At 32.2% G+C, this 61737-nt stretch overlaps 1 protein-coding gene across 2 annotated transcripts; it reads left to right on the top strand.

Moving 5' to 3' along the window:
- The first annotated feature begins 7213 nt into the window (after positions 1–7213).
- Positions 7214–49511, top strand: LOC129222807 (coatomer subunit gamma-2-like). 2 transcript variants are annotated; one of them, XM_054857355.1, is made up of 23 exons: positions 7225–7347; positions 7828–7880; positions 10707–10787; positions 12579–12593; positions 14453–14604; positions 15198–15222; positions 15686–15736; positions 16713–16805; positions 16893–16979; positions 20871–20987; positions 24785–24825; positions 24910–25111; positions 27881–28092; positions 29352–29503; positions 32890–33054; positions 36004–36183; positions 40757–40885; positions 41826–41888; positions 41964–42109; positions 42929–43097; positions 44673–44773; positions 45212–45347; positions 48084–49511. In XM_054857355.1, exons 1-23 carry the CDS (start codon positions 7305–7307, stop codon positions 48320–48322), a joined length of 2652 nt encoding a protein of 883 aa, XP_054713330.1. In that variant the 5' UTR covers positions 7225–7304; the 3' UTR covers positions 48323–49511. The 2 variants fall into 2 exon arrangements, with proteins under 2 accessions (XP_054713331.1, XP_054713330.1); XM_054857356.1 differs by lacking the exon at positions 12579–12593 and having other exon boundaries at positions 7214–7347.
- The last annotated feature ends 12226 nt before the right edge of the window (positions 49512–61737 follow it).

Here is a 61737-nt window from a genome sequence, read left to right as displayed (position 1 = left end):
ATTTTTCGAAATAAATAATTACTTTACATGAAAACTGTTGGGGTAAAATTTGTATGTGTCTCCTGTAAAATTTAATCTTTTGGACTTACCGCTTTTCAATTTCAGTGCCTCGATTATTCTTAATAAAATCGTATTCTTAATAAAATTCTTAATAAAATCCACTTGATAAACGTTTTCTCTCATCCAAGAAACTATTTTTTAAAAACTCCTGTGGTTTGTCATAGAACGACCCACGCGACGTGTACGTAGGTCAGTCAGAAAGTTAGTTGCACTACTTCGTAAATATGCTGCGTCTATCGTGTGACGTAGTGGCTTCCTCGAGACAAGATTAGTTTTTTTTTCTGATATCAGTCGCAAACATATCTTGAGTAACGTCCAAATTGGAAATGCGTGTAGTGATTCGTTTTTGTGGGAAAAAAAGTGCAGCTGCACTGAAATTAATGGGAAATTCATGAAGTGTATTGTGAAAATGCAATGTCAAGTCATGCTATCGCTAAATGGAGCAACATTTTTGAGAATGGACTTACAGATATTGACGACGATGAGCGTGCCAGAAGTCCATCTACTGACAATTTATGCGTGGGATCATCCTCCTTATAGCCCAGACATTTCACCATGTGGCTTTCATGTTTTTGGTCCCATAAAAGATGAACTTTTAAAGTGACAAAACCTCTCGGATGATGAGGTTAAAGCTGAAACCTAAAGATAGTTATCGGGCATTGGTTTTGCAGAAGTCATCGGAAATCTTGTACCACGCCCCGACAAAAGTTTAAATAACGGAGGTAACTATGTTGAAAAGTAGATTTTGAATGGAACCTTAAGATACCAATAAAGTTATTGAAAAAAATTATGTCCTGTTTGGGTTTTCTGAGCGTTTGAAATAAATACGTTACTTGAAAGTCACGCGTGACTCTTTTACGTCATTCTTTACCATGAATTCTTCACCTGAACAGTTACGGATGAATAGAAGCGTCCCCAAATTGAGTTAAATCCATAAAATAAAAAAGAAAGACGTTTTAAAAAGATTTTAAGAATTACTACCTAATTCTTACCAAGATTTTTGAGTTCTAATCTCAATAAACATTGCGAGATTTTCATCATATGAAGGCCATTATCGGTAAGATTTTCCATACGGGAAGTAGTTTCTAACAAATTCAATAGAAATACTTCCTTCCCAGATTCAAGTGCAGTGTTGCAACACGCTAGTAAAACATTTCCCACGTTACTTGACACATTGCCTGCAAAAAAAAAAAAAAAATTAAACAAATATAATCGAAAACCAGTATGATACCACAGCCCCACAGCTCATCACTATTTCAGAACTTTCATTAGTTAAATATTCGAAAAATTATATTTTATGAAATTATATTTATTGCATATTCTTAAGTAGCAGTTTCAACTTTTTATACATCCTGCGGTCCGTGGACAACAAAACTGACACGTGGGACCCACAGCTTTTATCAAGTTTTTAGAAAGAAACAAATCATTGTATTATTCAAAGTGATTGACCGGAGAACGATTTGACAAAAATGTTACAAACTTGGATTGGCCAAATTTTCAGGTATTGGTTTCTGAAAAACAGATGCATCAATAAAGTACGTTTCCTCATATAAATAATAGCCAATGATTGAGTAACTCGCGTGTTTCAACAATGAAAATCTCGCCGCGGCATTATAATTTGATAATATGTTTTGATAACGTTTAACATGCAGCGAAAGGCTTTATTGTGACAAGACTGAACTCAATCCAGTCACTTAACTGTTTTAATGGTAAGACTGTGTCATTTCAGGGGAATGAAGAAAAGAAAAGATGGTCAACTATTAACGCTATTACTGGAGTTTAGGGTTCATCCACTGGAGTTAGGGTTGAAATTTCAACTATCAAAATATCATCAAACAGGCAATGGCTTCGTTCAAATGTAAAAGAAGAGAAGCAATTTTCACTCGTCATACCTTGACAAGCGACTTTCTAGTTATCTAATAATACAATAATTTTTGGTTTGTATTATTCTTTCCTTTTCCACGTTTTCCCAAGTTATCCAGAAAAAAATTAAGCATTGAAATATATGAAAAGTATATTATATGCGTTCTGGCCCGCTAGAATCATCTTACTTTGAGGTGTGGCCCTCAGATAAAATGGTTGGGCACCACTGCTGCACATCATGCAAGTTTTGTCCAGCTTTTCGCTTGAATTCCTAGCGCTTCTGAGTTGTTGTCCCATGTGGTATTTTAGTTAGAGCAGCAGCAGTCTTTCATCTAGCTAATCCGGGTCTAATTCCCGACGTCGAAATAACCTACCACTTCTCTCGTGCTATCCTGAGATCTTAGGGCTCGAAGATGTTAGGATTTCAGGAGCTATTAGAGAAAATTACTTTTGACTCTCATTCCCAAAATTAATCCAATTTTCTCACCTCATTAACTCCATGTTGTACAGGCGGGGGTTCTCAACCTGGGAGACCCGCCCCTAGGAGGTGTAGAAGAATTTCAAGGGGGAAGGGGACGTGAATGTTTTCTACAATTAAAGTTAAAAAGTAAAATTAACTATAAGTTACTCAACTTTGAGGTCATATGTAATATTTTCGGCATTATCACTGTTTTCGAAGTATTTATTCACACTATACCGTGAATCTGTATTTGCAGCATTAGCTGGCATAAAGTCAAAATTGATTTGGTTCTTTCTCCTTGCTAATTCCTTGTAACGTAAAGCCTTGGAATTGTGCAATAAGACAATCTCAACAATTCAGTGTAAAAAGTGGGGAGTTTTTGGAGAAAAAGTTTATCTGAATCCTTTTTTTTTTTAAACGATCCAATTTCGTCACTTCTTCTATTCCGATTCACAGTGTGACAACTAATTTATCATACGATAGATATTAGAAATGAAAAATGCAACTGTCAGATTTTTTGAACACCTCAGTTACAGTATTCAGATACTGCAGTTTCACCCTTCTCTAGAATAACCACAACCAATCTACAAGAAAATAACCTCATCCAACATTTTTAGCTACGAGTGAGAATATATGTTCAGTGATTTTATGAGGTTAGTTACCTGCAAAGCTCTCAAGTGACTTAAAATATGATTAACTAAATATTTATTTTTCTTTTCGATAAATGTATTTGAGGATATGTAATTTAATGACTCGAATAATATTTAGAAAAAATATATATATGTTAAACAGTATTTTTTAGAGTAGTATCGTATAACTGTACAAACAACTAAACAGTGCAAAAAAATTCTGTTGAGCATTTGTGCACGCATCACATTTTGGCTGTAATATGAAAGTCATCTGATGTGCAATACTTCTGCTGTTTTTAGCTTGGTACCAACCAGTGGTACACGAACATGTTTCTGAATTCGGCATTAAAAGATTCATATTTCATTTGACTAAAACACAATCGCGATGATTTTAGTCAGCCAGTTAGTGAAAAATATATATAAATGTATTTGACACTATAATTATAATAATGAAATTAAAAACATGAGTGGGATGGAATAGAAATGAAGAGGAAATTTGCCCCCGTCATGGTATGACTGGTGATTTTCTAAATTAGATGATACGACTCACGTCCATAAAAAAAGGAACGGCAATTAGAATGAGGTAATTAATTATGGGCTATTTCTACCCGTACACTTATCGTAAAGATTAGCGTACACAGTTATGGTATTCTTGTGTCTTATCAATATTAAATGGTAGGAATTAGTAATCCGAAAATATTGCATTCAGAAGAAATTCGGTCATTTAAGTTCATCTCTATGTGTTTTTCTTGAAGAAAAACGTGATTTTGTAAACGAACCCAGCTTTTTAATGTAAAATCTGAATGAGTTAAGCCACGGGGAATAAATGAACGAAAACGCGAACGATTTGTAACCAATGGGACAAAAATTAGTCCTCTTAATAAATATCAAAAGCAACAAGCTAGATTTATTCTTCGTCGTCATGGTTATCTGAAAAATCAGACCAACGTCATCTGCAGTCAAGTGAAAATAATAAGCATTGGGATCGTTTCCAAAATTTTAAAAGTTTTTTTCTGAAAGAGCATGTTTAAAAACACAGGATTTGGTATTTTTTTAAAATAATTTGACAAGGTTCACTATTTTTAAAAAAATATTTAATCGGTGCGCAAACTCAAATTCATTTTTTACGCTTCTGCGCATGACATCACAAATGATGAAATGCCATTCACTGATGCCATCAGCGCAGAGTGCAATATTTATTTCGCTTCTTTACTCGTATGTAGTGGCAACGATACGGTTGATAGAAAGTGTAGAGCGCACTATTTAATTCGCTTCTGAATTATCATAACGTGGAAACACGGTAGACAGCAAGCGTAAGTATTCAGCACGCCAGTGGATTAAGCGCCTAAGTTCATCATTTTTGACGTCACAAAGACGATGCCTTGTTTGAAACATCGGATATTTTTTTTAAAAAATAATTAAAGAATAACTGTGGGAAAATAAAAGTAGTTTCTGGGTCTTTTTTTTTTTTTTTGCTCATTCTATCAACTTTAGTGACTAAAAGTAGTACTTTTGACTGAAAGAAACAACCCCAGTCGTGAGTGCTCAAAAAAGGGGGGGGAGGGGGAACAAACAAAACTCTAGAAGGAAGAGAACGTCTTACCTAAGTTTTCCAATGTAGTCTCTAATAACTTGCTATCTTCACATAAAATAGAGAGCTGTAGACTACAATAAACAGAAAGAGGATCAGTTTCATCATTTTTCCACTCTGTGCTTGAAACAATTTGCTTTGCACTGTCTATGTTTCTCAATTCAATATGACACAAGCATAATCGTTTCATTGCATATGTGTACAAGATGTCTTGAGATGTTGTACATTTTAAGAGTTGTGTGCAGTATTCATACCATTTCAGACATTCACAGAATAATCTAGCTTGCAGTTTGCTTGATGCATAGTGCAAGATAACTTTGCACATTCCTTGCACAGCGCATGAGGAACACTTCTGTTTTTTTACAATAATCATTGCATCTCTTATCAAATAATCTGCTTGTTGTATATTATGTTGAGTGAAGCATATGTGAAGTTCAACTTTTATGAGTTGTAATTTATCGTCAGTAGAATTTCTTTTTTCTTTGATTTTTTTCATGTACTCAAAAATTTCGAAATCTGGAAAACGTTCAATTAAAATTTGCACTATCGTAAGTATATCAGTCGTGGTAGCATTTTCCCATCCTAAAAATTCATTTAAAACATCTTTCAAAATATTCTTATCATTTAAATGAAGAGCCGCATCAAACTTCATAATATAATAATCGAACGTCACGCTGTCGTCGAACTTCCTTTGTAGCTCCAATGTCTTAATTACTTGATTCCAATTTACTTCAGGGCTTGCCTTTGAATAACAATGTGCTAAAAGTAGAAATACGAAACCAATTTTAAAGTCTGAAGTTGTAAATGCATTATGTACCTCTGACACTGTTTCTAAAGCTAGAATGGCGAATTCGTAATGATCATAACTAGCACATTTCACCGCAAAATTATAGCAAACGCTTACAAAACGTGGAAAATGGCTCTTGAAATGTAATATGAGTGTTTTAATATTGCTCACTTCAAGCAAAGCTTCTTCAAATGTGTTGTTCTTGTATAAGGATTCTATTTTGTTCAAAGTCAGAAGTATTTTTTTACTTTGTAGTAGTTTATATTCAAGAAGTATTTCATCCTTATTAAAAGTTTCCAAGACAAGCTCTAATTCAAGTAATACTTTATCACTGTAATAGTAAGCTTTACTATGCAAATTTTGTTTGTTACAAATATTTGTATAATCGCAGCTGTGGTTTGCTAAATTTAAAATAAGATTTTGAAAATCTGAATCATCCCGTTTTAAAGCTTTGCATTTCAAGAGATAAAGTAAAATTAGAATTTCTTGGTATATTAACTTTTTTTCTGAATTTTTGTCTGGTGGTTCGAGTACAAGCTGCAAAGTTTGATAAATGCATTCATTTAAAATACTTACGAATTCTACTTGCAGTTCTTCTCCCAGATCTGCTTCTGTTCTCAATAATGCTTCTAAACATATCCGTAATTCATTTATATTTTCATTATCTTTTAGTGACTTCAATTCTAAAAGTATTTCTTCTGCAGAAAGAACTTCCACTGTTGACTTTTGTTCTTCCAAGGACATCATAATTAAGAACTGTAAGCATTAAATTACATATTTTTTGAGTGATTTAGAAGTTATTTGAATCATGCAATGAAAAAAACTAAAATGTATGGAAAGTAAATAAATTCGGTACCTTTCAAATTTATTTAGTTAATCATTCAGAATTCTTGCAAGATTCGTACATAAATATCGTTTGCAAATAATAACAGATAAAATATAATATTTGATTGCTTTTACTGATTCCATGCGTTTAGCAGCTGAAACAGTTTTGTTTATTTTAATTAGATTTTCAGTGTGAAAACTGAAGAGTCATTTTGTTTTATATTCAAAGACAATTTAATCTAAAGGGACTCTAGATTAGTGTAGACAAAACATTGTTTATTTAATGCATATAATGTTTTATAATAATATTTACTTTCATCATTTTAACTATTTATTTCTTTACACAAAAAAATAATTCTTTAAACATATTCGTTTTTAGATTTGCAATAAAATTTGCATTACATTTTTATTGCAAATCTAAAAACTGGTTATTTGAACCGTACATTACATGTGAATTTGGGGACAAGTCTTCAAAGTCAAGTATAATTCAGGAAAGCTAAACGAAAAGTTTCATGGATTTTTGGGGGTAGAAACATTTTAAAACTTTGCTCCCATAATGCAAAAATACTCTGCGTCGGTGTACTGCAATATTGCAAAGCATATCCTCTCTATATTTTTCTGCATCATAGGCAGATATTTATTTAAATTATCGCTTGTTACAAATCCTCTAACGCAATAACTTGATAAATTACTATAATAATACATAACATATTTCAAAAAATTTTCTATAAAAGCTCTAAATTGCTAGTCTATTTCCACATTAGGAGATTAATAAAAGAGTCAAATGCCTAAATGTAGGGACTTTTTTTTGCATCGATTAGTATAACATTTTTGTCGACAAATCATTACAATCCTTAAAATTTGGTGACTTTCTCCGAAATTCTATAACTTATGTGCATAATAAAAAAAGAACTTTAAAAAACTTAAACTTTTCGACTCGACAGTTGTTGTGAAACGTAATAAAATTGACGTCATCGTTTTTAATAACATTGTTTTTCTAAGCTGTGTGATCAACTTTTAGAAGATGTCGTGTATTGACTATTGACGTGGAGTAACTTCAGTTTTATAGATACTAATTTTGCAGTAATTATGTATTCTCTTAAAATACGCGATAAAAAAGAAGAAGAAGACGGTAATTATCTTTTTATATGATAATACTGATAAACTTTTCTCTCAATATTAAAGTTTCAGTCTCGTTTTACTTGCTATTCATATTCATAGGCTTAAATGACTTTTAATCGGCGTTTCTTGTTTACTAAATGTAAAATTCTTATATTATTACTTTTCTTTCATTGTTTATTAAAATCTGTGCTCTTACTTCAAATCTGAGTTCTTATCTGATATTATTTGGCTTGTAAACAATTTTGTATTATATTCCTATGGGTGAAAGATTAAACCATCTAGTTATAAAAACGTCATCGCCGCTCAGCTTGCGTTGCTTGTTGAAAATATCCCAATTTTATGTTAAGCAAGCTTCGTTGGAAATTTCGGTGGTATACATGTATGAGTGAATTTCAGATACTACCAAAAATATTTTATCCATCCTGATAACTTGCGATTTGTTTACAGTGAGTGTTTATGCTTTCAATGATGTTTAAACATTCTCTTTCAGGTGGAAGCAGTAATCTGTTCAACAATTTAGAGAAAACTACAGTTTTACAAGAGGTTAGTGTTCGTAAATTTACTCATTTTACTTTTAATTACAAGATTACCTATATGCATTTGAAAATATTTTCTAGTATATGTCTTGAGTCTCTTTAGTACACTCTAATCTTCTCTATCAATCAAATAACTACGTTATTTCATTGATTGTAATTGCAACCTACTAAGTCCGAAGAGAGAGACACCCTGAACTTCAATTTTTGAGATTGAGTGAGTTCTCAATTTTCCGAATGGAACTCTAGAGTTTACCTACCAAATGATAAGATACAGGTATGCACAAATACGTTTTGGCTTTTAAAAATTGCAAGTATGTCTCTAAACTTTTGAATTGTCAGACAAAATTTGCTGAATAAGGAAATTTTCGGAGGTCACAGTGGCCTCCCACCAGAGCGCCCCTGTAGGTTTCCAAAAATATTTTCTGAAAAATATTCCATAGCAAGTATCCTTGCAGTACAACATACAGATTGAGTCTGCAGAGTGATGCATGATGAAATTACAGATTTATTACAATTCTTGTGCTGCTGTGTAACTTGTGCACTGAAATCCCTGTGACTAGGTATTAAATGATTCCTGACTAGTACTTTGAAGACCTTGCAAGTTTCTGTGAAAGTTATTAATTTAATTTGACGTAAACAATCTTAACTGTTAGCAATTCTTATGTTGGACCAATCTATGTGATGTCTAATAGAAATATTTAATGAATATACAATCAGAACAAATGAATGGTCATCACAAATAAAATATACTTTATGAATCATAATACATACTAGAAGATGTTGTTATGATTGTTCTTATGGATGAATGATATTTAAATGTGATTGGAAAGGAAAGTAAAATAAAATTTAACATTAGATTACCATTTAAAAGTACAGTTAAGACTCTCTGTTTAACGACACTCTATTTAATGACTTTCTCTATTTAAAGACGATTTTTTACGGTACCGGATGCTCCACTGAAGTTTTAAACGCATTCTATTTAAGGACGCATTCTAATTAAGGACGATTTTTTGTGGTCCCTTGAAAGTCGTTGAATAGAGACCCAACTGTATTTAACATGTGATTACCTTGCTGACAATTTTTTTTTAAATGCTATGATGTCGTTAATGCTCATCAATTTCTTTGTTGCCTTTATTTATAATACTGATCAGCTTCTGTACTTTTCCATTGCTGCATTCAAAAAATTCTGAATAACCTGGTAGCATATGTAAATATGTTGCATTCATGGCTGAGAACAGCTTTAAATTTGGTGTTGTTCATCTGTTGCTGGAACGCCTGTGGCTCTGTGGTAGTTTTTTTTTTTTTTTTTTTTTTTTTAAATGCCGAAGGTCGTGGGCTTAATTTTGACAGGTGCCCTGGGTTTTACTTCCATCTCTTTTTACTGTAAATCTTTCTAGTGTCGTCTTGCATGTAAGAAGCCCAGTGACTCAGTCGTATGCCACAGGCTCAGGTTCTATTCCCGGGTTAGGCATGGTTGATTTAGCCGTTCATCCTTTCAGTGTTTAGATAAAATGAGTACCAAGCATACTTGGGAACCAAGCACTGGGGGTTCTGCATTAGGCTGACCACCTAACCAGAACATCTGCTTTGCACCCCAGAGCCCCTGGTCAGAAAAACTGAGATGGGCACAGTAGGCCTTTACCCTCACTGAATGACGTTCCGCAGGGTTTGGTTTTGCATGCAAATAAAATGAAGAAGTCCAACCTCTCAAGTTAATGGCACAGAATCTTTTCTCAGTGTTTACTAAGGTTACTTTAGCAACAACATAGGAGCGGTAACTTACTGCTAAATACCCAAGCTTTATCTGCAATTCATGTGTTGATCCGTACTATGGCTGCGGACTTTCGATGGTGAGATAAATTCACTTCATCTACCAGTTGACGCTCTCGGCTTCAATGAGATAACATCTGCCTCCAGCTCAGTTGTTCACTAATCCAAACTGATAAGTTCTAATCAGAACAAAACTGCAGTCTCTGGATATGATAACTAGGCTGTCTAGGATATTGCATGTGCAACTGTTGCTTTTTACGTTGTGCCTTTGCCAATGAATGGAGCCGCCCCCCCCCCTAACCCTTCTGCGTAATCTTCCACTGTAAACATTGCTGGTGGGTGAAGGAGGGTATTTTTGGTCTGAGTGGATGAAGTCGAGAAATTAGTTGTATTAATTTTTCACCCATTTAGTGGAGATGTTCTTCTTTCTCAATAACTTTTTTTTTACGTCTTGAAGAAAAAATGATCAACTAACTTCACCTATGTTGTTGAAGTAATACACTAACATAACAAAACTTATGGTTATGATTTAAAAAGTGGTATCATTCATTTTTAGATTAAGAAATCGAGTACAAAAAATAAATTTATGGAGAGAAAAAAATTGTAATTGCAAAAAAAAAAGCAAGGACATCTAATTAAGCTGAAAAAAATTAAGAAATAAGAAAAACGAATGCTTCCTATTAAATCCTTCCGAAGTTGTGACATCTATTGTACCACTTTAGTAAAGAAAAAGGTTAGTTTGTAGACAATATCTAATCCTGCTTATGCTATCATCATTTTACCCTGTATTTAGTTTTTGATGTTTTATTACTTTAAATTCTAATACATTATTTCTTAGTTCTTTATATCTGTAGTATTCTTTTATGATAGAGATTAACAATTAATTTTAAACATTTTTAATTTTGGTGCTTAAATTCTCTTTATATTTATTTTGCCCATGTTAATGAAAGCAAAATTCAAATGGTTAAAACTCTTTGACTTTATTTTTTTAGTACAAATACAGTTCAAATTGTAAGTACAGTGACACTTCTATAAGCAACCACTTCCATTTTTATTTATTTAGGCAAGGACTTTCAATGACACTCCTTTAAATCCCAGAAAATGTGCTCACATTTTGACAAAAGTCATTTATTTATTGAACCAGGTATGTACTTTTACTTTTTTTTTCTCACAGTATTTATGTATGTTTATGCTTGTAATTTTTTTATTTATTTATTTTTTTATGAACATCGTATTAATGTTGAAATACAATATGTCAGATAATGAAGCACTAGCTTTTGTTTAAAATTTTACTACATTAAACTTGATTTTTATGTGCAACCTACTTTTGTTTGCAAGAATTCCGTTCAATATTATTAATTTACAACTTGTAAAAAAGAATATTACAATTTAAATTTCTGCATTATTGATGCTTAAAACAATAATGTAATCCAAGAATGCAGCATCGATAAGTTTCATTCAGAAATCATTATTAGGAATTGCTCTTCAAATAAGTCTAGTTAGAATATTTATATGGTATCATAGAAGTCCTTTATTAAATATCAGTTCCTTAAATTAAGGACTCTCTTTTTTTTCAGTGAGTAAAATATGCAAGTAATGTAGTATCAGCATTAAAATGTAAACCTGGTTTTTTAATCTGTGATTTTTACAAATTTGCTCATAGATTTACAAGCTTTTTTTTACTTACTGCTTGTTTTGTAAATTTTCAATAGAAATTTGCAATGGAGAATTAATGTATCTAAAATGTGAGCTCTATTTTAGCACTATAAATATATTAAGTAGCATAAATTTTTGCACTTTGCATAAAATGGTTATTTATATCCCTTTAATCTACCCCTAAGAAGTCGAAAGTTGTGCTGTTAAGTTGTAAATCAAGTTATTCCACTATGATCAAACATAATTGTTCACTTTTATTTGCTTCGAACATCAAGCCCCGATGTGGAAAACAGGGCTACATGTTAAGTGAAATAGCAAGCTCAAAGTCCATGTCCACCGTAGCCAGAGATGTTTTCATTCTCCCTACAACATTATTTCATGCATTGAAAGTCAAAACTATGCCCCAAAAATTGAGTCAAATCTATTTTCCTGCTTTGTGTTTAAGATAGAACTTTAGCATTGTGGAAAAGGGGGGGGGGGGAGTTTAAAAATATTACACTTCAATGTTTTTCATTAGTTTTAAATTTCAAATGTCAAACATTACCATGTTTAAAAAATCAAAATATATGCATCTATTCTCCCCCCTCCCATATGATAAAAAATTTAATTAGCAAAAGTACTTTCCCAGCCATCACCTTTTGTAGCAATGATAAAATAAGTTGAAGCTGCCATTTATTTTTTTCATGTTTAATAACATTTTTATTATGTTGCTTGATCTTTTAAAAATTACATGCTAACGTGCCAAACCAAGATAAAATGTAACAATTTTTTCATTTAGTTACAAATGCTGGTCTGAAAAAATAGTTTTGTTGTTTTAGAAAACTAATAGAGATTCTAGTTCATAAAAGGAAGTCCATTTCTTTTCTTTTTCTCATTTTATTGCCCAATTATAAATAAAAATTTAGAGTGAGTATAAATTTTAGACTTGTCCCAGTTCTTTCTTTTAATTGATTTACTTCTGAATTATACAGAATAAGTAGTTTTTTGTGTATAGCAAAAACCATTTTGTGTCATTAAATATTATTCTTTTTTTCTTAAAAGCTTGTTTGCCACATTGAATATTAAAATTACAATAGAAATAAGGAGGGAGAAAAACTTATTAATAATTGACGCAAACTAAAACTCTCAGTAAAAGACGAGAGGGTCTTTTTTACCAAGTAATTAGTGAAGCAGCTATGATTCACTTATGAATCATAAAAATTTCTCATATCCCAAATTAACTTCATATGCTTTGTCATTTCGTAACTTGCTGTTTATTTTTAATCAATTCTTTTTTTAGGGTGATTGGGGTCAGGTAAAAAATTGTTTTTCTCTTTATATACAGATGCTCATATTTTATTTTAAATATAAATGTGTTTGAAGAATAATGTCCTGTTTTAAAAATCTTTACAACTTTAACTGTTTGTAAAATTCTTTAACTGTTTGAACTAATTTGGTTTGGGTTAAAATTTATTTTAAAAATATAATTTTGGTTACAAAGTTCAGTTTATTCTCTGACTTGTATTATTGCAATAGCTATGTTCTTTTCAGAATGTTCTTCCTTTTATAAGTACTTATAAATTTTGCATATATGCTTGCATGTGTACATATCTATAACAGTTCATTCCAAAAACAAATAGACTTATTTCAAACAAATACAGTCATGGCCCGTCGGGACCGAAACTTTTATATGTGAAATCGGGGTTATTTGTAATATCGGGGTGCGAATTTTAGTTGTAGCGTTTAGTTTTGTTAGTTTTGTAGTTTCATTACAAGTCAAACAGCTTTCATATTCTTAAGTGTTTTTTTTTTTTTTTTATATCATTTATTTTTATGCCACTTGAGTTATTGTTTTAAAGATGAAATTTTGCTTAAACAGTATAACCTATCTCTAAAATAGAAAATTGTATTTTAAATCCATCTTACATGATTATGGCTGTATACTTATGAAACTTTTGATGTGGATTTATTTTGTTCTTTTTATTTTCTATAGTTTAATCACTGAAGGTAACAAAGTGCCAAATTTTTTACATTTTACTGTGCACATTTTAGTAAAATATTAAGCACTGAAATTGCACTGAATTTTCTTGCACCTTTTTCTTTAAATTATATGTGCCTACCATGGTGTGTGATTAATATGCTATGAGCTTATTATACAGATGCGATGACTGAAATATGTATTTTCTTCAGGCAAGCTTTTTTGTCTTAAAAAGTTCAACAGTAGAAGTACCGCTAGCTTGAAATTTCAAGAGTTGTAAATTCCTAATTTAACAAATAAAATTCTGACTTTTACCAAATAATAAAATGCGAACATGCACACATACCTACACTTGAGAAGTATCATTAGCTATCATTGAAAAAAGAATTTAATTTTTGAAATTATAAAAAATTGCACTACTGTCTGAATTTTTCTAATCAGCAGACATAATTTGCCAAATAATGAAATGTTTTCAGAGGTTTGCAGTGACCTTCATGAACTCCCATCGGGCACCACCACATAGAAGTGTCACAAATATGGTTTAGTTTCTATGAAATATTTTTTTTTTTTTTTTTTTTTTTTTTTTTTTTTTTTTTTTTTTTTTTTGTAAATTAAATGAAGTGATATTGAGTTGTTGTTGGTTTTAGCTTTTGAATTGCAAGGAACTGTAAAACTCTTTTGTATCATGTATAGTTGGTTTATGGCATGAAATAACAAAATAATTAATAGTTCTAATGTATTGCAAAAGTGTATACTTAGGGACTTGTTTCAATACAAACAATTTATAAAATGTTCCAAATAATTGAATATAAGCATGTGGTCAGATCATTAACTTAAACACAGCTGCAAAAGAAATTGTCATTTCAGTTTACAATAAGGGACATTGCAATTAAGAAAAACATTTATGAGCAACCAGCTATTTGCTAATTTTTTTGTGCATGGTTAGCAGTAATGCTGTATTGCATCTTAGCTCTTGACATGGTTTATAATCCAGAAACTAATATCACTAGAAGTAGTGTGAATGAATTTTTATAAAAATTGATGAAATATTTTTATTTTTAAAGCTGTATTTAAATGGCATTACATTTTGATACATGCATTATGTTGCATACATATTCGGCATTGAAATACTTAAATTCATAATTTATGCTGTTTTTCACTTTTTAAAATTGAATGTTATCTAATTCTTTTACCAGGGTGAACAGCTGGGCACTGTTGAAGCCACTGAAACCTTTTTTGCTATGACTAAGCTTTTCCAGTCAAATGATCCCATTCTACGTAGATTAGTTTACTTGTGCATAAAAGAGCTGGCTGAAATTGCTGAAGATGTCATCATTGTTACTAGCAGGTACCTGCTACTTTTCCTTCTTTTTAAACAACTGATTGATTTTATAAAAGCTTATTTTGTAGCACAGGGTAAATTGATTGACTTTTTAGCATTTTAAGAAGTCATTATTTAAATATAAAATTTTGTTAAAGTTTCTACTTGATAAGAAATTTTGTTATTAATTACTTTTTTGTGCTAATATTTGAAGTTTTTTTTTAATGAATATTATATATATAATTTAATCCCCTAATCTTTCTTTAAGTGAGATGTGCTAGACTACTGTTTTTTCAATGTTTAAAAGCAAGAAAATAATTTTGTAGTTCATTTGAAGGTTTGTCATAGTATCCAATCAATCAAGTTTTTGCTCAATTCCGATAGTAATTTCGCCTCAAGTATTTTATAGTACTGTATGAAAGTACTATTTAACTTCGTAACCAAATTCTATTTTAAAACTTGAAATAATTTTCAGCTACATTTTTGTGTGTCAATTATTTAAATTTGGAATAAAAGTGTACAATTAATTCTTCTACTCAATCTGTATTTAAGCATTAATTTGATACTAGTATTTGATGGAAATTTATTTTTTCTTATAACATTTCACTCACATTTTTCAGCTTGACTAAAGACATGACAGGAAAGGTATGTATAGTATTGCCAACTTTTCTCTTGATGCAAAAAAAAAAAAAAAAAAAATAATAATAATAATAAATAAAAGGTTCTATATTTTAGTAAACATAAAAATTTCCTTTACTCATGCATAGTTGAGTCTTTCTTGCCATTTTTAGTGACAGTCAAGCTGACTATTATGGTGACAATCTATTGCTTTGCATGTTAAAAACAATATGAGTATACATAAAAATGTTTAATGGTTTACTTTTCAAGAGAGTTTTATTAACAAATGCCTGCTTATGTCCAAGTTGCAACAGCTTTCAACTTTAATAGTTAATGCAATTGTCATAAATTTATTATTCAAATTCTTCTATAAACTACATTAATGTTTCATTCTAATTTATTGGTTCTAACAGTTTTGAAACTTCCAATGTTGACTCGGAGCTCTTAATGTGTTTTCATTATGTTTCATGAAATTTGTTTTTACATTTAGGAGGATCAGTATAGACCAGCTGCTATCAGAGCATTGTGTACCATTACTGATGTAAGTAACTTGTTGAATGTATCATTAATGTATGTAATGTTAAGTTTTGATATAAGATTTGTTTGTACATAACTTTGTTAGCATGCAAAAAACCGTATTTTGATTATTAAAGTTATCATGTGTTTCAACAAGTAGCTCCATGTGTATGTAAGATTTGTTTGTACATAACTTCATACCTGCCAACTCTACTGGATTTTCCGGGAGACTCCCGGATTTTCAACATTTCTCCCGGTCTCCCGATATTTAATGAAAATCTCCCGGTTTTTATTAACCTCTAAAAAAAATCCCTCCATTTAGGGACTTTCTTGATAATGAAAAAAATAAACCCCTTTAAAATAAATTTTTACATCGTTCTAGCGCATTCACTCCATGGTTTGAAAGTTTCCTACTCAATTTCAAAATTTTGCACATTGAAATCTGGCAATATCAATTCTTGTTTACGTTTGCGATCTCACTTCGCGCGTTCATGAGTTGCAAAGCAGGGAAGATTTAGGGGGGGGGGGATTTTAAGTTATGATGTCAGTTAGCAAAAAACCAAAAAATTTTTAAGCAACATACAATTGTGAATTTCTATTTTTGAATTAGTCACCCAAAAGTGAATCACATATTTTGCGCAATGTTTTGTATTGACTTCAACATTGCCCATGCTGGTAAGGTCAAGCAACTTGCATATGATTGTACTTTAAGGGATGATAAAAAAAAATCCCTAAATCCCCTCAATAACATGGGAAAAAGCGATATTGCGCCAGATTGAAAAAAATCTACTGGATTTTTTTCTTTGAATGTTGGCAGGTATGCAACTTTGTTAGCATGCAAAAAACTAAATTTGATCATTGAAGTTATCATGTGTTTCAGCAAGTAGCTCCATGTGTATGTAAAATGTGCTTTAAAAAAAAAACATTATCAAGATTTCATATAAAGTTCCATTTGCTTTTTATTTACTGGTATTAAATTATTTGCTATTTTTACTCGTCAGGGTGGAATGCTGCAAGCAATTGAAAGGTATATGAAGCAAGCTATTGTGGATAAAAATAGCTCAGTTTCTAGTGCAGCTCTAGTATCATCATTGGTAAGAAATTTGCTTTTCTAAACAAATATTTTGTTTAAAGTATTTTTTAAACTTGTAAACTAACTTTTTTTTTTTTAAAATTTGTAGCACTTAATGAAATCAAGCCCAGATGTTGTCAAAAGATGGGTTAATGAAGCTCAAGAAGCTGTGAATTCTGATAATGTTATGGTTCAAGTATGTTATTTCTTTTGTTTAAAAAAAATCATTCATTAATTTTCATTGAAAACTAAGTAACACAGCTGCTTTAATTTTGTTGCTTCTGTTTTATTTTGATTTTTTTAAAACCATCTTACATTATTCACACTGGGACGAGGGATTGTTATATTCCCAAAATATTTTCCAGAATCCCCCTCTACAAAAATCCATTTGCAAACAGTTCTCACAAAATCCCACTTAATATTTTGGTCATAGAGGATAATCTCACCTTAGATTTTTTTTTCATAATGTGAATCCTGCATCGAAGTTAATATCTTAAAATAATTACAGAAGGAATGACCAGCAGCAGACTCCTTAGGCAGATCCTAGTCAATTTATCAAGTAAAGATCAATAGCCGTCTTGAAGCTATGCCCTTTGATCTTTATAGCCTTTTAGAATAAGCTGTTCCAGTGTCTACACAAGTCTATTAAAGTAGTAATTTTTCTTAATTTCCAGTTTTGCCAGAGATTTAAACAGCATAAAAACAATGACTTGGTGATTCAGCCTTCTGTGCTAAAATTTCGCCCATCAATATCCTTCATTTTTGATAAATTTGTGCAACTGAATCATATTCCCGCTGGCTCTCCTTTGCTCAACATAATCTAAATGATCAGATATGTAAAATAAACAACCCTATAGGCAAAGAAAATGGTTTCAGTTTCTACTGATTACTAACTCAGTGCCTTTGGCTTAATTTTTTGCTTTAAAATAATAAACATACTATAATCACAATTTCAAGAAGAAATCTTAATTTCTTTAGGTTGAATTTGATTATAACAGACACTATTACTTCTTCACATTTTTAATTTGGTTGCTAAAATTGTATGTTAAATCAAAATCAACTTCATTTTTTGCCACAGTATTATCCACTGATTATACAAAGATTTTTTTTCCCCCTTCTGCCCAATTTTAAGACCTTATATTTCACTATGCATGATATACTGGAAATTACAGTAAGTTTCCTGCACACAATCTGTGGATTACCTGTTATGGTGTTAAAAATTTGCAGCTACTGTACTTTACCTTTCCACAGCAGAACTGTCATAACCTATTTACTGCTCAGTAAGGTGATCATCTTGGAGTTGTTTCACTAGTTCTTCATTTTCTGCAATCCCCATAGCTTTTATATCATTAGCAAAACTTCATTTTGTTCCCAGAAATATTTTTCGTAGTAACATTCATATATATATATATAACAAAATGGCTTTAAAATGGATTCTTGAAGAACCTGACTTACAACATCATTCCTTTTTAACACTACTTTATTAGCTTCAGTTGTATGTTTGTGAGTAACTCTTCTTTGGACTAAGAGCTAGTGGCTTATTACTGTTAGTACATTACACCACTTTATGAGCGTTTGTGGCCGAGCGGTCTAATGTGCGGGTGGGTCCTTGCTGACGTCCACCTGCAGGAATCATTGGGCATGCGTTCTAATCCCGTCTGCACTGAAATTAAATTTATAATCTTGCAACTCAATTTTCGCCCACTTTTTGTGATTGGATTCTTTTAAAATTTGGAATGCAACCTCAGACCCGATGACAATGCAATATTCTATAATCAAATTAATTTACTAACAATAAGTTATTAGTTTATTCTGATTAACACGTTTTTATTAGCTTAACATGTGGGTTTGTGGGTCCAACTTTCCTTTGGACAAATAGCCAGTGGCTTATTAGAATTACTTACAACGTACAAATCAGCTGCGGCGTGTAACAATGTTTGCACATGAATTTACCAGAAAGCATTCAAAATGTCTGATGCAAATAAAATAATAGTTTAAAAAACATTAAAAAACACGCTTTAGTAGCAAAATGAACTAAAAAGTTAAAAATAATCTTTGGATGACAAGTATATAAAGTAATTGACCAAACACTTAATTTTACTGTAATAGAAAAAAAGCGTAAGGGGCTTCTCATCAGTTGTCTTAAATTTCTTCCACTTGTTATCCATGCAAAAATGTAAATAGGCAGCCCCCCACGCTTTTTTTTTATTACAGTAGAATTAAGTGTTACTTTATATACTTGTCATCCAAAAATTATTTTTAACTTTTTAGTTCATTTTGCTACTAAAGCGTGTTTTTTAAGTTTTTTAAACTATTATTTTTTTTAAATGATTTCCCTAGACTTTTCTGTGTTTCCTTTCACTCAGCTAATTTCTTGCCCAAATTTAAGTTTCCCTTTATTCCAATATCAGCCAGTTTGCTGAGAATAAGCGAAAATGTGATACCTTAACAAATGTTTTGAAAATTGAGATAATCATCTGCTCACTTTTTATCGAAAGTCATATTAACTTTTTCATTGAAATGCAATTTCACTATCTATATTTATTTAAACTGCCCTATATTCTTATAATTCTTTTTGTGTGTGTCTAATTGTATGTTTAAAAAATATTTAAGAAATTGAAAAGGTTTAAAACATAAGTTGAGGTTTTAATTGTGAATTTTTAGCTGTGATGTAATCTAGCATTTAAATATTGATTTTGTCTACTGTTCTGCCACATCAATATGTGAAGCGAGATTTCATGTTCTTTGTTTTGGATAAAATTTAAAGCTTTGAAAAACAGTGTCATCTTGTAAAAGAGAATTCCATTATTTTAAATACATAATAATCCAGTTACCATGAAAACCGATAAAATTAAATTTCCGTTTCTACAAAATAAGTTTTAGTCCCAATTTAATTTCCATTACATTGCGTAAATTCCATTACAACAAAATTCCCGTTACAACGAACATAATCTGCGGTCCCTTAAAGTTTGTTGTTTCACCTTGATTGCTGCAGTTATAAATTGGGGGAAAAATGTATTTTTAATTGAATTTAAAAGCAATAAAATTTATTTTAAAAAGACTTGACAATTCTCTCAAAGTGTTAAAATGCATTGGTTTTTAAGCTAAATACTTTGGTTGTAGAATAAAAACCATTATTAACTGGAGAATAGTTTCAAGACCTCAATGCCATTGATAGCAAAAAAATTTCGGAAAGATCTATCTTTTGAAATCTAAAGGTTTGTTAAACACATAACTAGTTGAAAAATAAATTGCAGCACATCAAAATTGAACTTGTTTTGCTACAATAGTTGAATTTCATCATTTAAAATCCCTTTGAAGTTTAATATAAATGTAGTTCAGAAGGAGTTCATTTGGTTAAGCATCGCTTAAGATTAGAAATACAATTGCTATGTTCTCACGAAGGTTGGTTATCCAGAGCAAGAAAAAAAAAGTTTGACTGGATCTCAATTACATATTTTCCATCAGTCGTGATATTATCAAAATATTAAATACTTAATTTTGAAAAAAAATAATGCTATTTTCTCGTGTTAGAAATTGGCTGAGTAATTTTTATGCTTAAAAAATAATCATGAGTTAATTTTTTGACTATTTTTTATATTTTTAAGTAAAAAATGCAAGTTCATAATGTTCTGTATAGTTATGTGTCATTCAGTTTTTCAATTATTCAATAAAGCTGCAATTAAATTGCATTTAAGTAGATCTTTCTGTTTGATTCATCATGCAAACTGAATTCAAAACTCTAGAGTGGATTCGCTGCTTTAAAAAAAAGAAAAAACTGATATTTTGTAAAGATAGCTTTTTTTTTTGAAAATAAGTCAATATATTATATTAAAGATAAAATGATTTTAGTGCAACCAATTTTCCAACATCTGGTTAAATCATCAAACGTCATTTCTAGGGAAGGATATTATTTGCACTTAGGCTTGCTTAATCTACTTTCATTTATATTGAATTTATTTCTTCAAAGAAAAAAACCTATGTAAACAATACTTTGTTATTTTTGTTATCATTAGGTATCTTAGAGCAAACTTATTTGTGTTCATACCATTTCTAATTTAACCAATCTATGTATTTTTTCTCCTAGTATCATGCACTTGGACTATTATACCAGATTCGAAAAATGGATAAGCTTGCAATATCAAAACTTCTTACCAAATATACAAGAACGGCATTGAAATCTCCTTATGCTGTTTGTTTACTGGTAATTGTCGACTCTTTTTCTTTCTTTTTTATTTTTTTTTTTTCATACAAAAGAATATGTTTTAGTTAACCTAAATATAATCAGTTAATGTGGTCTGCTGATTCGGGACCACTGAAAACATAGAATTCAGTAGTCCGCGAGACTAGTGATGGATTATTTTCAAACAAGCCACTTTCATGTTTTTTACATTAACAGTAATTTTGTGTATTTTAAGTAAATTTTTCTTGCAGTATGCATTGTCAGTTTAATAATTTAACTTTCATATTAAAACCATTTAGCTACATTATGCAGATTAAATGAAAATAAATGCATATAAATTTATACAGAAACATATTTTTAATATTAAACTATATTTCATTTTGATTGGATGAGTGTATCTTCATGCTTAAATAGTCTACATTGCCAGTTTTTTTTTTTTTTTTCCAAGCTTTCTAACACTAGTTGAGGTGTTTCATTGTTATATATGGGTCTTTTTAAAATAATTATGTTTGTATCTCTATAAAAAAAATAATTGATGTATTTTTTTAGGTGCATACATTTTAAACAACAAAGTAATGTTTCTCATGTTTAACATATCATGGTTTTTATTTATGCAATAAACCTTTTTATAATTTATAATGATTATTCTGATTTAACCATGTTGGGAAATTTCTGAAAGTAAAACATTTCCATATAATGCAAATTTCATCACTGGGATACATAGTAAGCTCATTTAAAATAAATTTTTTGCTTTCAGTTGAAAGAAGTTCTTATGGTACAAATCGATGCTTCCTCAATATCATCTTTAATTTGAGGCACAAAATGTAAAACCAAAACAGAGATTTCTGAAAAGTATATAATGACATATTACAATGTTATAAACTTAGAATCTTAACTATGTATCTTACTATATATTAAAAACTACTGACACTTTTACTTGTATTGGCTATAACAATAAATGAAAAAGCAATATATTGGCTTTCAGTGGGGCTAAAACCCCATCATTTCTTTCTGGTGTGAATAAATTAACAAGATTTGTCAAACTCAAGTTGATTTGAAAGTTTAGCAATTGATTTTTTTTTCTATACTCATACGGATAGATAAGTGGTGCATTTAACAATAAAATTTTACTAGGCAAATGTGTTTTTAAACTCTCATTTTCTAGTGTACTGCATCCCTTCACTGTAGTGCTGTGATTTCCATCAATCATTGAAAGTTAATTGTTTTTCAAATGATGCAATGTTGGCCCAATATTCAGTTTTTGTCTGCAAGTCCAAACTCAATGACACCAACAATATACTAAATATACTAAATGTATTTTAGATCTGCAATAGTAAAGAATGAAAAAAAATTAGCATGATATCTGTGTAGCTGAAAAAACCGTAAGAGTTTGCCGAGTTGTTTTTTTTTTTTTTTCCTTTGAAGCAAACAAGTCTTTTTCTTCCTCAAACCATCAATGATTTTTAACTGTTGGCAATGTTAAACAAGATATTTTGTGTATGGTTTCTGTTTTAACGTTAAATTTGTCATTTAAATGACAACTCCATGGAACATATCAACCAATCACAACTTATGGACCGATTGTTTGTTATAAATTGACTCTCATTTCAAATAAATCTGTTGTACATGACTTTTCATAGCAAAAAAGTACAGGCTTTTTGACCGAAGCACATTAATATTAATGTGAGTCAACATAAAGTAAGAATTTAGGCAATTGATAGCATTCAAATTATATCTAATTTTGAAGCTTGAAATATTAAGTTTTGGCACTCTGAGAAAAGCAAATACAGCATAGTTCATTAGCCTACAATTGTGTGTGTGTGTGTTTCATAATATTAATTATAAGTATAAGTGTTACAAAAAGATCTAGACTCAATTTATTTTTATTAAGTTTTATCAGGGGTCCCTCCAGGATTTTTCACAGGGTCCGTTTTTTGTGAAAAATCAAATAATTTTGTGAAAAAATAATTAATTTTGTGAAAAATCAAAAAATTTTGCAAAAAAAAAAAATTGTTAAAACGAAATTTTAGAATTTAGAGATGGCACAAACTGCATCAATTAAACTTAAAGTTGAGTGTTTTCCTCTTCTATGGCGAGAAAATCATTCTGGATTTTTTTTCTGATATTTGGCGGGGGTGGGGGCATCACTCTTTCAAGTATCAATATTTATCTACCATTCTGCATTATGTTAAATTTTCTACTAGATATATTTCTGTACAATATTTAAAATGATTGTAACGAAAATATAAATAAATAAAACAAAATTCAGAATAGGGTTCAGCATTCAACTTTTTGACCCAAGACACTCTTAAAAAGCACAGAATTTCGTTTAAAACTTATAAATTCCGTGATTTTAACAAAAATAAAAAGATATTTCAATTGTTTACCTCTTAACAAAGCGTAATAATCATCAAAAATTCGAAAAATCGGATTCCCATAGCGGATGCAAAGAGATCGCAATTCTCAAAGTGAAGGCATCAAAAGTATAAAAACGGCTTGTAAGAGAAATATTTTTTATAAAATTATTTTAAAATTGCATTTTAGAGTCCTATGATAACATATCATTAATATCTGTGGACACAGTTGACCCCCCCCCCCCAAAAAAAAAAAAAAAAATAATAAAATAATATAAACCATCTATTCAGCATTTTAATTTTTGACTCATAACTGAAAATGGAATTTTGCTTTAAAAACTTGAAATGAGAGTTCAAACAGAAATAAAGAGACTTTTCATTTATTTGAATCCTAATAAAGCGAAGTTAGCTTGAAAAAAGAACAAAATATGATTCTCATATCGGATGTTAAAAGATTGCATTTTTCAAAATGTAGACATCTAAAGAAAAAAAAACGGTAATTAAAAGAGTTTATTTAAAGTTAATCATCTTTGTTAGCATCGAAAAATCAAAATCCATATAATTCTCTCCCAAAATAACAATTAAACATCGCACCGCACCGTAAAAACGCAAATATTGACAAGCCGACAAAATGATGAGAATATTTTCTAATCAAGTCATTATTAAAGGTTCAACACCAGACGCTAAGTGGTGATAGTTTTGAAGTTGGTAACCCTATCTGAAGCGATCATATTTTTTCCTCGCCCTTACTATCCCTTTGCAGTTCTAAGTTCATTTCGCAGATATATATTATTATTGTTTATTAAATCATGAGCGGGGAGAAAAGTGCTTACCAATGCCTTTTCAGAAAAGTTAACAACACCGCTGCTAATTAGCTGTGATAAAACAAACAACCATTATATTTATTTGGCAGTAGCCATTATTTATTGCTTGCAGGAGCATCGCAAGAGTGCCGATTTTTTCTTTCTTTCTTTTTTTTTTTCAAAATTAGCCGATTTTGTATAAGCTGATCCCTCTAAGTTGACTTTAAAAAAGGTTCCAAAAATGATCGGTTTATACACAGAAATATGCATTATTTTGCTTTCAAATTTGCTCTTTCAATAAACAATTTGTGATAGATCCGATCTTGTTTATCAGAATTTTGTGAAGGGTCCGTTTTGTTTGATCGGGATTTTGTGAAAGGTCCGTTTTGTTTGATCAGGATTTTGTGAAAGGTCCGTTTTGGTTGATCGGATTTTTGTGAAGGGTACGTTAACGGACCCAAATATCCTCTGGCCAGACCCCTGTTTATGTAAGACATTATTTCGAGTTTCAGACAACCTGAATGTAAGTATTATATGCACTGATACTTATTTTTATACATTATAGAAATTATTGCTGTTAGTTTACTCTTATACACAAAAAGCTATAAATATAGCCTAGTATTAAAGAAGCACTAATTGCACAATTTCAATTCTTTTTCAGATAAGAATAGCTAGCAAATTAATAGAAGATGATGATGCTGGGTAAGTGATGCATTTTTAGGTGATTGTTTCATGAAATTTTAGTTTTAGTTATCGTTTAACTGCATTTACATTCTTTCTTTGTAGACCAGAAAATCCTCATTTCGATTTCATTGAAAGTTGCCTGCGACATAAAAGTGAAATGGTTATTTATGAGGCCGCCCATGCTATAGTTAACATGAAATCGACTACGCCTCGGGAACTGGCTCCGGCTGTATCTGTGTTGCAGTTGTTTTGTGCATCTCCTAAACCTACATTGAGGTTTGCAGCTGTGAAAACCCTTAACAAAGTGAGATTGTTCATTAAATTTTAAATTATGTGTACTAGTCCATCCCTTTACTTAATGTGCAAAACCTAAATGTAACCATCTAGTTTTGTTACTTGAAATATATCAATGGGTGGTAGTAGTAGTATTATAAATGCAAATTATTTTCCTTATTATTCAGGCACATTGATTACTCATTAATATAAGCCAGATAAATAGAATGTCAAATATCTCTATAGTTTTTTTTTTTTTTTTTTTTTTTTTTTTTGTGAAATAAGAGTTTAAAGTTGCATAATCAGCTTCAGGAATTTCAAAGGAAGTAAAAAGCATTCCATGGCTGTTCGTTGGCAGAACTGGAAGAGAACTATTCCTGAGAAATTACAGTTGACTCTCTATTTAATGACGATCTAATTAAAGATTCTCTCTATTTATAGACAACTTTTCACGGTCCTGGATGTGGTCCACTGCAGTTTTAAAAGCATTCTATTTAAGGATGATTTTTTTGTGGGCTCTTGATAGTCGTTAAACAGAGTCAACTGCATATGCAATAACTTGAGAGGTCTTAATTTTAAAGGATTATTTTTACTTTGAATTTTTAGACAAGGAAGTAATGTATTTTCAACACAAGCTATATAATGAGGATGTTTTATTCATGTTAATAGAAAAACTAATCTTGTTTCAGTTGAGGCAGTGAGAAGCAAAGGGATGTAAGTGGACATTTTCAAGTTTTGAGTAAAATGCGTTTAAAGATTTCTTAAGTAGGCTTTCATTGGGTTTTTTTTCTAAATCATGCTGTACAGCGGCACCTACTGGGGCTGCTACTACTATCTCTTGCCCCAAGACAGAAGAGAGGTTCAGATACCTGGTAGCTGGAGTACTGGCTATCTCCAAAATTTTAATTTTTTGCCACGTACATAAATTTGCTTCAAACTTCCTCAATTTATAAAATAACATTGTAAAAAAAAAAAAATACTTTAAAACTCCTTATAAACTGAAAAATTTAGTCTGTACACTTTCTATATTTTAGTCTTAGTATTGTTACTTTTTCTATGATAATTATGAAACTTTGGTTTGCCTAAATTGAAGCAAAATTTAACTTCTGTATAAAGCATTCTATGGAATTCCAATCCCAGTAAATAGAATTGAAGAATAAAGTCTTATGCAGTCTCAAGAAGTTGTGTATTTAATTTGCTATATTTTATTTCCCCTATTCTTTGCCACTTACAGATTTTTTTCCTCTAGAGAGAGGCAAAACTTATTAAAAAATATGTAACTATGCAAAGTTATTTTTGTAAAGTATTTTCTTTTTTGATTTTTGAGCCCCCTGCTTCCAAATTACTCTTTACAAAGTGGTTCAGGTCAAAACAGTTTCAAATTAGAATTGTTATTATGAGTATGACAAGATTTCACAGAAAAATAAGGAAAAATCCTAAAAATTTATTTTGGCACCCACAAAAAATAAAATTCATGTAAATTGTTTTTGCCTTCACAAAATACCAACAAAAACAAAAATCTGAACCAACCCCTGTATTCCTTTCATACCACTCAACTAAAATTAAAATTTAGATGTTTGCAATTTTAAGCGTTAATAGTCCCCCCCACCCCCACCCCGAGTTAAAAAAGTATGCCCTTGTTGAGAATTTGAAATTCAGAAAGTAGAAAATATTTTTCCCTTTACACCCATAGCTGTTAAGTTAGTGTCCAATGAAATGCTTTTTTATTCATCTCAACACTTTCCTAATTATCTTGCAGTTAGTACTTCTCCGCTTAAGGAATTTGAATTACTTAAAAAGTGGCTAACGACCAAACGGCACGATCTTGAGAGTCACAGATTTTGACAAAATTCTAGTTATAGGTCCATTTCCACTAGGTATGAGCGCAGGTAAAGCGGTTTGACTGCATAGGCCCTGGTTTGGCTGCAACTGGGGCCCAAAGTTGCTAGTTTGGCCCTAGAAATGCAATGGCGTTTCCATTGGCATTTCAGACTTCGACACTATGTTCGATCTCCCAACACCTTTGGCATCTTTTGTTAGTAAATTGAGTTTAAGGGAGAACATGTATTTATTTGTGGGCACTATCTGAGTTATTTGAAAAGTCGAAACAATCTTGTATTTTTTTCTTTTTTATGTGTGTGCCATGTGCAATAAATCAGAGCTTTTCCTCCTCTTCCAGTTTTGCTTATCAATGTGGGGTATCTTTGATATCAGACGATAAATATCTAGTTAAAGTAAATATTTTTATCTGCAAACGATAAATACTTTTAACTAGCACACGATTTTAATATAAAACGAAAATAGTTAGTTTCTTTTACAAACGATAAATAACCTGTAACTATGTTATTTTGGCATTCAAGTTATTGAAATTAAAAATAGTAACCAATTTAAATTTCAGAACCGCTTATTAAAAATTAGTGTCCAACATAATTAATTCGAAGGTAAGCATGCAAATGACTCATACTGCAGTACAGTAGCAGAAAAATTGATAAATACGGTAATTTTAAAGGAAACTCCGTTGCATCCTGGGTCCAAATTATCAACTTCTGACCCCCGTTAGGCCTATACAGTCAAACCGCTTTACCTGCGCTCATACCTAGAGGAAATAGACCAATATCTGGAATTTTGTTCAAATCTGTGACCCTCAAGTTCGTGCCGTTTGGTAGTAAGCAAAATACTTTAGTAACGAGAACAAAAAAGCTATCATCAAATAATGCCTTAATTTTATACTGTAATTTTCAGAACCTGCATTTATTATAAATTTCTTGATTTAACTTCATATTTTTGTTATCTATTCTAGGTTGCTATGACTCATCCAGCTGCAGTTACTGCTTGTAATATAGATCTTGAAAATTTAATAACAGACTCAAATCGCAATATTGCTACTTTAGCTATTACTACACTTTTGAAAACCGGAAGTGAAAGTAGCGTTGATCGCTTGATGAAGCAGATAACCTCCTTTATGTCTGAAATTTCTGATGAATTTAAAGTCGTTGTAGTGCAATCAATTAGGTGAGATTATATAGCTCTATCTGTGTTTTGTTTGTATATTTTGCATTTTTATATGATTTGTGTGTAAGAAGTCCCATTTGTTAAAGTAAACATGCAGTTCAAACTATATGTGTTCATGGCGTATAAAGTGATGTAGATTTTTTGCCCCTAAAATTTTCAGGGTTTTTGGCTTTGTGTCATAATCATCCCTAGAATTATTTTCTGGAAAGTAGTTTTACAGTCTTAAATTTTCAGCATAGTGATCTGCATAAATGTATTACTAATACCAACTGAATAGGTAGAAACAAATACTTTCACAGAGTTTATGGGTTTCACCGTTAAATATTAAAAGACATGCCCACTAAAAGAAAAATGTTTATCACTTGAAAGCAGGAGAAGAAAATAAAGACACTGTACAGGATGTTAAATATTTATCAATGTTATAAAAAATGTGTTCTAAAGAGAGCATTTCTTGGAAAGCAGAAAAGGATAACAAACGGCTGCAGGCATGTTTTTGTACAGGAAGCTCAATATTTAGCTGTGTCATATTAATATTTTCTAAAGAAATCATCTAAAGTTAATCTCTTATTCTGTAACCTTTTCCAACCAAGACTTTTCATTCCAAAACTCTGGGCTTCACTGATGCAAGGTTTGTTTTTTGATGTAATATCAGAGTTAGTAATATTAAATACATACAAGCTTAGGGTGTATGTGTTTTGCTCTCTTCACCAGAAATACTTCAATCTTTTATCCTCCATATAACAGCGAATGATCGGGTAACACTCCTGAGGTCATCATCAATTAAACTTGTTTATGCCATGGCATGATAATTTGATTTTTTTTTTTTTTTTTTGGTAATGTTGGACCTGCAGGGATATGCTTTAGTTCGATGAGGCTGAACTTTATCCGATAATTTAGCTGTTTTACTGGTAAGACTCATTTTAGGAAAATGAAGAAAGAAAAAAGTGGTCAACAATCTACTGGAGTTTAAGGTTGATCCACTGCAGTTAGGGTTAAAATTTTAACTATCAAAATATCACCAAACAGGCACTGGCTTCCTCCAAATGTAGAAGCAATTTTCACCCGCCATACCTTGATGGGTGATTTTCTAGTTATCCAATAATCAACAAAGGGGGAAAGTTAAAATCCAATATTAGCGGGAGGGGGGGGGGTTCCTTAAACTAATTTTGCTAGACATTCTATTTGTTCATTTTAAATTATACTTAGATATTGTATGTATTTTCAATTTGAAAAAAAAATATTCATTGTTCTTCCTACAGGTCATTATGTCAAAAGTTTCCTCGAAAACACAATGTGATGATGAATTTTCTCTCCAGTATTTTGAGGGATGAAGGTGGATTTGAGTATAAAAAAGCGATTGTTGACACGATTATTAATGTCATTGAAGACAGTCCTGAAGGAAAAGAAGCAGGTATTAATACATTAAGAGGTGTTGTGTTCCATCTAGGAAGTGATGTAGAACTGAATATTATGTTTTTTATTTATTTATATTAGTATAGATTTATTTGCTTTTCAAATCAAAGCCCTTTTTTACTTCCTTTTCTAAAAAAGGAAGTATTGTATTCGCAAAAAAAATTTCACTCAAAATTCGGCCTTAATTTCCATTTTGCTCACCCCCGAATTAATGTTGAGTTTTTTTTCGACCCAACCACATGTGGATATATGCCTAGAAACGCAGAGACACCTGAAATATCCATTTTGACGACCCCCGAGTTAATTACAACAAATTTTCTCGTGACGTCCGTCTGTACGTATGTATATGCGTATGTGTGTATGTATCTCGCATAACTCAAAAACGGTATGTCCTAGAAAGTTGAAATTTGGCACGTAGACTCCTAGTGGGGTCTAGTTGTGCACCTTCTCTTTTGGTTGCATTCGGATGTTCCTGAGGGGGTCTTTTGCCCCTTTTTGTGGGGAAATCATTGTTAATTTCGATGTAAACTCAAGTGGTGTTATAATTTGACGGACACTTGGCGATATACCGCCAGTCTTTTGGTCGCCAAGTTTTGTCGCCGACTTGGTGACAAATTTGGCGATTTTTTTTAATTTTTTTTTAAATTTGGTTTCACTTTGTCCACTGCTGATGATATTTAGAGTAAACAATTGAATCACATTAAAATTGCCAAAAATGTGGAAATGACATTAATTTGGAGTAAAAAGAAGTCATGTGATGCACACGTCAGCTCGTTTTTTGTGTGTTCGCGTGAAAAAAATAATTTTGATTAAAAATTACTGAAATGCACTAGATTTTTATGTAATTTCAAGCAAAGCTGTTGATGTAGCAAGAATCAAAAAGATATAACTGAAAGAAGAATTTTGAAAAACACTTTTTTCAAGTTAGTCATGTAAAAGCTTTCATTTTATGTATAGTAGCTATAGACAACCCGTCGATCTCAAGCCCATTTTAAGTTGATCCTCACAACATTCTGGAACTTTTTTTTTTCAGAGTACCATTTAAGAACATTATTTTCTGCAAAATAATTTGACTGCACTTATGAAACAAAAGTTTTTCAAAATACAGTGAAACCTCCGAATAGCGTACAGTCAAGGGACTAGAAGTTTTGTCCGTTATTGGGAGGTGTCCGCTATTAGGAGGAACTACTTCATTTACCTTTTTCAAAATGGGCTCTTGTCCCCTTTGTAGAACACAATCGGAACAATTGCGAAAGGTTTACTACATTTTACGTCAAGTGTAATTAATCTGTTTTTTCTTAATAAAGGTATACTGACAGCACACACTTGTCTTAAAAAGCATTTAATCAATTAACGTAATCAGTTAAAACAGTTTGACATCTCTTTTTTGCATTACCAACGGCGGCGATTCGGCGGAGCAACCCCCCTTTCCCCCACACACTTTTTATGGCTAATTTATTTATTCTATCTCGAGTATCACTATTGCATGATTGACAGTTGGCAATATGACCTTGAATATGGGCAAATCTTTTTCATATCTAAAAATTAAACAACCCAACGAAACCACGGCACCATAAATCCGACTACTACCGGCGCCGGTCAGCTCAATTGCATCTCCCGAGAGCCCCAGTTAGAAAAAGCACCCAGTTTCCTCTTTTTTATCTTAGCTTTTAAATAGTTATTGTGTACAAATTCATTAAAATCTTAAGAAAAACGTACGTTAATTGTTAGACTGACATCAGTTTTCACTTATCTGCTTCAAAACTAGCCGTTACGAAATTATGACTTTTTTCTCTTTTTCATTTTTTGCTGCCCGCAAAAAGTACCATGCCTTTTAGTTCTTTTTTTTTCTGCCCCCAACTTTTAAGCCCCAATCGCTGCATCTGCCCATTACCACCCTTTTAATTCCAAGAAACAGTGATAAGGAAATGACGGGGGGGGGGAATATCAGTTGTGGAGGATGAAAAGCTTTGTAAGGCAAGCAGTTACTAAGATATTCTGTGAAAAGAAAAAAAAAACGGAATGCTATGATCGCAAGGAAATTTTTTGTGAAATAACTGTCCGTTATTCGGAGTGTCCGTTATTCAGAGTGAATTACATGGAATGGCCTATATTGAGGGACTGGGACTTGCAAAAATGTCCGTTAATTAGAGGTGTCCGTTATTCGGGAGTGTCCGTTAAGGGAGGTTTCACTGTATTTCCAGAACTTTTTATTATTGCTGAAAGCTGGAAGTGCCCGAACTTCTAATATTTGAGATTTATATTTAGTTCTTAATTTTGCTATTGAAAAATATCCACAAAAGGAAAAATGGATTTTGCAGATTAAACTTGTTTCAAATGTTGTACAAATTTTTAAAGTAAGAAAACACTGTTTTGAACAACATTTTACTAATGCCACAGAGGGGAAAAGTGCCCCCCCCCCCCCCTGAAGTCGATCTTGGCGTTCACCAAATTCGGAAAGTAGATTGGCACATAGTTTAGGTTGCCGATCGCGCTTTAGAGTTTCAAAAATACGATGCATTTGGAGCTCACACCACCTGGGATTATATACAAGATTCTTATCGATTAAAATTTTACAATATTCTATGGTGTAAATCAGAGTGTCTATCCACCTGAAAATGTCAGGGAAATTTTTTGTACTTTAAATGTCATGGAAATTTACTTTTGCATGCAGAAAACCTGAAATATTTTTTAAATTATAACAAGTTTCAAAAGATTTGTTTTCCTCTTTTTGCAGTTTAGTAAAATTAATTTGGTCAGAAATTCATGCAACTTGAAATTACTAAAAGAAAATATTTCTTTCCTTAAACCCAGTTCTTCAACCCCACCTTTTGTTTACTTGTAGTTCTCTCACACCACACAATCACCCGAGACTGATACCCTATACCAAACTTAAAGGGTTCCTCTTTATTCAAATGGCAGAGGTTGCAAACGTTAAACAGAATACAAATATCTATGACACAGTGAAATTGGTATTGAAGTGCAGTGAACCTATGGAAGCAAAGTTAGTTACTCTAATTCGGTGGCATCGGAATTGCAAGGTTTTTAAATAAGATTCCAGGCTGGTAAACCAATGGCCCCTTTCCTATGTGAAGAGATGTATTTGATGCTCAACAATTTAATGAAGCGGTTTTTTAAAAGTTCTCGAAGTTTCCTTTAAAACAAAGTGTTTTAGGGATGGATGGATGTAATAGTTTGAAATTTACATTAAAAAGTTATATAAACGTAACGTGTATAAAATGTCATATAAGCACAGCCAACCATTGAAAAAATAGCTAAACTAACCTTTAAAAAACAACATGGAAGAATTTTCAACACATTTTTATACTATTAAAATTTATTTTCAGTACTATTTCTACAAATTTCAAATGTTATTTGTTTTAGGATTGGCTCATCTATGTGAATTTATTGAAGATTGTGAGCATACTTCATTAGGTGTAAAAGTATTATATTTATTAGGGAAGGAAGGCCCTAAAACTTCTCAGCCTTGCAAATATATAAGATATATATACAATAGATTGATTCTGGAGAATGCTCCAGTGCGGGCTGGTAAGTTGTAATTATTTTTTGTTAAGTCTGGTTTCACTTGATTTCTCATATTTAATATTTAATATGATGCATAACACAATTATTCTCTTTTAACAGTGAAAGAATGTTTTATAGAATCCGTGCTATTGCTTCAAAGCATACTGTTTGTTTTTTCTATCCCCCCCCCCTCATCTTCTAAGCAGGTTAAGAGTTTAAATTTTGAATAAGTATCGTAAAATTTGCAAGTTAGTTTTCTTGACCTTTTTGAAATATTAAACTTATGTGTCAAATATAAATAATGGTGAATCCAACTGTGCAATTCTTTTCGAGTAGCCAGTTTATATTATAAATATTACTGTGGGAAAAGCACATATGTGACATCAGGTAACCCTTGACTTCTGTTGTGGCTTTGCCAGATTAAGATTTAGAACAAAGATGCAACATTGGGCGGGTGATTGACCATTAACTGTAAAACATAGCCGAGGCTTCAATTTTTACCTTTATTGTTAATTAATACATCTTTTAAGTATTGTATATATGTAATGTAGACATGCTATAGAATTGAAAAAAAAATACAAAAGTGCACTATTTATTCAAACCTGTCACGACCGGATCAAAATCAGATGATCGGATGAGCAAACCTAATGATGTTCCTAATTATACCAAGGAAACTAAAATACATTTTTTATCAAAGAACTTTTTGTAAATATAGCAGATGTATATTTCCATTAAGTTTAGATATGAATAGGTAGATTTTAAAGTATTGTGGGTATACAGTTTTCCTTCACATTTGATCCAGAACTGGCAGCTGTTAATACTGACATGTCAAAAAATTGTGACTCTGCATTCATTTTTTTTTCTTTTTTTGTGCAATTACGAATTACATATTATCCTCTTTTGACCAAAATTGATGGGGTTTTTTTCATTACCATGACAACAAGAGTATGCGACTAGCTAGTTCAACGTAGATGAACACAAAAGCCAAACTTCATCTAAGAACTAAATATTTCCAAATTATTATTCCCTATCATTCATGAATAAAAAAAATAAAAGTACCATTAAGGTAAGCACTGTAACTTTAATCTTTATGATGAGTGTACTGGTGGATTTCAGCTCATAAAATCTTTATCTTTTTTACTGCATCCTAATTGTTTCTTTATTATGGATGTGCCTCGTATTACCTATTCTAGAAAATCACCAGCCATAAAGTGACAGGTGCAAATTTCCTCTACATTTCCATTTCAGTCAAATTGTAGAACCAAGAAAATCTGTGAAGAGGCTCATAGCCTCTTATGGCAATCCGTGATTGCAAAAAATTGAATTCAAGGCATCTAAATTCAAATGAATAAATACTGAGTGTATGTTTTATTATTATACTTTTTCCCCCCTAAACAACAGGGAGTAGCTGGGGAAAGCCAGTGTCTGCAACAAAGGGGTATACAGAAATCCTGCTGCCTTGATCTTGGTTTCACTCTTTTTTGCCAAGCACTTCTTCTCTTATTGCTGCTTCCAACTAAACTTACTCTTCTCAAAGGAATGTTTTTAATTTCGCTGATGGTCTTTTTTTTTTTTTCTTTCTTTCTCTATAATTTGAGAAGAATGAACAAATGTTTTCGTAGAAAAAGCTTTGAGAAATTGGGTGCTTGAATATTTGGAAGCTCAAGTTTTTCGAGTTTGGATAAGCAGAGCTATGCTGTTTATTGCTTTTGTGTAATGTATTTTCATAAGTACACTGCTTTGAGGAGGGAGGCATTGAAAAAGCATTTTTTTTTTAAATTTTGAAACATGTATCTGTTATTTTTTTCACATTTTGTGCTATGTTCTTGTTGCATATATTTTTACTTTTTTGCTCAGTTTCAAAGTTGTCCCCCCCCCCTCATCATAAGCTGTTAAATTTTGAGTAATACACTTATAATTCTCACTTTTTTTTCTTTTTTTTGTAATGAAACATTTTCTTTAACAATATATTTTTTTAAACCAAATGGTTCTTGCATGCCTGCCAACTCTACTGGATTTTCCGGGAGACTCCCGGATTTTTGACATTTCTCCCGGTCTCCCGATTTTTATTGAAAATCTCCCGGTTTTTATTAATCTCTAAAAACAATCCTTCCATTTAGGGATTTTCTTGAAAATGAAAACACCAAACCCCTTTAAAATAAATTTTTACATCATTTTAGCGCTTTTACTCCATGGTTTGAAAGTTTCACACTCAATTTCAAACTTTAGCACATTGGAATCTGGCAACATCAGTTCTTGTTTACATTTGCGATCTCGCTTCGCGCACTCATCGCTAAGCCTATGTTGCTTAATTACAACATTTCTTCCTGTACACAAAACGACCGCTATTATCGGGCACTTTGCGGCCGAAAAAAGTAGATTAAATCTTGTTGAAGACCTGAAAAAAACCTGTCTATGATTGAATTTTTACAGATAATTGAAATTCTTTTTTTCCCTAAATAACTTTTCATTGAAAAAGTATTACTTTAACTTTTATTCTTCCATTTAATAATTTCATTAATTAAACTCTGTATATGACTCAAGGAACTTGCATATGATTGTACTTTAAGAGATGGTATAACTTTGATATACCCCACTCCCCCAAAAAAAAAAAAAATTACGCACAAAATCTGGCACTCCCTACGGACTTTTTAGGGTTGCTGTTTCTTATTTTTGTGTTGCCCATTTAGGTTTTTTCAGCTTTTAGGTTTTTGCTGTTGCCAAATTTAGTATTTTCTTGTATTTTGTACCATAAGTGAGAAAAAAAGTGGCCAAATTTCCGATTTGGGGGGAGTATATCAAAGTAGTTCCTAAGAGATAATAAAAAATCCCCATTTTCCCCTCAATAACATGGAAAAAAGCGATATTGCGCTACATTGAAAAAATCTACTGGATTTTTTTCTTTGGATGTTGGCAGGTATGTTCTTGTTTCCTTTTCAATACATATTACTTATTTTCTGTACATATTTCCAGCTGCTGTGAGTGCTTTATCCAAGTTTGGAGCCCATTGTGAAGAGCTTCTTCCCAATGTTACTGTTCTTCTTCAAAGAAGCCTGTTAGATACTGATGATGAAGTACGAGATAGAGCAACTTATTATTTAAATATCCTAAATGAGAAACAGAAAGGTGTCTACTCGCAATACATTCTAAATGGTATGATTTACTAATAAAATATTATTAGTTGTTGCTGTAAAATTTTCATTGGTATTACTCTACTTTTATTTGTATTATTCTATATTGTCAAATACTAGTATCACTTGGTTCAGTGCATTTTTTTAGTTATTTTTTATGCTCTCTATTTTAAAATTTTTATTTAATGTATTCAAATATTTTTAACTATAAAGTCATAGCAGAAAAGTACAAAATATGAATCAATATATACTTTCGTAGTCTACCTAAGAAGCAAAAAATTTCAACAGATAATGCTTTTTTTTTATTTCATTGCATACTTTTCTGGGAAAATCATATATAATTGTAATTTGGCACCACTTTTTCAACTTTTTAGTTTATATCAAATTGCAAGTATTTTCTTAACTCACAAATTTTCTTAGTTTTGTTTTCTTTTAATTAAAGATTATTTATGTATGTTGGTAATATGTGTTAACCATTAAATTATGATCTTTGTTTTGAGAATACTGTACACAATTCTAAGAATAGTTTGTTTCAAAGTAAAAGTTATTTTAAAAATAGAGAAAGTTTTTTTTATAAAACATCCACTTTTTCTTTAATGTTGCATATCTGTCACAATATACAGTAAAACCCCTCCGAATGGATACCCCTCTTATGCAGACAATTTTTAATTCCCCGATTCCATGGCAAATAACTTTATTAAACCCCTGTCCTACGGATACCCCTTTATTGTGGACAAAAATATTTGTCCCGTTAGTGTCCGCATTAGAGGGGTTTTATTGTAAATACAGGGTGAGTTCGATCGAATCTGCCATACGAAAGGGTGTGATAGAAGAGCCCAAGCGGAGCATAGAACCACCCATTATCGTGTCCAATCCTTAACCGTAACCAAGTTTTGGTAAATTTAAGGAAAATGAGTAAAAAAACAAAATTCTGAGAAAACGACTGATTTCTGAAATTCCTGTAGGACCTACAAGGAAAATAAGTACATATTTGGAAAGAGCAGACGAAATCCTACAAAATGATACCTTTCGCATTAAGATAGTCGCATTTTACTGAGAGCTACAAGCTTTGAAACATTGGACACACTCAGAATTAAAATGGTGCCAACGTTTTTAATCGACATTTTCAAAAACAACCGTAAGAGCTGCAGTCGGGCAAATCTATCAAAAACTGGCCCATTTTATTGACTTTCAGATGATACAACAACAAATCATATTGGGCTTCAAGTTCAGCTGAAAGTCAGGCTTTTGTTTGAAACAGTGTAAAAATCTGCATTCGTTAAAAAAGGAAAACCAGCAAAGAGTCGCACTTTTCTGTTTTGAATTTTCTGTTTCACGATATCATGTTGCTTTCTTTGCTTAAGAAAATTATATTTTTACATAAAAATAATAGTTTTAACATTTAATTTAGAGAAAAAACACATGAGATAACGATTCGTAGAAATAAAAGAAGCATTACTTTCCCGTGCTTTTCACAAAGGGAAAATCAATAACAAAAAAATGTTACACCAACATCGATTAGTACATTTAATAAACCTGCAAAATTTACAATAACTGCTGAAATTGGTCGCCGCCACATCTGATACACGCTCTTGCCCTTTTGCGAACGGAAACAACCGTTGCTCTTAGAGAAATTTCATTCCTTAGTTTCCCTACTGCTTCAACAAGCCGGTCGCTCAATTCTTTCAAACTTGCTACTTCTGTTTTGTAAACTTCTTGTTTTAAGAATCCCTAAACAAAGAAGTCCACTGGCGTCAGGTCTGGGGATCTAGGGGGCCAAGGGATGGGGCCCATACGACCAATCCATTGGGGATACTGTTCAGTTAGAAATTCCCGAACGGCATTTGAAGAATGTGCAGGGGCTCCATCGTGTTGGAAAATGATTTCTGCCCTCTCCTGAACAGGAATAGCATCAAGAAGGTCAGGCAAATGATGTTCAATGAACTCTAAATATGTGTTTCCTTTTAGGTTACCTCGAAACACATACGGACCAATTAAATGATCTCCTATTACGCCAATCCAAACATTTATGCTGAATCGAGTTTGGAATGATGAGTTTTGGGTTAAGAAAGGATTATGTACCGTATAATGATGCCAGTTATGCAAATATATAATGCCCCCTCTAGTGAACAACGACTCATCTGTCCACAATATCTTTCTTAGAAAATGGTGATCTTCCGTGTCTCGGGCTAGTAGCCATCTGCAAAATGTTACCCGCTTTTCTAAATCTGAATTGAGCAGTTCTTGTACTAGAGTAAAATGATACGGGTGATACTTGTTTTGGTACAATGTTTTCATCACTTTACGTTGTGATAGTCCACCTTCTATAGCAATCGAGCGTGAACTCACACTTTGGTTTTCCACTACTCGGTCCAGCACATACTCCTCAACATTGGCAGAGCGGTGATCCTGGCCCCTCTCGAACAACGTACCAAATGAACCTGTCTCTCTGAGCTTTCGATGTATAGAGGCAAACACATCTATTAGATGCAGAACGATTTGGGTAACGGAGCCGGTATTCTTTCTCGGCTCTGCGAGCATTACCATCACAAAATCCGTACACGAAATGCATGTCAGCATACTCTTCGTTAAAAAATTGAGACATACCCAAAAAATCGAGAAAAGAATATAGCAACTTATCTTTAGAAACTTTAACGAATACTTTCAAAAACTAAAAACACACTCTCTACTGACTTACTGTAAAAAGAATCATAATTCTAGCAATTTTCAAAACACATTTACAAAATATCAGAAAGAAGCAAACGATACATAAAATATTATGACAAATGAATAATTCTGTTTAGTTTTTATCATTAATTGTTTTGTTAAACAAATGCTTTTTATTTTCAGACGATATTTTTCACAATCATAAATCGTAATCGGAAGTCTTTTGATGGGTCTGTATACGTTTTAAGGTCTTATAATGCAGGAAGCTCACATTTAGAGTTCATTGAACATCATTTGCCTGACCTTCTTGATACTATTCCTGTTTAGGAGAGAGCGGAAATCATTTTCCAACACGATGGAGCCCTTGCACATTCTTCAAATGCCGTTCGGGAATTTCTAACTGAACAGTATCCCCAATGGATTGGTTGTATGGGCCCCATCCCTTGCCCCCTAGATCCCCAGACCTGATGCCAGTGGACTTCTTTGTTTGGGGATTCTTAAAACAAGAAGTTTACAAAACAGAAGTAGCAAGTTTGCAAGGATTGAGCAACCGGCTTGCTGAAGCAGTAGGGAAACTAAGGAATGAAATTTCTTTAAGAGCAACGGTTGTTTCCGTTCGCAAAAGGGCAAGAGCGTGTATCAGGTGTGGCGGTGACCAATTTCAGCAGCTGTTGCAAATTTTGAAGATTTATTAAATGTACTAATTGAAGTTGGTGTAACATTTTTTGTTCTTGATTTTCCCTTTGTGAAAAGCACGGGAAAGTAATGCTTCTTTTATTTCAACGAATCGTTATCTCGTGTGTCTTTTCTTTTTATTAAACTGTTAAAAACTATTATTTTTATATAAAAATATCATTTTCTTAAACAAAGAAAGCAACATGCTATCGTGAAACAGAAAATTCAAAACAGAAAAGTGCGACTCTTCGCTGGTTTTCCTTTTTTTAATGAATGCAGATTTTTACACTGTTTCAAACAAAAGCCTGAATTTCAGCTGAACATGAAGCCCAATATGATTTGTTGTTGTATCATCTGAAAGCTAATGGAATGGGCCAGTTTTTGGTAGATTTGCCCGATTATAGCTCTTACGGTTGTTTTTGAAAATGTCGATTAAAAATGTTGGCACCATTTTAATTCTGAGTGTGTCCAATATTTCAAAGCTTGTAGCTCTCGGTAAAATGCGACTATCTTAATGCGAAAGGTATCATTTTGTAGGATTTAGTCTGCTCTTTCCAAATATGTACTTATTTTCCTTGTATGTCCTACAAGAATTTCAGAAATCGGCCGTTTTCCTCAGAATTTTGTTTTTTTTACTCTTTTTCCTTAAATTTACCAAAACTCGGTTACGGTTAAGGATTGGACACGATAATGGGTGGTTCTATGCTCCACTTGGGCTCATCTATCACCCCCTTTCATATGGCAGATTCGATCGAACTCACCCTGTATATAATTGACTCCATTGTGAAAATTAGTAAAGCAATTAGGTGAAGCACATACATTATGCCAAGTAGGTGAATTTTTCTTTTTTAATAACTCAACTTTACATATGAATTAAACTATGCAATACATATGCAAATTCTGAATATCCTATTGATGTTCTTGATTTCTGCACATTGAGTAAATTGCAGCCCTGCTGCCATTCCTTGGAGAAATTGGAATAATTCTTCTGAGAGCAGTGTAACAGATTTCTGACGAGAGATATTTTTTAAAAAATGATTTTTTTTTTCTTTACATGTTGTAGTTGTTATTAGTTGTTGTGTTCTTGTTTTAGTAAACTTTAAACTGCAACTTTTTCATGAACTTTTTTTTTTTTTTTTTGAAGCTTTTAATCAAAATTCCTATTTGTAAAGAATTATTGATTCATTTTAGTATCTAATGTTTTCTTTTATTGACTTGCTTCAACATTATTTTAACGTGCCATATAATTTAAGGGTTGCAAGTCTCCATTGTTGGTCTTGAAAAAGCTCTTCATCAGTATACACTTGAACCATCAGAAGCACCTTTTGATATTAAGAGTGTGCCTCTCGCTACACAACCATTAACTGAAGAAAAGAAAGCAGGTAATTATTGTGAAAATTTCAGATAAATAATTTTGTTCCACATATTATTATTACATTTTTATTTTAATAATCTATATTTATGTATTTATTTATTTATATTTTTATTTATTTAATATTCAAACAAATTTATTTTGAGTTGTAGTGATTTTACTAAATAGAAAACATAAAATGTTAAGCATTTGAAAAATTTTCTTAATCTGAAACATTGTAATAATCACATCTTTTTGCTCTTATATACAAGCCTTAGTGGATAATTAAATTACAATATTGATATGATTTGTTACATTTTTGATGCACGATTTTCATATTAATGCTGCTGAGTTGTTTTTTGCATTTGAATTCTTGTTCACCTGAAGTTTTAATGTTAATTACTCTGAAAATTATTATCTTTCTACTAACTGTTGATTAATGAAAAATCATGTTTTGTGGGCCAAAAAAATTTTTTTTTATTTATAAATAGAAAAATAGTCTTGTATAAGAAGAGTATTGGCTTTTATTAAACTGCAATTTATATCAAGCTCAGCTAAGCATATGATAAGAAAGGTTGCTTACTTTTTAATATGCTTGATGCTCGATGTTCGATTATTTTGAACTCGTCATTTCAAGTAATTGATTAAAATTTAATCTTGTTCGCATTTCATTTTTCAAAATATTTTGCATGCTTTGTCTATCTATATGAGGTTGCCAATTCTGAATAGAAATCACAAAAATAATTAAAAAATGAATATAGAAAAGATTGCTTATTCCTTGAAAGCTCAAAAATGATTTGCAAAAAAAAAAGCTCCTTGTAACCCTAAATTACGTGTGTGGTTTTTTTTTTTTTTTTTTTTTTTTTGAGCTGTGCAATCTTGTCTTTTTTCATTAATTACTGATTTAAGTTAATTATTTAATTTTGACAGTTGAATTATTTTGGTTTTATTCATCATTGGAATAATTTCAGATGTACCTGTCATCGGGAAAGGAAAAGAAAAAGTTGCTGCCTCTCGTCAAGATATATTTGCTGGTAGGTAACTTCTGAATAGAGGTTAATGTTACCAAATGAATGGCATAAGTATTTCAAATTACTTTTCTTTTCCAGAACAAATATCATCTGTTCCTGAATTAGCTGCATTAAACTTAGGTCCACTTTTCAAATCATCACTTCCTATTGAGTTAACCGAATCTGAAACAGAATTTGTTGTTAGATGTATAAAACATACATTTTCTAACCATATTGTACTTCAGGTAAAAGTTCTTATCCGGTTATTAAAAATGTTTATTTTGTGCTTTTAATATTTCAAAAATAATGAGAGGATGAATGTGTTTGATGAGTTATTTACAAAGGTTCAACCACGTTTTTATATTCTTGCTAGAAATCACATGAACACTGGCCGATTTACAGGTATAGGGGCCTTTTTCTATCACCGAACTATGTATTTACAAAGGGGAAAATGTTAATGTTTTTCAGGAAAAAATCAAAGTATGACTTTAAATAAGAAGAATTAAAATCTGATGGTGGAGGGCGGGGCTCCCCACCATTAGAAGATATCCCCTTTCTTAGAAGAACAAGACCTTAGTCAGGATTTCACTTCGAATTTTCCCAGGGGAGGGGAATCAAAAGGTGTACATTCAATACACATTTTTATTGGAAAATAACAAAACCACTCCCACCGAGATGTAAAAACATTAATTTTTTCACAACCAGGATGGCAATTCCTCCCCCCCCCCCCCACCTGGTAATACAGGCCTGTCCTTAGTGTTCCCCGTTAGTATGTACATGTATTCAAAGTAATTCATATTCATATGTAGTATTCGATGTACCCTGTTACAATCAGGAGGGGCCCGAAGATGACACAAAAATTTACATGATTAATGCCTTACATAGTTCTGAGATAGATGAAGGGCCCTATACATGTAAATCTGCCAGTGTTCATGTGATGTTTTAGCAAGAGGATAAAAATGGTGTGGTTGAATATTTTTGTTTACAATTATTTTGTTGTATGATGCATTATTTCCAGTTGGTGAAAATAGATTTTGCATTAAAATACTGCTGTTACCTTTTAGTTTGATTGCACAAATACGCTGTCCGATCAAGTATTGGAAAATGTGTATGTGCAAGTCGAGCCAAGTGAGGGTTTTGACGTTGTGTGTTATGCTCCTTGTTCAAAATTGCAATATAGCGTACCTGGTACCACTTATGCATGCATCACTCTTCCTTCAGATCCATTGATTGGTATGTTTTACTAATATATGCATTTGTAATGTTATACTTATTAGTTTTGAATAAAAACATAAAGTATTATAATAAAATAATGGCTTTATTAATATCATAATATTGTTGTTATAAAAAATGTATTAAAATGTAGTTATATTTTTAGTGTCATTTTTTTAGAATTATAATAAAAATTTAAGTATTTTACTCATTTCAAAAATTTGCATTTGTACATTATAGTGTTCATAATTAAACGACCCTACTTTAAAGTTGTCTAACGACAAAACTATTCCTCAAATGCTTGCAAAATTTTGTGTAGAACATAATGAAGGGATGGGAATTTGTTTGAGTGAATTTTTTTAAAAAAAGGAGGGGGGAATCATAAGTGTAACAGAAAAAATTAGAAATGCTGTGCAGTGTAAAATCTTGTTTATTTAATAGCATTGTGGGAGTTTTGACTAACAGGAATCATGCATAGACTCCTTGAGTTAGTCAAAATTTTGCATTGTGGTAAAGGGTATGTATACGTCTGTGATAAATATAAAGTTATTTTAGACACTTGTCAACACCCCTGAAATTGCTTTAAATCATTCCTTAAGTATAAGCGTTTTATATAAAGCTCTAGACTAGGAATTCTGAATAGTAGCCACAGGCTACCAGAGTCGTAAAAAAATGGTAGCCATTTTTAAAAAATACGTAAACTTAAAAGAGTTTTCTCCGAATTACCTTGGCAAGGTGAGGTTTCTTGATGCGTTGAACACCTCAGGATTGGAAGAGTGTTGTTGTCGTATGATATATATGAATTTTAACAAATAAAACACATAGTCACCATTTAATTTTCTTCTAAAGTGTATTCAGAAGGTAATGAGTGATATTCCTCTCATTTTCAAATGAAGTTTCATTTTTGGCTGCCAAATCTTGGTGTTTGAAGTTAATAGCCCTCAACATACTTTGCTTCTAAAATGCAGAAAAACTTCCAACTATTTTGAAGCCACGGATGCAAGCAACAATGTTTTACGGACCCCACGTTCCAAGCAACCAATAATAGAAAGATACAATAAGACAGTTAAAATCAAATAACATATAGAAATATAAAAATAACAAAGCATGCATTAGTTTTTTTTATTTTATTATTTTTTTTTTTTCACAAATCCATTTTTTACGAGCCCTTTGTTATAAGGAGCAAATATCGCAGTTTCTTCTCGCTTGTTATAAGCAATTTTGACTATACTATTTCTATGCATTAATTTTTTTTCCTTCAAGTTTCTTTTCTTAAGTGCTTGAACAATTGAGGCAGTGAGAAGCAAAGGGATGTAAGTGGCAAAATTAAAAATTTGGAGATAACCAGTACACAAATAGTAGGGGAACCTCTCCTCTGTCTTGGGGCAAGAGATGTAACTAGTATCCCTGATAGTTGCTGCTATACAGCATGATTTAGGAAAAAAGTTCAAAGAAAGCCTACCTAGGAAGTAATCTTTAAAGGTGTTTTACTCAAAACTTGAAAATGTCCACTTGCATCCCTTTGCTTTGCACTGCCTCAATTGTCATAAAATTATTTTATGGTTATTATTATTAAAGCACTTTATTTCATTTAAGTTGTAGGAACATTTGGCAACACTTTAAAATACCTTGTAAAAGATTGTGATCCTAATAGTGGCGAGCCAGACGATGATGAAGGTTATGAGGATGAGTATGTGGTAAGTGTCTATTCTAATTAGTGCATGATGTTTCATACTTCTTTCGTTGTGTTAGAAAATGGTTATGCTTTGAAAAAAGTACAACACAGTAAAATGCCAAGTTTCTCATCTTATGGGCTTTACATTCTCCGGACAGTGAACCTTAAATTCAGGATGCTCACCCAGGGAGGGTTATGTATAGTCCAGACTGTGTCAGGGAAATTTTTAAGGAGATGTTTTGATGGGTATTTTTCTCTTGGGGGGGGGGGCAGGTCTTTTTTGGTACAAGAAGGTCTTGCCCTTGGAGGGGAGCATCCCTGCTAAAATATGAGTTTACTATATTTTACAAGAACTAAGTTTTCATTTTATGTTAATTGTATTGTCTCATATTACTACCTCAGTTCCTATTCATTAAACTATTTTCAGCCATTTGTTTTATCCTTCATATTTTTCTTTTAGCTGGAAGACTTGGACATTTTATTAAGTGACCACATTCAAAAAATTTTGAAACCAAATTTCAGTGCTGCATGGGAAGAAGTAACTGCCAAAAATGAACTTGAAGACACCTATGCATTCAATCTGAAAACTTTAGAAGGTATTATTACTCATCTGTGTTCGTGCTATTGACTTTTTCAAAAACCTTTTATTATAATCACAAATATTTTATCAATTTTTTGCATTTGTTAGGGAATAAAAAACTTGTTATTTGTTTTATCATATGTGTTCAGTAGATGTCGTATCTTTCCATTTCCGTGTTTTCCCATGCTACCTAGAAAAGATTTTAGTATAATGTTATTCAAATTTTCTATGTCTTCTGACCCATGAGGTTTGTTTTAATAGGAGGTGAAACAGTCGAGGGGGGTAAATTTTAAATTTAACCTTACTTCATGTTGAGTAAGTTTTAAACTTTGGGATTGATTTACCTCTCTCTACCTCCATCATTAGAACAAATCTTCATTCATACAAAATTTAGCTTTTTGCTTAGTAAAAACCAACTTTTGCCAATAAACCTCAGATATCGCTAACCATAACTATAGCTTCAATTCAGATTTATTTGTTGCTCTGTGTTAGTTAGCTTTTTTATATTGAAATTTTTATTTATCCCTTCAACTTTGCTATAAATTGAAGCAACTGTGTATTTTGATGTATTTTAATTCTCTAATAGGTAAGTGAGATGAGGAACCTAATTACAGCTTGTACAAAGAAAGTCGAAAATCTTCAAAATATTTTAGAATTACATGCTGTAATTAGGTACAAAACTAATTGGTGTTTATGACTCAAGCCAAGGAAATTTTGTGTATTTAGTCTGGTTTGTTGGGGTTCTACTGCACTACTCATTGGAATGCTTTGAGAATAGAGGAAATATGAAAAATGTGTTGATTTTTTATTATTATTATTTATTTTGCTTAAATGTTTACTGGTAATTTTTAACTAGTTGATTTTGAGGAAAAAAATTTGCACATTCAGATTTCTTTTAGATTATTTTTGTGCAGCAAATGTACTTTTTGCACTCAGAATCAAAGCATTCTTTTTATCACTCAGGCTGCGTATGCTGTGATTTCCATCTGCATGATGTATTTTTCCGCTTATTTCACTATTTCATTGTTTAAGTTTTGGTACTCCATTTTCTGTGCTATTCAAAAATTGACTGCTCGTCCATTTTGTAAGCTACATACTGTCTGTCTTTCACGAGAAAAGCTCCCGCCGTCAAGTCTGAGCCCGTCTACTGCCATAGAAACAAACTTCGTTCATTTTCTGCAAGGCTTAGTAGGAAGGCTTTTTGGGGTCATTTCACCACTTGTCTGCTCGCCTTTGTGTAGTCGTACGGGTTTTTCCAACATTAAGCTTCCCTTGGGAAAATGAGACGTGCCTCGTTGCTATAGCAATAGACTGGCGCAGACATTTCAATGGTGGCTTTTCTCATGATGGTCGGACAGTTCCTATAACTGCATAACTAAGAAAGAGCTTCTCTGAAAGTGTTTGTTACTCAAAAACTCAAAGGGGGGGGGGGTGTAATAAAACTTAAATTTGGTGTGAGAAGTGCAAAGTAGAACTGTACCTTGAACCTTGTTTCAAGATTTATTTTATAAAGCATAATTTCTAACATAATTTGTGTAAATTTAGCACACATACAGTCTGAAAACTGACTAGAAGGAAAGGCACTAGAAGGAAAGGCAAACTTCCAGGTTACGGATGGAACTGGACACATCTATTAGTTTTCAGAGATACCAGCTTTTGCAAACATATGTTAGCCTCTAAATTAAGGAGATTCACGTTCAAATGAGCCGAACATATGCATCAAATTTTTCCCCCTCATTCAAATAGACTTATCTTAACTGGGCGGTTGCTAATCTATATATATAAAAATGAATGTTTGTCTGTATGTCATCCATGAAATCAAAAACTACCCGGCAGATTTGGCTGAAACTTTCACCGTTTGTTATTTTTGGTACTGGGAATGTTTATAGACCAGTTCGAAAAAAATCCGATCGATAGTTCCTTTTTTATTCCAATTTAAGTCACAATCCATTGGATAAATACGAATAAAATTATCGGCTGCAGAAATTAATTCGCGTGAAAGATCTCATTGATAAGAAGTTAGCTGTTGCCATTTTTCTTGAGTTTGAACAAATAAATTCTTTCTTTATTGTTTTATGGCTTTTCATGCAACGGGGGGATTTAAAACTTTTTCTATTTGATATTTTTAGTGATTGATGGATCTTGCAAACTGCGTGAGTACAAAATTTGAGTATAGTCACGGCTTCACTTGATACCTGGACCGATTATTATGAAAATTGCTATATGTATGTATTTTTCCACGGAGAAGGTGCATAATATGCTCATTGAAGCCACTCGCCACCAGGTGGCACTACAGAGTAGCAACTTCTGCCCCGTTCAACCGATTGTCATAAAAATCAGTAAAATGATGTATTTTTTTGTTGGCGTAGCAACGCACGTCGGGTACAGCTAGTTTCATATAATTTTTGGTCAGGCTGTATTTGTATATTGGTTATTTATGCGTAAAAAATATTCATATTTTGAAATGACTTTGTTAAAAAATTGAGCAGTCAAAGAGTTAAAACTACTCTAAATGGGGCATGCTTATTGACAGCTCACAAAAACTTAAAACATAAAACAGCAAAATATGAAAATTCTTTAAAGATCTTAAAATGTAAATTGAAGGGTAAAGAAATTACTAAGAAAAAAAAAAAAGCTCTTTTTAAACTTTTCAAGATCTGAGTTAAATACATTCAGTTGTTTGTGCACTAACATCAAATTTTATTTAGTGAAATATTTGTCCTTCTCAATTTATCCGTTTTTCTCTTCTTAGACGCTGTAAAGAACATAATGCACTTCTTGGGAATGCAGCCCTGTGAGCGATCTGACAAAGTGCCAGAAAACAAGAGCTCTCACATTCTTTTTCTGTCCGGAGTGTATCGTGGTGGTCACACGGTTCTCGTTAGGGCAAAGCTAGCCATGAGGGCAGACACAGAGGGTGTCACGATGAACATTGCAGTTCGAAGTACTGACCCCAATGTCAGCGAAATAGTTGCATCTGCCATAGGATAATTGTGGTTTCCATCACTAAGTGTACATTTTTGTAATTGAAGCCGACAAGTGAAATGTCTGGACTGTATGTCTATTGAAATGATTCACATCACATATTTTATATCTTCCTGCTTCTCCCCAACCCGAAAATCTTTTTTTGTTTGTTTGGTTTTTTTTCAATCCGAAATAACTTCGTCTTTCTTTCTGAGTTAATTTCAATTTGTATAGTAATTTATCTCTTGCATAAAGTTGAGTACTTAACGAAACTCCGCCATTTTATTTAAAAACTTCTACAGAAAGAATTTCGAAATTTTTGAATGGGTTTCTAATTTTATTTGTATTGAGAAAACTAATACCTACAGCATATGTACTTAAATTATGCTTTTCACAGTTGTAAAAAGATTTCATATTGTGATATTTTATGAATAAAAGATTTAAACGGAAATAACTTAAATCACTTCACATTTTTCTCACATTTACCGACTATCTTTGTTTAAATATTATGAACACATGTGTATATGCTGAAGAAAAAAAGTTATCTGTTCGAAATCTTCTGTATAATGGAAAATGCAATTAAACATTGTTCAAAGCTTTTACTTTGAATTTCAACTCACTAGTCATAATGAGTTTGTAAATAAAATGATAGAGTTTCGTTGTGTGAGGTTTCCATTAGATGTGCTGAGTCAAGTATTTTTAATCTTCGAAAGATTTCCTCTATTCTTCAAACACTGTTTTGTGTTACAGATCATATTAAAAATATTTATAATCTCAGTTTTAAATTCTGCTCCAATGCCATTTTTAAATATTTTCTGCTTGTGATGTTCTAAACTTTTGTTTGTATTTTGTTATGAGGTGTATTTGGAAAAGAAATTGAACAACTTTGTGTTTATTAATTTTGTTTATATTTTCAGATTATGTATTTAGATTATAGACTTTGAAATGTTGAAAATGGTTATTTTATGCACTTTTTTACATCTAGCTGAATGAGTCAATTTGAATGTTATTCATCAGCTGTAAGATTTTATTGTATCATCTTTCCTTTTTTTTTTTTTTTTCCTCCCAACAGCATTTATAAATAAATTATTTTTGAACTTCTGCCATTAGTTGCAGGAAAATCTAATTTCTTGAAAGAAATCTGTATATTTTATTCCATATCTGTCATCATTTTGTTCCATTATTGTATTAATAAAAACACTAGCTATTTTCACTTTCTGTAATTTTTCTATCTTGCTTTTGCCGTGGTATTAATGATATTTTAATGAACACAGTGGCATGGGATACTGAAATCACTAAGGCTGCTCAAAGTACAATTGAATCGTCAGGTTTAAGAAGGGAATGAAGACCAAAAAATGTCAAAATTACTTTTGAACTTTAAATTATCTCTAAACGTTGCTCTACATCGAAGTGGTAAAAAATAAACAAAAACCAGTTCAAAAGGAAGGTATAGAAAAATTTGGTGCTCATTGAATATATATTATAAAAACTCTACCACTTATACGAATTAGTCCGATTTTTTAAGCATTTGATTTTTGAACTTATTCCCTTCTTAAACTTGACGGTTCGATTGTGATGAAGGAGTCTAAAAGAGGGTTCATAAAAATGAACTTTTATTTATTAATTTTTTTATGAGAAATACTTGATGGAAATTCTTGTTCTGCAATTCTACCAGTTCATTTATTTCATTTACGTTTTACTGCAATGATTAAAATATAATATTTTATTGCTGAATAAATTGATTTGTTATTTAAGATAGTTTAATCACTAGCAAAATAACCCTGCGTAGCTGGGTTAGTAATAACTCTATAAAAAGCCAGTGTTCCTTAAAGTCCTTTTTTTTTAATATAAATATTATTTGAAACTGATTTTTTACATTGAAATTTTATTTTTCTTATTTTTGTAGAACTTTCTAAAATTAAATATAGTTAAGTAAAGTATAGTAATTGATGCAAACACACATTTTAATACTTGGTTTGGCGGTCAGTATTTCACATTTCGAATTCCAACCAATTGCAAAAATAGGAAGATAAAGGTGAAGCTAGTGTGAACTGCACTTTTCCATGCTGCAGTAAGTAGGAGAAAGGAAAATTTCTTTGTATTGCAAAATACCTCAGAGGCCACTGTCTTTCTAAACATGAGGTTCAATATTTACACTTATGTGAGGCTAATGACTAAATGATTAAATAAGCAATCAACTAGCATATTACAAAAAGTTCCATTACTTTCAGTTAATTATTATTCAATTTTTTTAACAGCAAACTATGTGAGGGGCGATACAGTCCCTTCCATCTTTCTAATGTAACTGGAGTTTTTTTAGATGACTCGAAACTTGACAGCTAAAAGAACAGAAACTTGCATGTAAAATGGAAATTCTTTTACCTTCTCTTGCAAAATTTCTCTTGCTGTATCGTTTGCAACATGTGTGTACTATTCAGTAAGGAGCTCTTTCCGAATGTGTGATTTTTTCAATGAAACACAGAATTACATGCGGAAGATCCGTTGGAATCGTACCTGTTAGGTTGAATTCTTTTTTTTCCTTAAGAACCCGGTTCAACCAACTTATGACTATGTAAAGTGGTGCTAGTGTAATGTCTGCTCTGCTAACTTTAAAGAAAAACAGAAATTTTGTATTGTATGCATTTTGAACCATCATTTGAAGCAATTGCTTTTAAAGAAATCTATTTTTGCCGTTTTGCGAGTTACAAAATTATCAATAATAGCAGGAGAGTGGAAGATTTCTGTGAATAGCAAGTTAAATAATTTTCTGTTCAACGATAAATGATAGATTAATTTGATTCACAATAGACACAAAGTACATGTGTGCAAAAAGAATTGGAACATGTATACATGTTGCGGATTTCAAACGAATCTTTTTATTGACAGAATATGAGCTCAAAGTAATTTGAAATAAATTATGCCAAACTTGGAGCTTTAACAAGAACAGTAACTAGTGATGTTCCGGGTATACATATCCGAGGGAAAATAAAGATCTGTATCCGTACTTGTATCCGTTTTTTTTTTTTTTTTGGCGGATCTTAAACGGATCTTTTCTATTCTAAAAATTATTCAATATTTGAATGAAAGACTCTTAAATTCCGTTTTAATTAGGTTTTATTCCCTATTTAAATAATAAGGTATTTCAGAAGCCAATTTGTTCCCCCCGTCACAAAAAGGAAAGGGTAATAAGTTTTAAAAGAGTGTATCTGTGTGAATCAATTTTGATAGTTCGTTTTTCATTACAAAGGTGACTTTATCGAAAGTGTTCTTAGCTTTGCCTGGTTTTTGTAGAACTTAAATTACAGGAGATATTTATTAAAAACAGACTTAACGTTTTTCACAATTATTGTAGTAAAAACTTAATGGTGTGTTAAAAATATTGGCCCTGATTGAAAGAAAGAAGTTCTCAGCGGTTGATATTTATTTGGACTTTTCAAGTTATATACAGTAGGAGCTATAATCTTGTTAAGTAAATTTTAAATGCAATTCTAAGCCTTTATACGCGTGATTAGTAGCGATTTCATAGTCGGAAGACAAGGAGAAAAAGCACAATGTTTTAAAATTTCTATCTGCTGTCAGTTCATATTTGTTGACAATGTGTGTTCTGACCTGCGAAATTCGTCTTAATATGAGGTCTTCCCTCTGAGACTTTTCTTTTTTTTTAATTTTTAATTTAATATTAGTTTTTGTTATTGATTTGGGGTTTGTGTTATTCTTCATTTTGATTTTTCTTGTCATCCTTCAAAAAAAGTGATACTAAATTATCCATTTACTGTTTGTAAAGGTGTTTCCTCCTGTTATTTCATCGGTCGGAGTAATTTGGGTGGAATGGGTCAGCGCTGCATTAATGCTGAAATAAAATGTGAAAAAAGATTTCTAACCTGTCCAGTTGCAGCTTTACTCTTGCTCCAGTATCCTACATCTACCGACCAAGCTAGAAATAATTTTTCACATTCTATTTAAGCATTAATGCAGCTTCCAACTCTCCCTCAATTGCAACTGAGATTTCTAAAGAGTAAATGATAGTCTTGATTATGTTTTCGCCGTAGATGACATTTTTTGAAGAAACAGTGCCATTACCCTGACGGGAATACCTTCCATAACAAATTTTACACTTGGATAGTTGAGTTGGGTATAAAAATCTTGAGGTCCGTATCCGCAGATCTTGACACCAATAATTCGAATCCGTATCCGCGGATCTACTTTTTTAGCGATCGGCACATCACTAGTAGTAACTACAAAAAGAGTTTTCAGAATGTTAAACCCCTGAAAGGAGAGAGTATAGAATTAAATATGTGAAGAATGCGAAAGAGTGTCATTATTAATCTATTTTTTATCATTTCTCAACTGAGAGCTGGCTTTGAAGTCGTCTATGGAGTTCTCTACCACACCTTCCCCTAATATCTTCGACTAGTTTGAGTTCTAGGCCCAAGAGATCGTGATGTTAGTAAGTTCCTATTCCTATTCAGACTCTCAACTGACTACAACTGTAATTATGTCGAGGACTGCATACTAAGTGCCTTGCCTCCATTATTTTTATATACCAATAGATGGCAGCACCATCACCGGATCGATCAGTTAATGAGAATTTAGAACTAGTCTAGGAGCTAATAGCTACCTGGTGCTAGCACCCCCCAGAGGTATCGTTTCACTTGGAGGACATTGAGACCACGAGCATATTTAACGTCGCCCAGTCCCCTTTAATGACGACGGTGGGTCTTCGACCATCGAGGTTCGAACCCAGGACCCTCCGGCCCTGAATCCGACACTCTACCGATCGATCTACCATGGCCCCCTGTTAGTAAGTTGTAACGTTCGTTTCATAAGAAAGACAACAGCTTCACTTTACGGGCTGTTGTCTTGCAGCCGATTCTTCCTCGTACCAATATCGCTTCAACAATTGGGACACATATCACTTTCTTTTTACCACTTGTATAGATCTATTTCAAATAAATTTAAAGAAGTTCTTCTGCCCTTATATAAAAGTTTGGTAAGACCCCATTTGGAGAATGCTGTTCAGTTTTGGTCTCCTTATCTTAAGAAAGACATTAATGTATTGGAAAGGGTTCAAAGGCGGGCTACAAGGCTAATAAGTGGACTTTCCCACTTAGATTATGATTCCAGGCTTAGAAGGCTAAAAATGTACAGTCTTGAGCAAAGAAGAGACCGAGGGGACATGATTCAGCTGTTTAAATTTATTAAAACGAAAGATGTTACGGGGTTAAAGTTTAGCACTGAAAACAGGACAAGGGGTCATTGTTTTAAGCTATTTAAATCTCAGGCTAACATGGATATTAGGAAAAATTATTATTTTAGCAGGGTAGTGGAACCTTGGAACAGCTTACCGGAAGAGGTGGTAATGAGCAAAGGAGTAGACAGTTTTGAGAGGGCCATTGATCTTCACTGGGGATTGTAAATTGACTAGGAGCAGTCTAGCTGGGCCCAGAGCCTGTTGCTGGTCGTCACTTTTGTATTTGTATTTGTTTAGGCAGTGTTTATGGAACAAGTGACTGCAGCTTGTAGTGGTTACACTTTTTTGACCTTGTGTATCCTGGCAAACAGTGCACATATTCGAAGCCTGCTGGGAACAATGTCTTTGACTTTGTTTTTTGTTGCTTTACGTGGAAGTTTTTTTCCTTGTTATGCTCGACAATTTCCTCAGTCTATTTTTTTTTTTAATAATTTTTCGGGCCATCTGTAAAAATCAAAATATGAGATGTTTTTAAAAAAGAAATAGAAATTTAAAAAATGGTAATTTTTATTTGGCCTTTTTTTTTTTTTTTTTTTTGAGCTTGCTTATTATACTCACTTGACCAAAGTTGATGTTGCTTTCATCTTTCTGATCGCCATGACGATGAGAATAAGCTTATTTGTTGTTTTAATCTTTGTAAAATTAAGTTTTTTCAGGAAAAACATCAACATAGATGAGCTAAAAAAAAGCAAAATTTCTTCTGAATTCAAAATTTAGATCACCAATTCCCATCATTTTAGATTGATAAGGAATAAAAATACATAATGTTATACCCAGTAATGACGATGTTGTCTTGTGCCAGCTGAGCTGGTAATTTCGAGTGCCCTGCTTCACTTTTCCAACTGTACCGTAATTTGGTGTAACGTCCAACTTCCACCATATGCACATGCCATAAAGAACCTTTTATAAGCTAGGTAAACATTCACAGCACAACAGCACTTTCACACAAAGAAAGGATAAGGACGAGAGAGAGAAAGTACATCCATGCCTGAGCCGGGATTCAAACCTAGGACCTCCCTTCCCAATGCAGTCAGACTTCTCTGACCACTAGACAAGGCTGGTTGCGCTGTAAATAATCTACGTTAAGTGTAACTCGTGGATATCGGCGATAAAATCTTTATCCCTAGTACCGCATCCAAATCACCATTTCTTTTGCATAGATATGCCTTGTATTCAAGGGCGCCCATATAGGGGGGGGGGCGAGGAGGGCTCAAGCCCCCAGAGAAATTAGAATTTTCTTGCTTTCAGTACTTTTTTCTTTGCAAAAATGTAAAAACATTTCTTTTCCAGCCATTAATGAATAATTTATTAAAATGTCAAACTTTAATAACTCCAATCTGTACTGAAATTGGTGTCTAGGGGAAAATAATGGATGTGATTTGCTGTTAAGCTTTAATGCGGACCATTGAAATTTGGAGTTTCCTCCTTTTTGCAGCAAATGATCAAATAAGCTTGGACATTAAAAATTATGTGTTAGCATGTTTTTTAACCCTCCTTATGTGTCTAATTGTGTAGTGGAGGACTTATAGACTTCTAATTTTGGTCATTTGCATCCGTGTTTATTCAAGAGGCTCATGAAAATTAATTTTCAGCAGTGTCTTAAGTTAATGAAGATTTTAGAAAACAAAATTGGTGTAAAGAATTAATTAAGGACTCCTAAAGCATCGATAAAATACAGAAATCAGAAAATTTTCAAGGGCAAAATTTTTTTTATATGTCCGAAAATGCTGCAAAAATCAAATTTGGGATTTAAAAACATATTTGTAGCGTATCCTGAAACTTTCGCGGTAGTATTCTGGCAATGTCTGGTAAGTTAATTATTAAGTACTTTAATTTAATATTTTATATTTTTCTGATTATTTATTTATTTTATTGTAAACTTAATTTTAGTAATTACTAAGTTAGTCCTATAGTCACAGATTTTTTAGAAAACTACTAGCTTTAAAAAAAGTTTTAGATTCATTATTTGTTTATAAAATAGAATATTTATTTTTAAAAAAAATCAAGCTTAAATGTTTTGCTGTTCACCAGTACTTCTACATCATTATAGCTGCATGTTTGAAGCTTCTTTTAATTTGGAAAATCATTTTGCAATTAAAACTTATTTTTAGTGATTCAAAGATTATTCAGGTTTTTCGGAGAAAAAAATAATAAATTTGTTTTTATTTAAATTCTTACCTATAGAAAAATTTTACATGATTTATTTGAATCCAAAAAATTTCAGTTTTTTAAACCTTGTTGGCAGCAAAATAATTAAGTTAAACCTCTAATTATTTCATGTATTGGGGGTCGGGAGATTCAGATAAATTTTTCGAATTTCAAGCCTTCGAAACGTAGCTGTAAAATATCTTTGGTAAACGCTAGAAATTTTTCGAAATTGAAGTTAAAAAAAATGCATTAGGAGGCTCTCCCTCAGAATGGTTTCGAAATCTCAGACCTAAAAACTCAGTTCTAGGCCTTCTTTGATGACGTTATAGGAATAAATGGGGGGGGGGCAGTTCCCCGGCACTTTTCGAAATTTAAGTTCTGAAAACGTAATATCAGACCAACTTAGCGATGTTAGAGAGTCACAGTCAGAAAGGCCTTCTCCTAAAAATGTCTTGAAGTTAAAATCCTACTATAGGCAACATCTGATAACGTTAGAAGAAAGGGTGGGATTTTGAGCTCTCTCAAATTTTTTTTTCGAAATTAGATATCCTAAAAATGCGATTTTGGAAAACCTTTGGTGACGTTAGGGGAATGAAGTTTGGTATACTATCTCCTCCTGAAATTATTAATAATTAAAGTTCTTAAAACGCAATTTCAGAGGATCTTGCTTGACGTTGTAGGAAGGTGGTTCTCCCCCGGAATTTCAAATTTTTTTATATGCAATTTCATAGGTAGGACATCAGTCCCGAAAGCAGGGGCGGATTTACTGTCTATTCAAAGCAGGGCCGGACTGGACCCCTCAAAAGAACGCAGACCTTGGAACTTCAGAAGGGCGCACGATATATCTGGACTCATTTACCCATTGTAGAGTAGATTCATAAAACAAGGGGGGGGGGAGGGGTAAGGAGGTGCGAGGGATAAAATATTTTCGTGTCATTGCTGATAACTAATTATAAAGCTTTTTGCATAGGTGTTCCCACGAGAGGGGCATTACAATTTTTATCACGTGTTTTGAGGGTGTTTTCGGGTGGGGAGGGGGAGTGGGAGTGCCGCGTTCTTGGGAATAGTGCTAAGTAGTATGTATTAGGGAGATGCGACCGAGTGCAGAGCAGACTTGACGACGCTCTAAGCTATTTCAGATCTGGGTTCGGTTTTGTAGTCCTAACAATTTTTCTGGGACAGGAATAGTCCTAAAAATCATAAAATTTCAAGTTTTGTCCTAAAATTTTTAGATTTGTCTTAAAATTCCAAAATTTTTTATATTTTATTCCCTACTTGCGCAGAAAAATGAAATTCAACTTAAAATTGAAACTTATCAGGATGATATATATGCCTTTGTACACCCTAAGACATTTTTTTCTACAAAAGAAGGAGAAAAACTTATGCTGCTGCTGCTTTTTTCCTGCAAGGGAGGGGGATGCAATTAACCAAAACATATGCTCAATATAAAGCTGTTTGTTTTGTCTATAGTACTTAGTTACTCTTGCAGTCATTCCTCTTCTGCAAAAAATATATAAAACAAAATGAGAGCCTTAATATAAACATGCGCACAATGTTCCCGGCGCCCAATTGACGGCACCCAATCTTCCTATTTCGGTATTTTAAATTTCGTGTTCTTTGTCTTCTGCTGAAAACAAATTGGTTATGATAAAGCAATCCAAAGCCTCTGTTCTAAATTCACTCCAAGATAAAAAGATTTTCTTAGTTTTAGTTGCTGTAAAAAACAATTATTTATTTGCATCATTAAATGATTTATCTGTAATTTGCAAGGATAGTTTGATGTTTCTGAGGTATCAAAAAGTATCAAATTATCTGATAAATGTTTAGTCGTCATAAATTTTGGACTTGCACTCTACTTTTAATCCCGTTTTATTAAGGATATCTTTTCAACAACAAAGAGGCAAGTATATAAGCAATAGGACATACATTTATCCTACTGATATGTAGTATATATTTTTACTTAATACTGCTCACTGTGTTATACAATAAAAAATTGAATGCATTCTATTGTAGTTTCCAAGATTGAATTCGAAACGTTTTATCATTCGCTACAAAAATCAAGCTTATAAATTGCATTTAAGTTTTAAAAGAAAATTGATATTTGTTGTCCTAAAAATTTCCTGAAATTCTACCAAAATTGTGTCATAAAATTTTTGAAATCACCACTTCGACCCATGATTTTTCTGTCGGTAGCGAAAAAAAAGGCTTTTTTTTTTAATTTTATTTCATTTTACTGTGTGTTGTTCTTTTCCTGTGGTACAAAATGCAAAATTCCATGCTTTACCTTTTTTTTTTAAATAATGTTTTACTTAATATTCTTTTTTTTTTTTTTTTTTTTTTTTTTTTTTTTTTTATTGACCTAAAGAGAGGGAATGTATCGGGAAAGTGAGGCAGGCTTTCCCTTTATGGAAATTAAGTCCGGTTTCTGAGTGAAATTTTTTTCGAGAATATAATACTTCCTTTACTTCGTAATAGGATGTAAAAAGGGGGAGCAGGCCCGGATATACGTACACGCAGACCCCGCGTTACGGGGGGCGGAGCCCGCTGCCCAAGAGACCAAAACCTTAAAATATTAATAATAATAACAATTAAATAAAAACATTTAAAGAAATGAACTCATAAAAAGGTAGAAATATTGAAGCAGTTAAAAACTGACAACAATCACTCGTTTAAAAAAATAGTGGTTTTTTTTTTGGGGGGGGGGTGCAATCCAGTGACCGGCTATGGGCCCTGAAGATTTTTTAACAGGGGGACCCACAATTTATAGATTCGGACCTAGGGGGGGGGCGGATTCTAAAGATGAAAGACATTTTTGTCGCGATAACGTGAATTAAATAAGGGTTAAAGAGACTGAAAGGCGTAACTAAAAACGCAAGAGGGTGCTTAAAAATTAGCGATTAGGTACCGGATGCTTGTCGTTAAGTGTAGGTAAAAAAAAAACCTCTCTTCTCTGAAAATATTTTTTTTTTTTTTTGTCTCAAAACGTCAATTTAATTCTTTTCAAAATTCAAAATCGGAAAATGGACCCTTCAACAAACTTGTAGCATACAACAGTGTTTAAAAAAAATGTTATTAAATACCTAAAAACGGAGGGGCAGGGGGAGTTGGCGAAGAGTTTTTCAAGGAAAAATGCAGGGTTGCTCTGAGTCGGAAAAAAAAATAACCGACTCCAATTCCGACTCCGGAAATTTTACAGCCTACGACTCCGACTCCTTTACCCCAAAAAGAGTCCAACTCCTACTTTGAAAATGACTTGGAAAATGAGCGATTTCTACTTCGACACCAACTGCTGAAACTTTAAACCTTTGACTCCCGACTCCGACTCCTTTTCCTCAAAATCAATCCAACTCCGACTCCGCAGCCCTGGAAAAAATAATTTTTTGTGGTGTCGCGATAATGTAAATTGAAAAGACTTAGGGAACCGTCCGACTCCACCTCCGATTCCGACTTTTGAATTTCTTTATTTATTCATTTATTTTTATTTTTCCCCTCATGGAAAGGGGGAAATACTCCGAAACAAAAATTAAAATATTAATGTCCTTTTATGAAGTTTTCGCGTTGTATTTTATTGTAAACCTAGGTTGCTTACAATGTTAGAAATTCAATTTCAAAATCAAATTTTCAATAGTTGCGACTTTAAAAGTGAGATTACTTAAAAAAATCCATTTTTTTTAAACACTGAAGAGGATTAATTTGCTCCACTTTTAATGTTTAACAAATAGATGTTGATCCAATCGTGTGCTTTAAATTTTTGAAAGCTGTAACTTGAGAAAAAGAAAGCTTTCTTGCTAAGTCAAAAAAACATTCTTGAGAGAAGACGGCCCGCTACTGGTGACAACACAAGTTATACTGTCAGAGTTTTTAAAGTATATAAATGCTTCAATTCTGAAAATTTTGGCGAATAAATTTTAAATGATATTTGAATTATGAAATTTCAACAAAAATAGGGCACTACATTGCGGGGAGAGCCCGGGTACATGTAAGCCTGGTTTCCACCCCAGTCTACTTGCTCAATTCCTTTTACTATTTTATAACTGAGATTGAAGTAAAAAAATATATTATTACTTTTATTTGAAAGTGATTACTTAGAAAAGTTAGGCAACAAAATTGATTTGCTGACAGTTGCTTTTAGTTTAAGAAGGTTATAAAACAAGCAAACTAGCGGACGGCGTAGGTACATGGACGGATTTATGGGGGGGGGGCAGAGGGGGCAATGCCCCCTCCCCCCAGTTTTGGGAGGACTTTATAAAGTAACAACACATCTTCCAAATATTTTTTTAAAAAATATTTTTTTTCTTTGTTGAATAGTTCAGAAGGGCATGGGTGGATTTATAGGAGGGGAGCATAGAGGGCAATGCCCCCCAGTTTTGGGAGGACTTCATATAGTAACATTACATCTTCCAAAATCTTTAGACCAAAAAAAAAAATTTTTTTTTTAATAGTTCAATGAAAATGAAGTTATTAGCGAATGTCCTTTTCTGATGGGAGAAATAAAAAAAAAAGAACATTAAATACAAATACTAGTACAGCTGTCACTGGGGTGCTGAAAATATGTCTAAATTCACTATTTGACTGAAAACCATTTGGGCAAGTATATAAATGGAAATATAGGCTAAACGAGCTATGCATTCAGCTGCAACACTTATAATAATTGACGATTTAGAACCTAAAACAAAGGAAATCCTCCTCCCCCATTTTTGCGCTAACAGAACAATCTACTCGTTATAATTTGTTTTTTTTTTTTTTTTTTTTTCAGAATGTTTATTTTCAACTTACGTGATTTCAAAAACTAGATATTTTGTGTTGTTACAGACGAAAGATTTTGAAGAACCTTCTGAATTCACACGTTTGGTAAAATTGTAAAAATCCTTTAACTGTAAAAACTGACGAATTTTCGTAAAAATTACAAAAATTTGCAGGTAAGAGTGAATTACGTACAGGGAAGGATTTGCCTATAAGATAAACAAGCTATAGCTTAGGGCCACTACTTTGAAGTGGACCCGTAACTCTCAAAAAAAAAAGCATCATTCGCTCCTTAAAAAATGGAAAGTGCTTGAAAAAAACTAATTTCATTTTCAAGAGCTTGAAAGCCTTGAATTTTTGGAAACGTGTGGCTACAAACCTTAAATTTTAAAATTTCTAACAAATGGTAGGGGGAGGAATGCCAAAATATGTCAAATTCAGCTCCTTGCTACATCCTGCATCAAAAAAGTAAAAATCATGGTTCTTATGTTTGTAACATATTGCTTGAAATAAATTTTTCTGACTCACACTTATTTAATCCCGAATGCAGTATTTTGGAAATTCTTTTGTATTGATTGCTTTTATCTTGCTTCTACTGCATATTGTTAATCTGTTTAGCCCAGAAAAAAAAAATGATACACTATACCTCCATTCCTTTTCGTTTTCTGCACTGCTTATAATTTTAGAAAAGGTTATTGTAATGAGAATTCTATAGTTTATTTTTTTTTTAAACTTAAAATAGCTGTTTTTTTTACGAAGTTTGAACAATACTGTACAATTATATAACCTAGTACTCAATTTCAAAGACTGGAAAGTGCAAATGAGTTGCCTTAAATTATTAAATGTTCTAAAATCCTTGAAAAGAATTGGCGATGTATAACCTACTAGGGCTCTTGTGCCAAAACACCCAATCTAACCAACCAAACCTTGAAAATAATTAGACAAGTCTTTGAAACTCCTAAGCAAAGTGTGCTTCAATTTTATTTCTTATCAAGTGTATAAATTACGAATTGTTCAAATAAGTAATATGTTGCTCTCATGTTACTTATTTTCTAAATCTGTACACCATTTCTTTTAAAGTATTAACTTACATCACAAAGCACATTTAAGTCATAAAACTTTTTTTAAAAAAATTTTGTCTATATTTTCCTGAGATTTTCTTTTATCCAATTAACTCTTATAAGGCTTCAAAATGCAGAATTTTATATCTATTTTACAAAATATCCTCCGGGGGAGAAACCCCCGGACCCCCTAAAATAGGAGATATTCTATATCCAACTTAAAAGGGAGCTCTGCGTCA

Source organism: Uloborus diversus, chromosome 5, assembly GCF_026930045.1.
Source record: "Uloborus diversus isolate 005 chromosome 5, Udiv.v.3.1, whole genome shotgun sequence".
Taxonomy (NCBI): Eukaryota; Metazoa; Arthropoda; class Arachnida; order Araneae; family Uloboridae; genus Uloborus; species Uloborus diversus.
Note: the sequence above shows the minus strand (reverse complement) of the source record. Positions and strands in the feature narration are given on the sequence as shown.

What these genes read in the sequence shown, in the direction of transcription:
- LOC129222807 (XM_054857355.1), top strand. Translation starts at nt 7,305, where the DNA reads ATGTATTCTCTTAAAATACGCGATAAAAAAGAAGAAGAAGACG. An exon ending in CAGCTCTAGTATCATCATTG is followed by an intron (nt 16,806 to 16,892) that starts GTAAGAAATTTG and finishes TAAAATTTGTAG; the next exon opens with CACTTAATGAAATCAAGCCC. An exon ending in AACTGAAGAAAAGAAAGCAG is followed by an intron (nt 40,886 to 41,825) that starts GTAATTATTGTG and finishes GAATAATTTCAG; the next exon opens with ATGTACCTGTCATCGGGAAA.